The sequence below is a fragment of the Dicentrarchus labrax genome, unplaced genomic scaffold (assembly GCF_905237075.1).
Source record: "Dicentrarchus labrax unplaced genomic scaffold, dlabrax2021, whole genome shotgun sequence".
NCBI lineage: Eukaryota > Metazoa > Chordata > Actinopteri > Moronidae > Dicentrarchus > Dicentrarchus labrax.
In genome coordinates this window covers 16,035,976-16,108,064 of record NW_026136723.1, presented here as the reverse complement: position 1 = coordinate 16,108,064, position 72,089 = coordinate 16,035,976, and the positions used below count along the sequence as shown (strand labels likewise).

Sequence of the window (72,089 nt, the reverse complement as noted above, 5' to 3'; positions counted from 1 at the left end):
CGCCGGCGGCTGATCGTCTGAGTCCAGCCGCTTGTGCGCGACTCTCCCGGTGCGGATGCAGGAGGGTGCCGGGCTGCTCCACTGCAAGTTCATCCTCCTGATAGACGGATTCAACGTGGAAGCAAAAAAAAAAAAAAAAAAAAAAAAACGAGACCCCTTGACTTGTTTAGGATGTGTCCCTTGATGGTTAGAATAAACTACAAACTGCGCGCTCCATTTCTCCGTGTGAGGCTCATTGTAGTTGAGATATAAATGAAACTTCAGCAGATTCAGTGACGCCGCGTTTTTTTCCCTCTCCTCTCTCTGGTAATAATCCAACCCACGTCCTTTCGTTTGCCCGTGGCTCTGAGGTCTGTGTACTTTTTGGTGAGAAAATCCGGATCCCTCAGAGCCCAGTCTGTGAGAGAGAGAGAGAGAGAGAGAGAGAGAGAGAGAGAGAGAGAGAAATAAAGACAGGGAGAGAAAGAGAGAAAGAGGGACCGCCTCACACTCAGAGAGAGAGGCAGAGAGTGAGTGAGTTCCAGTGATGTTGAGATCAGAGCTCAAACACTCCGCCCGACCAGTCCAGCCTCCTGGTGACACAACCATTGAGCAATCCTGTAACGGCACCGACTCTAGCTCCAGCTCGGCTCTGATGAAACTGCCTGCTGTATTACCTTTCACAGAGGACCGCGTGAGCATATGGTGCAAACATTAACGTTATGTTCCCCGTATTTGCCACGGTGTCATTAATGTCGAAATTCCTGCGCTGGTATTGAAAAAAACAAAACAAAAACAACCTTGACCGTGTGAAAGGAATGAAGAAATCATCTGCCACTTATCATGGCTGCCTCATCAAGCACATGTTTTTAGACAATAATTAACAATCTTTAAAACTCTTTCTCTGACTCAGTTGTTCCTTAATGCTCTTATTGCAGTTTATTACCGGTTGCAACAGACCTCCTGTATGGCACCTGAAAGTGTTTGCTCTCCAAATGTTATGCCTCAAGTGTGAACTAGCCAGTACAAAGCTTCAGTGTATGAGCCTTAACTCTAGCTTTAACATCACCATGATATTTTCCCATGCAGAGCTTGTTTGTTATGTGGATATGACTCACCCCCATAAAGCCTCAGTGGTGCTGGGCTATAAGCATTCACATAAAATATGCCAGCGCGGCTCCGTAAACAACATCACAGCAGCTGGGCTCTCAGAGACAGACACTGATCCCAGGCTAAAATGACTTGTATAGCAAATTATCACAAACAAGCGAGCCAATACTGTGCAATCTGTGTGAAAATTATGCAATATTCTTGAAAAAAAAAGTATAATCAGTGAACTATGGACTGTTGTAAGAACCAGAAATTGAAGGGTGAAGTACAGTATACAGTCAGTTGGAAAATCATTCCTGTGATGATGAGTGTTGAGATGGGCTGACGATGTGAGGTAATTACAAATGTGCATGTTTGTCATCTTGCGCACACACACGACCATGTGTGAGTTGCGCAAGAGTCCTCTTTTTCCACTGCTTTATGTTGAACGAGCATAGTGGCTGCAGTCGAGGCTCACTGAGCGTTCACTGAAACACAGAGCACCAGCTGGCCCGTGTGTGTACGCACTATCGCCACTCTCTTGCACAACCCCTCCTGCCAAACAGAAGCATGCCGTTCCAAACCATTTCTTTTTTACATTTGCAACATGGTTCTTTCTGCAAGAGGTCACACACTTAACCAGGTCACAGCAGCTCAGCTCAGCTTGACTCAAAAAGGTCATGTGAACCTGTCTCTGCAGGCCGTCCAAACATGGATGAGCTGCAGATTCCATAGGAATGATGGCCTGTTATTTTTAGGCCTGCATTCTTTCTTTGTGCAGTGGTCGTCCTATGAATAAGGTGACTCACCGACTGACTGATGTGTGTGTGTCTCTGTGAGCAAGTGTGTTTGTCATGCCGTCGAGCAGGCACAGAAACAGGTTTCCTCTCTCTCTCTCTCTCCCTGTCTCTCTCTCTAAGAAGTTCAAAAAGCAGGATGAACAGTCACTGTGTGAATGTGCAACAGAGCAACAGAAGGCCAAAAGGTGTATTGTTATCTGACAATAGTCCGGACCCAGTGTGTCAGTGTGTTTATGTGTGACACAGTGTTTAGATGTTCTCTGGAAAATGTGACTTATTTGTGCTGGCGGTGATAAACAAAAAGGACTTGCAGGTGTGTGTGATATTACAATTTGTTCCAATGTAATCACATTGGAATCAAGGTCACACCAGACCACAGTATATGTGTAGGCTGTATGTTATACAAGATAGTTTATGTTGTCGGGCTGCAGGTTGTAGCATTATATAGCTGGACATTCAGTGTGTACCTCATGGTGTATGTGGGTGTGTGTTATGTGTGTGTATACAGTGCCTGCGTAGGAGTGTGGCTGCCTCCCCATGCCAGTGAGCTAGAAGAGAAAACAGTATTCAGGGCATGCTCTCCCTTGTTATAATTAGCTGAGTCACTCACCACCAGCAGCGGTAAAGAGAGGCTGGGAATTGATCTGCTCTGAGAATAGTTCAATCTGATCTGGCTGCCAGCCAGCCATCGCTGTTAATTATTCTTCATTTGAGCTGCTCTGAACAGAGCTCTAGACTTGAGACAAGGACTCGAGTCAGACGTACAGACTTGCAACTTGACTTGAAAGTAAAATCTTAAGTTTTGAAATAGTAAAACCCCAGTGAAATAACCTTTAAATGAGCCATACCACAGGCTTAGATTAACCTGGTGCTTTGCTTATAAATCTGTCTTTCTAGTGTAGATATTGAATAATGGCCATAGATAGATGCCTTATGATTAGATGAACCAAACAAATAATAAATAATTTCATTTGAAACAACAATACACTGCCAGCTGTTCCAGTTGCAGGAGGAGAAAGAAGTGAACAGTTGTTTTTCATGTGTTCTTTCCTGCTTTTCGTGTTGCAATTTGTTAACAATCAAAACCAGATATTGTACAAACAAATAGAGAATAGCTTCTTTTTAATTAGCTGACTTGATTGTATTTGAGCTAATATTGATTTTATTTAGCTGTAACTGTCATTAGCCGTGTATTTGTATATATATATCTGTATATAACATATTTCGGAGAATTTTGAAGGATCGCGTTAGAAAAAAGGTTGAAGAAGCTGCACAATTGCTGCAATACGTTTGTATGGATACACGGCTGCTGATGAAAGCGCAGCAGCCATTTCAGTTAGCTGAAACTGTAGTTGTCAAGAGATTCCCACTATAGGAGATTTTTTTCATCTTGGCTGCTTATAACATGAACACAGGGTCACCCATGATAGGGTGAAAGTGAGCCAGCATGCAAAATACCAGAACCCTGAAACTGAAGCAGTTAAATGGAATTCAGCCATCATTCATTTTATTTTTTTTACACCAGTGCTTTTCCTACACTGACATTTCGTAAAAAAAAAAGCACATGTGCTCACAGGGACCCAAACCTGCAGCACTAGCTGTTAAATATAGATTTAGGTATGTTTTAGCTGAATGTTAGTCCATAGCTGTTTGTAATGTTTGTTTGTAGCTGTATGTAATGTACATTTGTTTAGTCATTATTATTTAATCATATTGATTAATGATTGTCCTGAGGATATGAACTAGAAGATCTATGTTAGCCAATAGGCACATTGAACCTCAAACATTTTCATCCCTGCACAGACATCAGCATTTCCGTAACTGGTGTGCAAAACTATGGCAAATATGGTAAGTACAGCTGAACTTGGACCCCATTTCTAAAAAAAAAAAAAAAAGTCACTTGAGGATAGATGGAAGTAAGAGTGCTGTATGCAACTCTAGTCTTTTTACAAGTCTGTCATCTTCCTCTATTGGTATTATACTGACTGCTACCACTTTTCCTTCTATGAATTTTGTAAAGTAGAACTTGTTTTCTGCAAATGCTTGGTTGTCTGCCATTACCATTGTGTTTTTGGACAGCTGACAATTTGCTATGAATGTAGAAGTAGAGTGTGGGAGATAGAAGTGGGCCACTGGATATATAAGTTAGCAATAAAAATGATTGAATTTCTATTCTGTCGGTGTAAATTCTGCCTTTGGAACAAAAGAAAAAAAAAATCTTATAAGACTGCAGTACTCCTCTGGTATACTGTATATCATGACATAAGCTCCTAGACACTGTGAACTGGATGAACTCAAGTTTTGAGGTCTCTTCCAAAATTAGTCATCAGCCCGCTATAACCAAACCTACTGAATATGCTCTATATTTTCACAACCCTGGCTGACCTCAAGGACAATCAATCAAACTAGGAGCTGAGATGGAGGATTGTTTCATGTGGATGGACTCCAGACTGTAGTCTGGCCAAAAATATCTGCCTTCCTTTGCTAGTTATCCCAATCTGTCCATCCTTATTTCTTTGATCTGTTAGGTTGAGTCAGGCTTGGTTAGATTAGAGAGACTGGAATTTTGGCTCAAAACACAGTTTAATACATACTTTTAATTTTTACAATATGCTCTGCTCAGATTTTACAGCACATGACCGCTAATTGTTTTTACATAGGAACACACACCTACATATGGTTCCCCATTGATTGAAAACATTTGTTCTCACACAGGGGAGTTGTCATGTTTGCACATACTCAGCACAAAGACTTCCCTAAAGGTCTTCTGAGAAATTGTAAAGCTTTAGCTGAAAGTAAAATTCTTCATGTACCATCGACATTGTATTCACGTGAATTGACCGTCCTAGAGCTCGTGTTTCATAGAAACAGCTGTAACCTTCATTTTAACCCAAGACAGAAAAAACTGTTTAAAGCTGAAACCCACAATCTTTGGTAATGAATAATGGTGGAATATGGTGAAACACTGATAACAATACATTTACGGTGGGTGGAGATGCTCTCTCTTTTATTCTAAGAATAATCCATTTCTGAACAGAAGAATAACTACGGTAATATTCCTCTTTTGACAAATGTTAAACCTAAATGTTGGTTCCTATTCACGGTGCCAATGCTCCCAACTAGTAGAGATGGGCGACCAAGGGGAAAACCACCATTGCAGTACATTCATTTTGTAGACCCTTCTCTTCAAAGGAAATTACAATAAGCCCATTCAAATCCACAAACACAAGCTGTCATCAAAAACCCCCAAACTCCCAAATAACATATTATAATAATAATATAATAATTAGAGAAGGGGTGTAGTCTGAAGAGGTGGATTTTCAGCCTGCAGCAGAAGATGGACCTCTGCTCACTTTAGTGGGGAGTTCATTCCACCACTGTAGGGCCAGAACAGAAAAGATTAATAAATTAATATCAATATTGGTGATTCTGGCTATGACATTGCTTAGTATAGAAATGCGGTACTGCCAACCCCTAACATGTAGTTTCTCAGTAAGGTGTTGCATCACAAGGGTCCAGAACAGCTTCAGTGCTCTTTGGCATATTTTCTTCAAGTCTCTGAACCAGTCTTCCAAAGGATATTTCCTCATTTAGTGCTTTGGTTATAGTGGGGAAGAGTGCTGTCTAATACACTGGTCTGCAATATAATCTCCCATAGGTCTTCAACATAGGTTGAGATCTGGTGACTGTGGAGGTCATCGCATTTTCTCATACTCAGCTCTAATAGAAACCAGGCTAAAAATGAATGAGAAACCATCTTTTCAAAGCCACTCTGAAGACGTTAATTAATTTTAGACTATTTTAGTGTGCTGCAGCAAAACAAGGAAATGCAATCTTACCCATTAAACTCAAAGTGAAAAAGTAAGTAATAACACCGTTTTACTGGAAACAGCATTCATGTACCAGATATCCTCTTCAAACCTCCATGAGCTGAATTTCACTTGAAACAAGTTAACTTCCCTTCATGTCCTAAGAACATCATTTCATAACTCCATCTTTATCCGTCACATATCAACACATGATTTCACTGAAATAGTTTGCTTTCCACTCCAGGGTGACTCAAGGGGTTTCCTGTTGCTAATGGGAAGTGGATGGCTATTGTGGTATGCATGTGTGTGTGTTTGCTGGGGCCACAACACACACGTCACTACCACACTGTCACTAGCTCATCAGCGAGGTTACTCAAGCTGTCTCCACTCAGCCAGGCCGAGCTCATGATGTCACCCACAGTGGAATGAGAAAACACCGATTGAGAAAAGGAAACAAGAAGTGATTGTCGTTTACAGCTCAACTGAGAAAAAAAGCGATTATTTTTAGTGATGTAGAGGAGAAAGATTTTAGATAAGAATGTGAATGAAAAGTCCAGTTGGTTTGATAGACAAAATTGTGAAAGACTAAGAATAATCCACAAAGAAATAAAACAAGATTGAGTCTGCAGATGCCCTCTGTGAGGCTGTACTATTGATACAGTGGTGCCTTGCTCACATGCTCACAGTGACAATGCTAACATGCTGATAGCAGGTAAAGTGTTTACCATGTCCACTATTATATTTTAGCATGTTAGCATGCTAACATTTACAAATTAGCACGAAACACAAAGTAGACTACAGCTACGGCTGATAGAAATGTCACTAGTTATGCAGGTATTTGGTCCTTTGCTCAAGTATTTTAAAATGTTTTAATTTCACAGATGATGACACTTTGAAAAGTTGGAGTGGAACACAAAGATCTGCATTTAATTTAATGACAATAGTTCTCAAGATGTTTCACTTGAAACCAAAAACTTCAATAGTTTATTCATGTTGGTACTAGGCTGCTCTTTAGGGTTAGGGTGACCATATTTTAAAACCCCTAAATTGTGACGCAAATGTGCTGTATGGTCATGCACGTGCACTGTGCATGTATGCGCTCATGCACGCACCATAGTCATTTTCATCAGGATGGTAAGCACACTGATTAAGTGCATCTTTCAACATGAAACCAGGACAATCCCGGACAAACCGGGATGTCTGGTCACCGTACTTTAGGGCCATCATCATGTACATTTATCAGTGAATCTGAAAAGTCAGGTTAGGGTCATCAGGTTGCACCAGGCAACAATGAATATCTGTAGCCCATCTATAGAGCCACGTGGCTAGCATGGCTAAAATATATATATTTTTTCTCTTCTTAATGGTCTCTCTGACACAATTTCCTCCAGTGTCAGTTACTTTGATTTATTTGAACTGCACCGTTAAAAGTATTCTTTTGCAAACAGTGCCTTAGAGGATGGCACATGAAAGTGTCATCCAACATTAATCTCCTCTGTGCTGCTAGATGAAAGATAAGGTACAGCTGCTGTTCTAAAGGGGTGTCTGCTTTCGACATACCTACACTAAATTAAATTCTGAAGTGAGCAGATCCTCAGTTTCTGTTCATTTCAATAAGCGAGGACACAAAGTACATCCTCCAGCCAAAACATAAGAGGTTGGATCATCATTAATGACACTTCTAGTGAGAGAGCGAGACAGATCTACAGAGTAAAAAAACTCTTATTTGTTACCAATCCCATCTACAAGTCCCATAACCCCCAACCTCTTTCCAGAGTGAGTCAACCAGTAGTAAATTTATCAAAGTGTATGAACACGAGAGGGAGAGAAGGGCTTAGCGTTTGGAAAAAGCAATTAATTGCAGGATAATACCCCATGTAACAGGATTTCAATGACTGTTAGCGCTGCTCCGCTCCAAAAGGAGATTTATTCTCATAATCCCATGATGAAAGGGATGACCAATTATTTCCCATGTATTGGAACACACTGCCTGAGCCTGGGCTAGGCCAGCGGGAGAAAGAGGAAGCGAGGAGCAGGAGGAAAAGACAAGAAAGTGTTTGTGTGTACACATACACACTTACTATTCAGCCAGCAACAACAACCTGTCACTCTTCACAAATTACCTAACGCAGAGCTTTTAATGATATGATTGCACTACAACTCACGGGAGAAAGATGAAAGCCGAATGTTGCTCCATTAACTGCAGACTCTGTGGCTGCTGAAAATTAGGCCCCGTGTTTCTTGGCGTTTCATCAGTTTTGAAGGATGTTGAAAATGTGGGTTAACATTCATGAAGTTTGTGTTTGAGTTTCAACGGCAGAATGTCATCATAAAGGAGTACACATGATGTTATTTAAACAGGCACTAAAATCTTTCAAAGGAATTCATTCATAGATGTTTGTCCCTGGTGAATCGTGATGAAGCAACTTCCTAATTAAGGGGAGATAGTAGACCACAATGTGCCAAACTATCTCTTAAAAGTGTCTGCAACTGTTGAAAAGCTTGAAACTGTTGATCCAGATCTTAATCAAATATTTGACGATGTTTTGCAAGACATCTTTTCCTGTGGTCTGTTTGAACACTGCGTCATCTGTCTGTGTACTTCTCCCCAGCTCTGTAAGGAGAAGTTCACTCAAATTAGAAAAAATAATCTACTTACTCTTAGTGGTATCTAATCATGTTCAAAGTTTTAGTTTAGTACGGTTTTAAGATCTGTCACTACCCCTATACAATGGATAAAAAGGCACTTTTGTTTGTGGTGGTCAGAGCAGTGAAAACTAACGTGTAAAGACGTGTCAATAAAGAAAATTTGTCCAGGTTACCAAAGATAATCTCCTGACTTTACTGTGAATAGTTTCCAGTGTTTTCCTTCTTTCAGAGGTTTAGAGTCTCCAACAAAAACGTAGCCTGGCGAACAACAAATAAAATCAGGTTCACTTCCTTTTTTATTGGGGTGCATGAAATGTGTCAGTATGCTACAAATTAAAGATTAAATGGTGCCATGACATTGTAGACGGGCCATTATTCCAAAACTAATAGTCTGAAAAATGTCCTATTGGACCAAAAACACAATTGTCCGACATAAGGTTCCAAAGGCTCGTTGTTATGAAATGGAAAATACACACTCTGCTATCACCAGTTTAGGTAAATAACATACTTTTTTGAACCCAAACCCTAAAAAAATAGTTATGATGCCTAAACCTAACCAAACTGGAACCGTTTCACATAGTTAACCACATGTTTATTATTGTTACCATGACAACGCAGGTCACCTGACCCCATCTTTTAAGATATTAAGGACAAAAAAGTCCAAGGAGAATGTGTACTTCCGGAAAAACCCTGGGAGCAGTGTGCTTTTGTCGGACAAATGGGGTTTCGGTCCAATGGGCCTTTCTTCGGAATGCTGGAGTTTCGTACTAATGGGCCATAGGCAGTCCCCGATTAAACAGCATCCAACCCCTCGGCCTGCAGGTTAAAAGTCCCCATTGAGATTACAGTCATGTACACTTTTGTTGAATGGTGATTCATTGCACCAAATTTAACCTAGTCAGTCAGACCTGCAGGAAACAGGTTTTGTCTTCAGTGCCGCACATTTCAATGAGCGCTGAGTCAGTGTGACAGGATCACTATGGGTGCGTGACAGCCGAGTGAACAGCACGTCCGGCAGTGTGTGTTCAGGGACAGACAGCTGCAGTTATTTCACGTACCTCATCCAGGGTTATGGGTGCTGTTGATGTGTTCCCTCCACAGGGAGAGAGTGTGTGTGTTGATGTGAAAGAGCTGGTGCTGACTGAAGGTTTGTATGTGTGTGTAGGGTGTGGGCGGAGGTAATTAAGGTGTCAGGAAACATGCATTATTAATCGCAACACAACGTAATAATGGAGAGGCAGCGTGATCTGTCATGCCCGGTCGCTTTAACAGCCCTGGGGTGTGAGTGGCTGTATGAGTGTGTGTGTTTCTCATGTGTTTTTTGTGCAAGTTGGTTTCTCACAATAGAAATACATTATGTGTTGTGTTTATTTTTATACGTCTGTTTATGTATCTTATTATATGAAAACAGGCAAATGCATGTATGACTTGTATGTATTATTTTATTATGAGAGCTGTGACAAGTATGCGTCCCATTTCTGATATTGTCTTGCTTTTGTTTCGTGAGGTCATTTCTTCCATTCAAACCACAACAAAAGGATGCTGTACGGGACACTCAGTGAATGTAGTCGTGACGGTGCCATCACACAAATGAGGACAGAAATGTTCTATTCGTGGCTCAGTGGGCTGAAGAGGAGCCATGCTTGTTTGTGCTACAGTGTTGAGACAGGGCTTAGGTGTTAGGCAAGTTACCAGGCTGTGACTCAATGTTTAGTTTTGATTTACCCTCACTGTTTAGTGTTATGTCATTTTCCCTCAGGGTGAATTCTGAAGGGGTTAGGTTCATCCGGTCCTTTTAAATCCAGGTTGAGCGATGGTATAACAAATGGAACAAGAGACTTGTGAGGACTTAGGGAAAGTTGTTTTCACATATAGAACCAACCAAAGTTCACAGGAGAAAAAGGGTGCAAGAATCAGTTTTTAAATTAGCTTCAAATGAAAGAAAAAGTGCTTTTCAGGAACACCATACATATTTTACCTACTGCACTAACTTATAGCTCACACTGGGCACATCTACATTTTTGTTTGCAGATAATAAAGGTTTTGCTCATTCCTGTGATGCGTGTGCAAACAGACACATTACTGCAAGATTAAACTCTGAATGCTGTATTGCAGTGACATTGTCAATAACACATCATAGAAATTCATAATGGTAAAGTAGTATTATTACATTTGCTGGGCCATAACTGTCACATTTTGATTTGACAATAAATATGAGCCATTACCTGCAGCAAATACTTCCTCTATAATTTTCCTTGTCACAGCAATTTACCAGACTTGTCTTTCTACAGTTGATCTGCGAGAAGGAAAACAGATTCCTAAAATAGAAAACTATGGATACAATTCAGCTCTTACTTTATATGGTCTGAGACAACAATGGAAGATGTCTTATTCAAAACTCTTTCTGGTGCAGTTAACTAACTAGCACAGCAAGGTCATCATGAAAGTCTCTTTTTCCACTGGCTGTCCCCTGATCCTGAGCGGTAGGCAGGGGTCTTGGCACTTAATACATTCAAGAGCACTGTGAGAAATCTTGAAGTGTTTTTCCACCCTCAAGCATGTTCCATTTTCTGTGGTCTGTGCTGTTGTGAGCTTCTTTGACGTGTTATTATTCTTTACCGCGCCTGGCTGTGTATCTGAGAGAACAGCTAAAACCTGCGTGGAGGCTTGCCTGGAAAAGACGAGTGAAGTATTCACAGTGTGAAGAGAAGGGGGAGGAGGGAACACCTCTCTTTAAGGATTTTGGCACCTAGATGCTGAGGTTCTGAAGGCTACCAAGCTAATCATTTCTGTATGTCAGAAAAGTCCAATCAATATTTAAGAAATATGTTTAGAAACATAAGCAGCTCTATCTCCACACCAGAAACCAAATAAATTGATTTCCGGCAGTGATGCCTCCAGCATATGAAAGAGGAAACTATGTATTAGTAGTGGGTTACAGTTTGCAAAGACCAGAGTGAAGACAGTAACTGTTAAGTTTTAAAATCTTGGGTTTTCATTAAATTATCATAATTGTACTGGATTGAAAAAATTGGATGCTTCAATGATTCAGTGATCACTTGCCAGGAAACAACAAACAAACCAAACAAATCAAAGAAAGTGAAATAATTCTACAGTAGAAAGAACTCAACTAAATGCTCATCTTGTTCTTTGGTAGCTTGTTAACATTTACTTGTACTGGATGCTGAGATACAGAATACTGAAAAATAGTTGTAATCACTTCACTCTGTGAGTTTAATGAGAAGATTAAAACCACTCTCATATTTTTATGGTAAATATGAAGCTACAGCCAGAAGCAGGTTAGCTTAGCTTAGCACAAGGACTGGAAATGGGGTATATCTATCCTGGCTGTGTCCAAAAGAAAAAAACAAAACTGGTGGCTTGCCTAGAAACTATCGGCAAAGTATTCATGGTGACGAGAGGAGGAAGGAACAGTTCACTGGGATATAAAACTTGATGTGTAAAAGAGACAAGTTATGGCTTTATGGAGAGTACATGCCGGACTATTTCTTGGTCTTCATGGAGTCTTGTTATTGTGAGGTTACCAGGCAACCAGCAATAGATTAGATAGTTAGACATTTTGGGAGATACATTTATTCAATTTCTTGCTGAGAATTACAGCCAAAATACATGAAGCGCAGATGTGGCGTGACAGGGCAGCTGCAGCATGCCCACAGCAGAGCGTCCCATTATAATAAACTGAAGTGGAACACCTGCAATGTGCGCACCTGCATGGGCATCGTCCGGCTCATCTCTATTGTTACGCAGCTGTCTTTCTCTACACGTGGGTGTTTTTACATGTTACATAAATCAATGTGTATCCATGATCCTGTAGGTAAAACGATGCAGTTAATTAATTCAGTACCGCTATAGCCTACGCTTTTCAAACCCTGCATAACCAACTGCATTATCACTTGGCAAAACACAATATGCCCACAGTGAAGCTGGCACACAACCACACACTACAAAGACGGGCCCTGTGTAGGTAAAAAACCCTGCTCCGCACCGCCTACGTGATGCGTTGCGTCCGTGTCGCATGTATTTGGGCCGTTAGATGTGAAGTTCTATGCCATGCTCATGTCTGTAGGGTAAATATGAAGCTACTGGCTATAGCCAGTTAGTTTAGCTTAACATATAAGGCAGCTAAGAAGCTTACACGTGACTGGAAAATTGCTGGTTTCCTGGCAGCTCTCATATTGTTTTTTTTTACACGTTTTTTACACGGAGCTTCTACAAATTAAACAATAAGATTTATGTTGTGGTATTTAGTAGATGGTGGGCGATACTGTAAAACTAGGTTTCGATAATAAAAGGCCAGAATCACAAATATCAATATTTTTTATTATCAAAAGTGGCTCATGTATTTTCATGTAAATGAGTTCAAGTAGCACTTTCAAAGTGCTTCATAAATGAATGGGGCCATTGTTTCGCTTTTCACTGTTACTTACAATACAAATAACAACAAAAAACATTTTTTTTTTATTATTGTAAATTGAATGTGCAAACTATTTTTTATAAATAAGCAAATAACAAAAAAAAAAAAAAACTACCCTCAACTCTTCTTCTTTCCTTCAGTTGGAGCAATAGTTCTCAACCTTAACAGGCTTCCTACACACATCGCAGTTTGCAACGTTTTCATTCAAAGCTGTGAAGTAGCTCCAAACGATACTTCTGTTTCGTTCAGTCATGTGTGTCTGGGTCAGTGTGTGGCACCTTTCACAACAACAGCAAAGGAGACAGAAGAGACGGAGAGCCTTGTTAGTGTAGATAGTTCTATACTCTTTGATTACAGAAATGGATACAACACAGAAGAGAGAAACTCATCCCTTTTTGGTACTGATCCTATTAGTACAAGAATCGATCTTGAAAGCGAGACGTAGTGTCTGCAGTATCAATATTTTGGGATTGATCCGCTCACCACTATTAATCAATGAGCTTTAAAAGGTGTTGTTGGTGGCTTTTGTTACCTTTGGACAGAGGCAGGCTAACTACTTCCCTGTGTTCACAGTCTTCATGCTAGACAAGTGTCTCCTGGCTTCAGCTTTATATTCAACCGACATGTAAGTCTCAGCAAGAGAGCAAATAAGTGTATTTTCCAAAGTAACTATTCTTTGAAGTAATTTTAAGGATTTGTGGGGCAGTGAGAAGTGCCAGCAAATTCATGTCATCGCCTCACAGAAACAAAATACTTTATAGACTCTGATATACGTACATATTGTGTCAAACTGCCAACAGCCTCATGGCTATGAGGCATGATGGTCTCTATAAAACCTTTAAATAGCCTTTAAATATAACCTTGCTGTGGTCTCTAAGGAGCAACGCCATAGCTAAACCATTTTTTCCCAGAATTTTACAATGTACTGTTTACAGTAATGATTATGAAAATCTTAGTAATACTTACTAATCTAAATATATTATTTTTTATAATTACACAAACGAATCGCATCCGTGTCACAATAGACAATTCTAAACATATGATGTGACTCCTTGAAGAAGATGATCAGATCATTAACAATACTGGACTTTCTGTTTATTTGAAAGCTGACAACACTGTGTTACTCAACCATGTTTATACTGTGAGCTGGTTCATGGTCCGAAGGTTGGGTTTAGTATGCAGGAGGCTCACTGAGGAGACAAGAGAAGGATCAGAGCCAATTCCCTAGCGCAAGTAAGAGGAAGACTGTATACACGTCATGTTTAATCTCTGAGGCTAGTGGTATATGTATGAATGGGAAGTTTTCCACCGGTAGTATCCTCCCTGCATGTGAGTGTGTATGTGTATTCACTAGAGAGGAGGAAGTATAACAAGAACCTCCTCCTACACAAATAGTACACACTACAGTGGGGGAGGTCCATTGTGTGTGAGAGCATGTGTGTTTCATTGCTATTTGTGGGGATATTTTGTGGCTTGTGTGCATGTGGAATTCACTGCAGCTGACTTCCCCTGTGGGAGAGCAGACAGTGAAACAATACACTTCTCTTATGATTATCATTCTCATCTCTCTCTCTCTCTCTCTCTCTCTCTCTCTCTCTCTCTCACACACACACACACACACCAGACACACCGAAGCTCCTCTAACACAAGCCAGATGTCTCCTGGAACAGTGTCGGAGATGGAAAGTTATCCTCTTCATTTTCAGGAGTAAATATTTTGCACAGGTTGAAAGGTAACTGGAAACAGCCGCATTAAAAGAGAAGGAGAGAAACACCGATAGAGAAATGACATTCTCCTGGTGATTTTCAGATGTTCATAAGGACACAAGAAAGAAAAGTAATCATTTCTCACCTGCTCAATACTCATGATAAAAGAATGATGAAGCCTGATAGTAAAACGAGACCACCGTGATCGCTCATCTTACCTCCACAGGCTTCGCTCTCGGAACGTTCCCCTTATTTTAACAAGCATTTTGACTCGTCCAGTCCTGTCCAAGTGCTCAACCTTAAACTAGATTTACGTCATAAGTCCTTCCAACAATATTATGGTTTGCTAGTGTTTAGTACACACGGTAAATTCTTTTTACATTCACAGTGCAGTGCATGGGAGGTTTAAAGGCTAACTCCAGATTTTTAAAAGTTGTATCTCATTTTTATTTAATTTCTATTGGCTATACTGTATATGATGCCCTTCCACAGTAACTACTGAGATCTTAACGCATTGCAACAATGACAACAAATGGGGCAAAAACCAAGAAGTCAAGAAGCTGCTCGTGACACATGAAGCCAAAAAAGACACTTAGAAATAGCTAATCTTCTCACTTATGAGCTCGTTTATTTATGTATTTTCTATACACCCGTTTTCCACCATAGCAGTTTGAGAGCTGGTTTGGAGCCGGTGCCTAATCCTATCTCGTTCTTTGCATTTCGACTGCCAAAGAACCAGCTCTCGGCCAGGAAAACTGGTTCCAGCGGGGCACCAACACTTTGATGGTCTAGCACCAAGAACCACTTACAACAGGGGCTGTGGGCGCTTTGTGGCCAGCCAACTATGTATTTATTAGCTGTTTAGCACAAACGTGTTACAAACTTAGCATTGAGCTAGCTGGATAGCTAGCTGTTGGTCAGCTAGTATTATGCTTTGTAACTTTGTTCATAACCACGATTTGAGAAATTATTAGCTTTGCTTTCTTGGGTAAAGTTAGTCAACCAACAGCTAATAAGTGAGCCAGCTGGCGTAACCATGGTAACAATAGCTGATGATGATTTTCGGTTCGCAGTTGTAAGTTTGCCGTCATTTCATTTTAAACGTTGATTATAGTTTCAATTCCACCATTGATAATCACATGTACACTAACTCGTGGTGAAGTTCAAGTTATGAAGGTAGGTTAAGAGTCCCTGCACAGGAAGAGAGATATTGTGTACCGATTTGAGATTAATCTGTCCAGATCTACCCCCTGTATCCTGTCCAGCCCAAACAACGTCTCCCTCACTGGGAGAACAGGATACTCGGCAAATCTCCATATACTTCTCAGTCAGGATATTTCATTCTGACTCAGTGTCTCTCTCGTCCTCACTCCATCTGTCTCTCTCTCTGGTTATCATCTGTCTTCTCCCTTCCTCGTGCATTAATTCTCTCTTTCCTCCTGTCTGTCTTCCTTCCGTTAGCTTGCTCTGCAAAGGGCATTTGGCAAAATGTTATGCTCAGGGGATGTTTACATCACTGAATGATTGATGGGGTGTAATGAAAGAATCTAACCTTGAGTAGACAGAACATGTTCCAAGCAGCCATAGATCAAATGCACGGATCTCTCTTCCGAGTTAGGGGTATAGTATAGTGTTATGTTGTTAGTAATGGCTGAACCCATCCAAGATAAAGTACTAATAATAAGAGTGTAAAGACATCACCTGCAAAAACATCTTTAATCTAAGCTGTTTAACTGGATATAGAGTCAAGGCTATGCTGTTGGTCTGAAAGTTTTACAAGATTCACAGCTGCAGGGGAACTGAAGATAATGTGAAGCTGGCTACTCAACATCTACAGAACATATCTTTCATTTAAAAATGTGGTGAAATATACAGAGTTGTACAATATTAATACATTTTATAAGGGCATGATTGATGGTATAGTACAATTTCAGCACGACAACCACAATCCTTTCACTGCGTCATAGAAAAGACCTTCAATAATCACGACTTTAATCCAGCTTTGAACAACAAAGAGGGCTTGTTATATAATACTTTTTTAAATACTGTATCTGTTCTTACAGCATGAATTGGGACGGTTAGGAGAATGAAACCAATGAATGCAGTGTCTAATAATATTTCTTGGGAATTTTTATATCGAAAGTAAATGTTTTTATGGTTTAATTTAGAGATAGAGAGATTTCTTGACAGTAACATTGAATAGATAATGACTCAGTATTTGATGTATTAACCTTCTAATGTGTGCACATGGAAATAGAGATGACACCTGCACTAGACTTTTTATCAGTTTTATTTTTAGAAGTGGAAATTGTAGGCCATGAAAATAGAAGAGCCGATAACTGAAATAGAAAATGTTCAAAGGTAGTGGTTTTGGCTCAGCAGGTCATCTGTCAATCACAAGGTTGTTGTTTGATCCCTAGATCCCTTCATCTGAAGTGTCCAGGAGCAAGGCATTGGCGTACAAACTGTTAATGAACAAAGGGTATAAACACATCCTTCAACTTCCTCAATAAACACAATGTCATCGACCATCCAGAGTTCTGCAACAACGTTTTTCAGTGATAGAATATCAACACAAGTGGAAGAGCTAAATAGACTCTGTATTTAGTCCTACTTGTCCTTCTCAAGTACAAATAACACAGAGGAAAATGTTTTGACAAGAGCAAACTGTTATTAATATAATGACAAATACATTGCGTACAAATACAGCAGGGATTACGGTAAGGAAGCACAAAAGTGTCACTGTAGGGGAAACTTTTCCGATGCCACTGTGGACCCCGTAGAAGTCCCGAGTTTCTGTTGTAGTGAGTCAGAGATTGGTGAGCTGAATTATTGTTTAAAGCTCCTAAAAATCTGTGTCTCTGTCCATCTCCTCCTGCTGTATACAGGACAGCATTCCTTGCCTAATATAGGCTCAAGTCGTCAGAAAAAATGTTTGTAATGACACATTTGTCCAGATAAGATATCTGAAAGTGAAGGTGGAATGTGTAATTCAAGTAAGGAGCATACTTTCCAGTCTTAATATTTCTTTCCACAGACTGTCCATTTATTGTCCAAGAATCATGCCAGAAGCAGGAGACAAAAAAATAAAAAGGTCTTATCTGTCTGCTGCATAGCTGATGCTTTTATTGTTGAAAAGGGTTGTATTTATGACTAAAAACCTTGTTTTATTCATGAGAATGTGCTCATTGAGCTATGTGGAAAATTATGAGTCTGTTTTTGTGTTACTCTGAAAGTTTTGAGCTACAGATTTGTTTGAACTGTAACTACAAGCCAAAGGAATAATTTCACACAGCAGTGCAATGAAGCCTCGGAAAACCAAATGCTCTTTACAGTCAGATAATGAATATAATTTTCAGTGATTTTGATGTTGGGAGGTAAATGACATTCACTTTGAAGTAACTATCCATACACACAGTTGCCTTGTGATGTGCTATGATGATTCAGACATGCCTGTTTTCACAGACACTGCAACATGAATATGAATGAAAGGAAAACAGCCTGTTTTGACCTGAAACATGCTTATTAAGGAGAAAAATTCCACCGCTCCCCCACACAGTGTGTGGTCTGGGGCATTAATCAAACAAAGAAAAAGGAACATTTTTACATTTCAAATTTGCTGCATTTCAAAAGCTCCACTGTCTGTGGGTTATGCCTTGTATAGTGCTGGCAGACAAAGGATTGCACAGGGCGAGATGACTCAAGTGACAAACGGGTGGTTAGGAATTTGCTCAACTTGGAAACCCATCATTACTGGGAATATGAGAGTATCAGAGCTATGGTGCAGCCAATTAAATTGTGACCTTGGGTTTCTGTGCTGGAACAGGTTACTTACTGTATGAAACACATTTTGCATCATATGTTGAATTATTGAAAATGTGACATGTGACCCTGAGTTGAGATGAGATACGAGCAAAACAATTAGCATACCATGAAAGCAAAGGGAGCTTATGAAAGGGAAAGAAAAAAGCACAGTGTAAACAGTTATTAACACACACGTACACGCTAACATCCAAAACAATGATGGTTTTGCACTGCTGAACAGGTTTTGTATCTCTTCACACGATACTGGAAATGATTAGAGCCACTGATGTGTATAAATGAGAAGGAATTCATTCCTCAGTTTACGGGTTATACAACTGTGTAGATAAAAGATTTTACAGGGAGTTGAATTCTTTTGTCGTGCAAAAACAGGCACAACAAACAGCAGTGGAAGTTTAGAGCTGGTTTCAAAGCCAGATTCTATAATTACATTGCCAAAACCACCATCGTTCATTTCTGTGCTTATTCCTCTTGAAGCCATCCTTATTTGTCGCCACAGGACAGTAATTACGGACACGTGAAGATTAAACAGTATGACTATCCAACAGCATTAGACTGGGCAGAGGAGAACCACTGAACAGATGACCGACTTACATCCTGATTATAGGAGAAGCAGACATCCGTATGTCACCGCATAGGGAAGTGCACTGACTAACAGGCTGACATATGTATGCTTAGTGACTGTAAGCAATCTTGGTACCAGGCACTGGCTGGTGTTTGTGTGGTCAGTAAACACAGGATTCCCACTGGCAAAGGTAATAACAGTTACAGTGACTCAAGGGGGAAATGTCATTGCTTGACACAGATCTGAAATCAGCTTGCTCTCACTAAGTTTCCACGACAGGAGCAGAAATTAAAAAAGTCCCCTGAAACCAGAATCTGGTTGGTCTTCCCCAACACTTCCACACATACACCTCTACTCATTGTCTTCTGGTAAAATCTCTCTTTAGGTGCACATAGATTTACCAGGAAGGCTTAGAGGATATAACCTTCATGAGTGCACACAAACACATAAATACACGTAGGGCTTGTGCGTCGCTTATTGTTGACTTCTGTGCTGACAGGACTACCTTGTTACTGAAACATCTGTTTCATCACCCTTTATATTTGTCTTTCGACACAGGTGTTCCGCTTTCCTGTTTGCTGTGGTTGAGTCAGGTTTTTACTGCAGGTTAAAATAAATCCAATTCAGAGATATATCATGCAGGTTTTGTAGCTTTAAAACTATTTTTATTGTGATTAGTTGGGTCATTTTAATGCATTTATATCTGTGTTAACTCTTGCTTTGTACAGGTCAACATTTTGTGCTCAGCGTAATTTTGTGTCAGATGTCATTTTGTTCCATAGTTTACATTTTTACCTTTCAGAAGTGTAAGCTGACTAAAGCTTGATGCTTTCACCTGGAAACCTGTGGCTTTTAGAGGTTATGGTTATGCAGGAATGCAAGCAGACTTACAGGCTCTTACAAGTTGAGCCAACACCTATTTAGCAAGGCATCTGTGCAAAACAGATGACCTTTTCACATATTGCAAGAACCACTGGTAACATGTCATTATAGACCATGATTAAACCCTATTGAAAAGGTTCTGCACAGGACTCATATCCATGCCCCAGAGTATTTCGGTGGGGTGTTTTTGAAAGGAGTGCCACAACTGTTTGTGACCTTTATCAACGTGTTGCTCAACATCAAATGTAACAGAAAATTGTGCAAGGCCTGGAGATTAAAGGCGAATGACATTGGTGGAAAATATAAAGAAGAAAACATGCGAAAAACCTTCGCTAGCACAACCCCCCTTTCCTCTTTCTTAGAATGTTGCTATTTGCTTTGGGCAAATGGGCTGCAGTTGCACAACTGTGCAGCCACCAGCACTTCAAAACTTCACACACACAAACACACTTGGGGACGCGCACACACAATCTGCAGTAAACACTGTTGTGAAAAACTAGCCGAGGCAATTTGCTACATTACAGGATTGTTTTTCCATTTAGTTCAATTTAACAGACCCTCAAATTAGAAACACCTTGTTTTACTGCAGTGAGCCATCTCACACACCTATTACCATGTTTTTATTGAACTGTAACACGAGGAGTTTCAGTTTCATAAGAAGTCCTGCTTACTGACCCCCCAAAGCTTGTGAAAATGTATTACAGCTTATGTATCTTAACTTTGTTTGTATCTTACATCACAGGAATCTACTCTGAAGTCTAAATTGCTTTTAGCTCTTGTTATCCATACTGAAATATGCATTTGTGAAAATCTGGTCCAGATTAGCTGCATTGGGTGGACCTCCTCATAACCAGTAGCTTAATGATGGGTGGTCCCCTGTTCCATATATAATGCCCAGTCTTCAGATTTGTGGAGCTGATCTTAGTCGTTGCTTCAGGGGATATACCCCTCCCGATCCACCTTGGATTACAAAGAAAGAAATGAAAAAAAGTGAAGTAGCTTTCACAGCGGCTCTGGGAAAGTCCAGACTCCAGTCATGGGGCCTACTGTGTCTGCGTAGTCTAGATTCCATATAATGGCTTTCATAACGGTTATGATATAAATTTAGCTGTAGGGTTATTGCACCATTCCACATGCAGGTTCAAAGAACAAGCCCAGAAGTAGTAGACATTCATTTGACTGGAAATCCCCTCACTTTCAATTGGAAAACCTTTACAACACTGTCTGAACGTAACTTTTATTTTCCTCCCACCTTTAATTGCACTTACTGTATATTAAAAAAAAAAAAAAAGAAACATTACAAGCTCACCCTTAAATCCATCCCTCCACCCTTAATGCACAGTCCTGCCTTTGGCCAGAGTAGGCAGTTTCCCACCCCAGGGTCTGGCCATATGCGAGGGTTGGCTCAGTCCCTCACGTGAAGGTCAGGCCTGATGGGACATGTGAGCCCCAGATTGTCACCCCTGGGGTTGGGAAGCAGGGCTAATTGACTTTAAACCAGGCTGCATGACACGCACCAGGACACAGTGACTGGGCTATTGAGGGACAAAGGATAAGTTTACAGAGGGATGTGGTCACCTACAGAACTTCCTCAGTATGAAACTATATATACACTGATTGGATTTAAGAGGAATTGAAGTCACGATTATACGATAATACACTGTGGCTACAAGGAGATAAAAATATAATGTTTAATTACCAGGAATTCCCGTCAATATGCAAGTGATGGAATAATTTAACATTTTGGGAAATAACTTCGTGAGAGTTTGTGTGGTCAACATATTTGTTAAATAAGAAACTACATGGTTGCCCCAGTAGCTCGCCTGTTTGAGTGTGTGTCCCATGTAGATGCGTATCTAGAAAAATATTAAATATATCAATATTTGTTTGGAAAAGCCTCCAAATAAAGATATTTGAATTAGAAAATGTTATATTATTGTGGTACATCAGTTGTGCATTGGATAGAAATATCTAAAGGTGGTATGAGAAATTAATTGTTTTACTTTCAAATAGATCATATCATAACAGATAATTTAATTAATTTAGGTTGTTTTAAAAATGAATCTAAATGAATGTGTTAAATTTGACAGCATTTGACATCAAATTAGACAGGCAGGGTGGCCAGGTATTTATATATTATTATAGTATTATTATAGTTACCTTAGCATAGCAAAGTGAGAGGAAACAGCTAACCTGGCCCTGTCCGAAGGTAATAAAATCCACCTAGCATTGCTAAAGCTCACTAATTAACACATTATGTCTCACTTGTTCAATCTGCACAAACAAAGACGTGTAAAAACAACAATTTGTAGTTTTATGGGCAATTGCTGGACTATTACATTTAAAGCTGCTTGCAGGCTGATTTCTTTTACCCCTAAACAGAGCCACACTAGCCATTTCTCCCTGCTTCAAGTGTTTATGCTAAGCTAAGCTAATTAACTGCTGGCTGTATTTAACATACATAAGAGTAGTATTGATCTTTTCATTGAACCCTAATCAGGAAAGTGAACAAACATAATTCCCAAAACTGCTTTCAACGTCAAGTATGCAACATTCAGGAGGATCTAATGGAAAAAGGGAATCATTGCGTTCTCGTTACCTTAGAATGAGCCGTTTTTATCTACATTGTTTCTACAGTAGCCCAGAATGGACAAACTCAGTGTTGGCTTTAGATGGGGCCTTTCATTTTTGCCAACTTCACCGCTAGATGCCACTAAATCCTACACACTGTTGATTTAAGCTTTAATAATTTGTGTTTGCCCACACAAATAAGAGTTGAGTTTAGTTACACACACACACACACACACACACACACACACACACACACACAGTAATCAGTTAACACTTATCAGTTATCTTGGGCTCAAAATCCAAATCCATTTCAAACAGTAAACATAAGCTTTGTTAAATCCTCAAATGATCCTTATTGCCCTGTAGTCCGTCCACGTCCGGTACCGCTTTCATCCTTGTTAGGCCATGTAAGGACAAATCATTGCGGGGAGGTGACTGCATAAACGGCGGTTTACGTGGTGTTTGATGAGACGTCCAGTCGGGGCTGCCCGCTGATGGAGACGAGCCAGGGGGAAGCATTGTGCAATCAATGGGCTCGGTTAATTACAATAGATCAAACACAAGCTCCATGGCAACCCCTGCCACATTTTCCAAAACAAAGGCCTGTGAGGCATTCAGCATGCGCGGCGGCTGTGACATGGTGTTATGCATGGCTGACACAGGGAAGATTAGCAGCGGCCCAGTGTTTATTTCTAGGGGTGGGTGAACAGTGGTTGCATACTGTCATTTTTACGGTAGCCATCAGCACAGACCATGCTAGAGGCCTATAGTATAGTATATACCCTAGAGAGACATGGCTCTAAGGATAGCAAAGGTTGGTCTGTTGTTCCACCACTCTAGAAATATATCAACAGGTATTTCAAAGACATGTCATAAACTTCCGTAGACATTGTGTCTCTTCACTTATCCAATTAAATATCTTTACAATAATTTATTGATAGATTGCAGTAAAGTTTTGTGCAGATGTTTATGGTTCCTAGATGTTAAATTCTATTCTTATAATTCTATAATTCTATGATTTTGGCTTCTGACTTTTCCTCTGAGGTTAAAATTTGGGGTTTTAAATGTCTCAAAATCTACTGCATGGATTGTTGTGAAATTTTGCACAGATGATAATCTGTGGAGATCCCTTAAAGGTCCAGTTTACCTGCTAAATATCAGCATGTTAAAATTACCACTGTCAGCATGTAAGTATTTTGACATAAGCATTTAGCCCCAAGCTATGTCTAACTACACACTCACAGAGATACTAGCATGACTGTAGGCTCTTAGTCTTGTTCTACCAGTGGTTCACATATCCTTTTATGAAATAGTCCAAACATCCCACAAGACAATAATAGAAGCATTTGGAATTTAATTTTCGAACTACAAAACCAAAAAAGTCCATTGTGGTCTCAAATGAAATATGTTTTTAAATCTCTTAATCTAAGCACTAAAATTGAGTGTTGTTTATATTCAAAACTGAACACAGCAGAGTTTGTGTACTTTCAAATGATGTATTCACACTCCAAATGGGTTGGAAGCACCGGTCTTTCAAAAACCTTTAGAAAACACACTTAAAAAGTAATCCATCTCAAACTTATACTTTCACTTGACAGTGGCAAACTCATTTGTATGTTCTCTAAGAGTCGTGACAGAGACGGACACCCATGCTGTCCGTCTATCAGCTAGCAGCAGGCATCGTCAACAGGCCACCAGCGATGGGGTCTGTCTGCTTCAGACACCAGATCTGTTCTAGTAAACTCACTAGAGTTGGCTCTCACATCCAAACCACGAGCCAATCCCCTAGAACAAATGTTAAGTGCAAATAAAACTCGGAGATTCAGCTCCTCATAACTAAGCGTCCCCCTCTCTGCATTGCTTTCTCTCTCTGACCCCGGTGTGCCCTTGTTTATTTATTCCTCCTTCTCATTCTGTTTTCTCAGCCCGTTCCCCCTTCTTCCTGCCTCTACTCGCTCCTCGTCTCAAATTAGTGTCAAATTCCCCAGTGTGCTTGTTATGTTTGTTTCTAATGCAGTACCTACCAAATTACAAGTGTCCTATTCTTGGATGCCCTCTATCAATTCTCATTCATGTGTAAGAGGGCAGCTCTCGGACAGTAAAGCAGCCCATCTGTGTGTGTTTGTGTGTGTCTCTCTGTGTGTGTGTGTGTGTGTGTGTGTGTGTGTGTGTGTGTGTATTAGGGCAGGTCAGTCATGAGAGCGGAGAGCCTGCATTCCTCTGTGCAGTACTAAATCCTCATGGGATAGACCTCATTAGTGGACTAGCTGTTCCCAGGCTGTCTCATAGCCACTGCTACAGTGTGTGTGTGTGTGTGTGTGTGTGTGTGTGTGTGTGTGTGTGTGTGTGTGTGTGTATGTGTGTAGGTGAAAGTATTTGTTTACACATTCACACATTTTTGTCCCTGTCCTCTTGTGGCTGTTTATGAGAATCTCAGTGTGTCCTATTCTCTGTTTGTCATTTTGAGATGCTCCTATTCTATCTTGTGTTTGTGTGTAGTTTCAAAAGACAGGTTATACTGCTGTAGCCGGCTTCCTGCCCGTGTTTTGACATGTTGTGTGATACTTTGTAAGGGAGCATGGGGAGGTCAGTAAAGTCTACAAGGGGATGAAATGTACTCAAGGGACTAGCTTGCCTGATCGACTCCTCTCAACCTTGGAGAAATCGTGAAAGTACACACACACACACACACACACACACACACACACACACACACACACACACACACACACGTTCTGTCTTTTTACCATGCTGTCATGTGCTAAAGTGTCCCTGAGAGACACTTAACACATCACTCAGTGACTCCATGGTTCCAGACATAGATTTGACCCCCCGCGGTTGACCCGAGCTGGGCCTGACAGCTTCTCATGTCACATTCTGTCTTTGGTTTCACTTTATTTTTCAGCCCGGGGAGAGTGAGAAGAGGGGAGAGAAGAGGGAGGGAGGGTTTGTTCAAGGGAAACGCTCTGTTCTGATTTTTCAAAATGTGGAAGGAGAGAGCTGTCTTTGTTGTGCAAGAGGGCAGACAAATATTTTTTTCCATTCCTCATGACATGGTGTGCACATTTAGCCATGCCACACTTTCTTGTGAATTATAACTTACCTGAGACATGAAGAGTGCAGCAACTTCTGCCTTCTTTTTGCAGAGAAAAGACATTACCCCCCCCCCCATATTATATTTGCTTGAGGCTTCTGTCTGAATAATTTGCTTTAAATTTTGAACAATATATGTCTCTAGTGTATACACTGTATTTCTTCCTTGTGTCAGTCTTGACTCCACTATGAGCGTAAGATGAACAACAAAGAAGGGTCACCATGTGTTCAGCCTGTCTGTTTGTCTTTCTGCTTCACATCCTCTGCTCCTGACTCACATGAGGATCTGTTACTGAATGGGCAACAAGCACCAGGTGGCTGCAATCTAAACCACTTTAAATAAACTGCACATTTTGAGTTAAACGCAAAGGACAGAGCAGGTGGCAAAGCAGCGCTTAAGTAACTTTTACAGCAATACTGAGTGAATCCTAATCTTGTTCTTAATTGTTGTTGTTGTTTCTTGATCAGCAGCAAAATAGCCCACACAACATTCAATCAACAGTTATATAGTTAAGTAAAACTGTGGCCAAGGTTCAGAAAATGTTTATGGAGTTAAAGTTCATAAAAATAGCTGGATATGGTAATGGCTGTGGCAGAGATACAGTAATCGGTCGAAAGTTATAACTGATAGTGTTATACTAGGAAGTGGTTGACCAACTGTAAAAACACTTGCTGCTCACCTGGCAGGATTGGCCAACAACAACAGAAACAGGCTCACAATGACCCACTGATATCGGCTACTGGCTGATCAGAGGCAGAAAAACAAGGCAGACGCACACATATGTACACACAGAGCTACACGCCAAGGCTGAAGTGACAGCGAGCTCCTGAACAGGCCCGAGCCAAGGTCTTCCTCAGTGATCACAACACAGCTCTGTCTGATAAGCCCTTTGCGCAACACAGAGATTCAAGTGTGCACTCTTTCTCTCTCTCCTTCCCATTCCTTTGAAAGCCGATGATTTCGAAATCATTCACAACAGCCATGGGGCGGCGGGTTGGAGACGGTAGATTGGCAGGCAGAGCATGAGGTCAAAGCTGGATATCAGGCCCAACACATAATAGACACTCACACACACACACACACACACACACACACAAATATGAAACACATACATGGCTTAACATACGAAAACATTTGAGAGACGCACGTGATCTCAGACATACTGTGTGCTTGTGTCATCGTATGCGACAGAACATTTAGCGTTAGACTTGTATTTATAACTCCCCATACACCAACTATGAATGTGACCTTATACTAGACAGGCTCTAACAGGATAAATAACCCTCTTTACAAGCACGGTTTGCCTTTTATGTCTGCGAGGATATACGACTTGATTTATAACAATACATCAAAATCAGTTGGTAGAGAACACACACCCACACACATACACACCAGGTTTTTCACTTCCCTCTTATTCTTTGCAAACAGTGATTTATGCTGAGCGGGGATATCCAAGTGACGCCAATATCAGACATTGGAAAGTAAATAAGAAGTCACTTTCTGCTTTATCATCATCAGAGCACATCGGTACAACGTTGACACATTCCAGTGCACAAAAGCTACAGATTTACAATACTGTACACTTGTTTGAAGCACAGGCATCGCTTGATTTACGTTTGTACCTGTGATCCTGGAATGTGGGACATATACTGTACAATAACTGTTATGACTTACTGCTCTTGACAACAGGTACACTGCCTTTTGTGTTGGTGCATAAATCACGGAATTGGGAGGATGAGCCATGGCTGTGTACATGTTGGGAAGAAATTCCCAAGCAGCTTGAGGTCTCCCATCTTGGTAAGAGCAAACATGTGACTGGAAACACACATACAGCACTTCTGTAGTCACACATGGAGACATGCACTCTTGCTTAAACACACCACAGGGAAAGTAGACATCAACAACTTCCTTCTGGGGAGAGAGGAATTCTACATCTTTACTCTGAACACACCCAAAGGTTTGAACTTAGATTTGGATCTTTTTAGTAAATGTTTATTGTTGGAACAAACTCTTTATCTATGCATGATTAACAGATTTTAATGAAAATGTATCCCCCCACAGTTTGGCCCATTTCTACTTTGTACTTGATTTGGTCAATTACACACTTTTGAGAAAGTAATATACATTCACCTTTTTTCTACTTTTCTATTTAGTAGTTTCTATGATTATTAGATAATTTATTCATGTATTACATTTTACTGAATCTTGTAATAATATGTGTTCTACTTTTGCCCCATTCATAGATGTTTTGTGCCTTGTATGGGAGGCAGTGTTTTGACCGTTGCACATGCAAAACACATATGCTGTTATGGAAGGGAACGCACGCACACACACATGCAACCTTGTTTGCTGGTGTGAAATCCAGGGATTGTGGCAAGGTTCAGAGTTCTCAGAACACCAGCAATGCACAGCGGGTCTGCCAGAGGAACCACAGAGAGTGAGACACACACACATGCACAGAAACATACACACGCCACGGCAGCACTGTCAGTGAGTCAGTGTGTGAGTCACACTCCGGCTATGCTGCCTCTCGATTTTATAACAGCCGCCAGCACGGCACTGTATTTAATATTCCAAACAACTGTACTGTAGGACTCCGTGGCACATATATTAACATATGCATATACTGTACATATACTTTCACACACACATTTCCTTTGGCCAAATATGCCTGCACAAATAAGACTGAGGTGTTATATTCACCCATATACAAAGAACACGTTCACTTTAATGCCTTTTTTCCTTGATTCAAACACTCTCTCTCTCTCTCTCTCACACACACACACACACACACAAACAGATGCCCACATCATTGGGGATCACTGCAGATGCGTCAGAAGGGGAGAGGAGGGATTCCTCCTTGAGTGTCAGATCTATAGGAGAGCCAGTCATAGGGCTCTGCACCACAGATACCGACTCCATTAGATTTGACCTATGACTCATTCCCCTACACATTCACACAGGACTGTGTTTGCAGCTTTCGGAGGAGTAAAATATAGAAAGGTGTGTATTTAAAATATCAGATCAAGACATGTCTTTATATCTGTGTCAGACTCTGAGGTGGAATATTGAATCCCTGCCTTTCACACTGGCACAGCAGACACAAAACACTGGCTGATCTGGTGGATGCCAGGTATGCATCAAAAGGACTGACCCATTTGCATGCACTGGTAGAATCAACCCAGGCTCAGTCAGTTTTGTTATTGTTTAAAAAAAAACTGCACTCTCATGAGGGCGGAGGCCAAAATGATTAAGTCATGTTTTAAATTCTAAAAATACAAAAATTACATATCTGTAAATCTGTTTTTGTCTCACAGTTCAATGCTCAGTTTTGGCTTTCAAAATACAATCAGTCTGCTTCCCTAAAGCAGTAAATGATAACAGGCGACACACGCACACACACATCAGATACCTACAGGTCGAAAAGAACACAATGTCTCCATATCACAGCTTCCCAAATTAAACAGTCCAGATAAGAAAACTCTATAACATCACCCTCTGGTGGTGGCTTAGGGGAAGTGAAAAATCTCAGTAAGTGTGCCAAAGCATTTCAAAGCGAAGGTTTTCTCAATCCCAGGAAAAAGCATGACTCATTTGCTTTTAACCTTTCTTACCTGGCAATTCCAGGTGCATGCAACTTTTATTGGTGGTATTGGAAGACACCTGAAGAACCGTACTGAAAGAAATGAGCAGTTTGTTTTGATGTTCAAGGAAGAAAACCCTATGGCACATGAGAAGTAAGATCAGTGGCATTAAGGCTGAAGGGAAAGGTACTGAATATGGAAGCAGCTGCATGAGGCTGTGCAGAGGTTGTGACGTACGCCGTGGGTGATGGATTTGATAGGAGTGGCATGACGCTGAAGGGCAATGACTCAGAGTCAACGATAAGGACCTGGGGTTAGGACTGACCTCTCTCATCTATCCTTCTTCCACCTCTTCCTTTCAGTTCACATCTGGTTCTTTGCATGGGTATCTTTGTTGTTTTTCAGCCATTGTTTTTTACAGTCAATGACTCATAACTTAACCTTGCTTCCTTTGTACCTTTGACTCTTGGCTAACATGAAGATTGGTCTCTCTTTTACAACTTACCTCAGATAATTCTTTCTTTTTGTTTCTTTCAAGACCTCTTTTCTCTCACCGGTCACCATCCATTCTTCTACTCCGTGATCAGGGAGTGGAGCCTTTGGGTTTATCTGTGATTGGGAAAAACTCTCTGACTCACTCGCACAAACACACACTTTATAGGTGATGACTCATTGCAACACAGGCCATTCAGATCCACAGTACACCAAAGTCAAACTGCTATGAGAGTGTGTGTTAGTGTGACTGTGTTTGCATACACATTAACCTTTATATGCATTAAGGTGTTGTTGTGCAGAGGGCTGATGACACAACACCTACACAGCTTTTATCTCACAGTCACTGAAATAATCAGTGTTGCTGTAAGGCAGGTTTTGGTTTCGGCCCTCATATCTGTTATATCAAAAATATTTAAATATTGCTGCTGCTTGCACGTCTCCACAAATTCCATTTGTGCATGTGTGTAAATGTTGCCTTTAGTGTTTTACTTTCAAACAGGTTATAATATTAACCTGTAATATGTTTGTGTGTACAAGTCCAGGGGTGGAAAAGTATTCATCATGACATGGGCAGCGGTGGAATGATAAATGTGTTGAATGACTCATGCGAAAGAAACATAGGAGCCATCAGCAGACACAGTGGCAGCAGCAGCAGCAGCAGCAGCAGCCTCCACTGTGACAGACAACACATAATGTAACACACACATACATATAAACCCCGATAAACACAGACAGCGTGGTGCAAAATGTCCCTGGCTTCGTTTGTACCACTTCAGCATGTCTGTGGAAAAGATGAGTCACTTTCCACTGCAGTCGTCACGTAACTACTGTCACTTAGACTGATTCACACTCTGAACAATTTCTAAAATAACAATCAACCTCTCTGCTGCCATTTTCATGCAAAGTGACTGAGGGTACACCATGTACTTATTATAGAATAGCAATTCACTGGAACAACGCAAAATGTGAAAACTGCTTTTTTTATTTATAAAGATGACTAACACGGTGCAATAAAATTCACTGATAATATAATACAGTTGAATATGTAATGTGTTTTTTGGCATTGTGTGTTATATATAAATATAGCTAAGACAATAATTGGCTGGCATTTCAAAGACTAATGTTAGTAAAGAACAAACACACAACTACATCACACTTGCACTACAATACTGCTCAGACCACCTGTGTGAGGTGATTTTGGCAATGATTATAAAACAGTAATACACCTTTCCATATCCTTTCTGTTCCATACAGACAAACACAACATAGGACAAAAAAATTAATGCTCATGATCCGTGTCCTCCTCTACGTCCTCATCATCCTCCTCCTCCTCTTCTTCAGATTCATCTTCATCCTCTTCGTCGTCCTCTTCCTCCTCCTCTCTTCTCGTCTGCCGACTGCAAGCCCTTTGTTGCTGTGACAACAAATAAACAGTCACTATGCAACTAAACAGGTAGTCATTAAGCACAATTGGGGCTTCCGTTGAGTCGGTTTTCTCCTGAATGTTTCTCTTTCACTTGGGTTAGGTTAGGTTAGGAGCAGAGACGATGCAGGTACAGACGCGAACACATCCCAATACGCATGAAGAGCCAATTTCTCACGTCCCATTTGTTTATATTTGTAATACAATGCTATAGTAATATAAATATGTCCAATGGTGTTGAAGGACGGTCAAGTTCATATCCTGGCATGTGTGTAACAACTAAGAATGAGATTTTCTATACGAGCATTGTCATGTTTTACTTATTACTTATTTTTATCTGGTATGCAAACAGTGTCTGGAATCCACTTTTCTAGCTGCACTATACCTGACTGCAAGTGTGCTTCCTGTTTAGCAATGATTGCGGTTTCCTGCTGATAAAATCAAACCTAATCATTTAAGTATGATCTCAAGTTGTGACACAAGATGCATTTGAGCCAATCTGACTCTGTGAGCTACTATCTGGACGTCTGCAGTTGTAAGATATGACGTATGAACACACCCTAAGGGACCTAAAGGTGACAGTTCTCCAAAGATATCAAATGATACTCCTCATTTAGTGATAAAGAGAACATTTCATAATGCAATCCTAGAAATTCACATGTCAGTGCAGTACAACTGTTTGGATGGCAAACAAATGTAGGAAGAAATGCATGATGTTGCTGACATGCAATGATGTGGAGATTCAAACTGAATGATGGCTGGGGTGATGCTGCACATAAACACTGGCATGACTGATAAGATTATCGAGCACTCTACTGGTATGAGAAGACTACTGGGTTTGAAAAGAAGGAATCATTACAATGAAAGTTAGACGACTGTCAAAGTTAAAGATAAAAAAGCAAGTCTTCGAGGGAAATTCTAGTTTTTGTAGTAGAGGATCTATGCACTGCCTGTATCTTACCTGTAAAGTCCCTGTTGTACTCAGGAAGGACCCGGTCCGATCGAGGGAGGTTTTGGAATTAGCTCGCACTATGTCTAAGCGTGACTGGTAGTCAGGGGGGTGCAGCGAACTCCTGAACACCTGCCAAAGACAGTAGGCGCTATATTTTTCCAAAGAGAAACAGGAGAATGGAAGCAAAGCCTACACACACCCATTGGCAATCTCAATGTGTGCACTGAATAACCATGAATTTAAAAAAATGACTGGTAAGCTCCCACAGTGTGCACAGTGTTAACGCAGCTCAACACATGCAGTTCAGAGATGTTACGCAATAACAAACAACTTAAATACTTGAATACAACCTGGAATATCCAGCAAATCAACAACTGGGCCGCCAATCTTTCACATGTAAACGAAGCGGCTCAGCAGGTATTCTGATTACAGAGCAAACTGCCATTTAAGCCACAATGATGGTTTTCACTGTGTGGAAGATAAATTCCGCAAGAGCTCTCGATCAGGATTATCTTCATGCCTGTCATTGTGCCCATTTTTGATGATTCAATCTCCAATGCTTTGTTCTATGAGTCATTGAAAAAACAGCCTTGTCTGGATGAGGAGTTTCACTTCAATATGAATGGAAGGGAGATGATTCAGTGCAAAAACACACAGATGTGATGGCATGGGGTGGAGGAAAATAGCATAAGGGCAACTGAAGAAGGAACCTCGCTCTCTTGAACATCACTGATCCTTTGTTTTCTCACTACAGGCTTTGTCTCTTGTAATGGTCCGACAGACCTATCAAAAGCCGTTGTAAACAGAAGAAACTAGGTAGCATGACTCTGAATTGTGCATAATTCACCCCAGGTCACTTCAAAGTTACCACATCAATTAAAGGGTGCGGGCAATAGAGTATGCATGAGCAATGAGTCTATGAGTAATGGGTGCATAAGACCATGATAACTTGGACTTCAATAACCATCAGGTTAATCAATTGCACGGCAGAGGTTGTACATAGAAACTGATCTTTTAGCCCTATTACACTATCACATTTACATATACATCCTTTTTCTCAGAGTGACACTTCAACCTATATTTATACATTATTATTTTTCAATCTATATTTATAAACACAAACACAATGCTGGCATTAGCCTACCTCCAAGTCCTCCTCCTCATCCACACTTTGAATGCTCTGGTAGGCCAGGGTGTACACCTCCAAGGCCTTGGCATGGAATGACATCTCCACTGTCACAAACTCACCAAAGATTTTCTACAAGGGGAAAGACAGGGATGATATATATGTACAGATTTTGGCACTGTTGAAATGAATCACAATACAAGACAAAACAATAATAGTTTCAAACAACAAGGGTGAATTAAGTGGTGTGGGCAGATATGTGAAAAAAGACCCTCTAGGTTTGCGACCTGGGGGTTTTAGTTAAGATATGAACTTTGAAGACCTGAACACAAACTATATTCACCTTCATTCTCGGCTAAACAGCCTCGTCCTGCATTAGAAAAGTATGCAGTTAAAACAACCAAAGAGCTAACAGAGCAATGAGAAGAAAGCTCTGAGCTTGTCAGAAAAGAAGCCTATTAGGTATGATTGATTGTTAAAAATAAAAAAAACAAAATACAGAAAGAGAATTATATAAAAAGATATATCAGGAAAACTCATCTCTGATGTACTATTCAGAGGAATTACAATGTGGGTTAATTGAACAGTTCATCAGTTGTTCTGTACTGTTATTGTTATGCATTAAATATATTATGAAATATCCACAAAATGCATCACTTTACTCAGTAACAGAAAAGGGATCCCTTAAGGAAAAACGTAGGGAACCATTGCACTAAATCACCAATGTCTGGTTTCACTTCACTGTCAGCCACTGCTTCAACGCACATATATTTCCCACCACACAAATTTTAGTTCCTAATTTGAAGTAGACAGAAAACTCTTGAAGACCTTGATGTCCCGGATCTTCTGCCTCTCAAACTCATCTATGGTCTCCTCCAGCTGCCTGGTGGTCCGCGTGGCATCCATTGTGGCTCTCTGGAGCTCACTTTCAGCCTGAAGGCAGAACAAATGAATATATACAAATATAATTCAAAACCAAACACAAAATCAGACCAACACAGGAGGTTGAGTTAGGCATCAGTGTTTCACAATACAGTATAAACACAGATATTCAGCATTATTCCTTTTTGTGCTTGTTGATTTAATCAATTAGAAAATGGATGCTTGATACCCAACTCAGCAGTACCAAAAGTTTCACTTGTGCCTCTTGCATGCATGCGATTTAACACCTTAAACACACACACACCAAACAGGTGCTATATAAAGCAATCAGCTGTTTTTACTTTAATTGGCTATAGGTGATGCATGTTGTGTAGAACTGGTCTGACACGACTAAACACATTCTTTTTGTGGAGAAACTGCGAGTTGTGGTTTCATCTTTGTGGTTATACATCACCAGATTCACAGATTACATGGGACACACCTGAGACTGAGGGCGCGGTCAAGGAAACACCAAAAAATATTAGCCTGTTGTGTGTGTTTACTTTTGCATGTGGTTCGTATTGCAACTGGGTACAAATTGTTCTTAAGTGGGGAGGAAGTGGAGGATGAAAGATAAACATTCAAAATGTGTTCTAGTGTATTTTTATGTTGCAACATTCATTCATATCAATAACTAACAGGGGATTAAACTGGAACCAAGATGTCACCTGCACTAAAAAAAAAGTATATAGGTGTTTTTTGTAACATTAAAAGTAATTTGTCTGTGTCTGACATTAGAGAATTGGAGAAACAAGACAAGGATACAATGATCTGCCTGTCTGAGGGGTTTCTCTGTCTGGTCCTCTCAAGCTGAGCCATCTGTTTGGCCTCTCTGTCTCTGGCACTCTGAGTTGTCTTCAGATCCTCCTGCATGATACACAAGCACACAAGGACAGAGTAATCATTATGAGAAAAAACAGTGATTGTCAGTTATTCATAAAATAGTGTCAGTTTTTCAAATACTACCGGACACAATTAACATTTTGTGTGGCTCAGTGTTTTCAGTACACCCTGTTGTGCAGGTTTTTGTGTCATCTTTATTCTGTAACAGTTGGTGATAATAATATGTTGAAGAATTATAATAATATATATTATAGTGTATAATATTATGACTAAACTTGAAATGTATCAAGATTTAATTCAGCTTTGGCACACTATGCTGGTAAAACAATAATTCTTGAAGCGGAGTGTGGAGGGTTTTGACACCTAATTTAAAATCTGGCAAATCTGCCGTTTGAAAGCATTTTAGTTTTTTGAAAAAAGATGTAGAGGTACTCTTTTGACAGGTCTTTGCAACTGTGAGCGACAGGGCAACACCAATCTGATCATTTATCGTAATAATGTACGACAAAGACTCTATAAGAAACAATGCACATGATATATATTTTTTAAACCAGAAAATTTGTTTTAATCCTGGTTAAAACAAGATGCTGAGAGGGGCAGATACTGACAACAGCCCAAAGAAAGGCTGGCAGGGCCATTGGGATATTATGATTAAATCACTACTGCCCCCATGTGGCCATTCAGTGGTAGTAAACTGCCTCCCACACCACAATTCTCATTTTGGTGACACAATTGCTGCTTTCTTAAAGGCCAGAGAAATGTGACCTTCAAAAAAGCTGCAGTAATTTAGATGAGCCTGAAACAAAATTATATGGAGCGGGGCCAAGGCAAGAAGGTAAACAGTTTCACCGGCTTTGAGCTTACTCGTCCATTGCCTGTTGACATTTTCTGTCAGTGGCAGCAGGTGTGTTTAAAATGTGTTATCTTATCAAGCAAGAAAACTAATATCAGTGCGCTGACAAATTACACAAAAGTTAATATATTTAACATTTCACAATTACTTACAGTCAAACAGTTCTGTAACAAGTTTCTCTTTCAGGGGTTATTGTATTAATCTACAATCATTGAAATTGGACCATGGCTGCGGACACTCACCCTTTTACGCTTCACTACAGCTCCATAGCTTTTTAATGGCTCTATGACTTTGGCCTCAAGTCTCTCCACCTGTAAGGCAAATAATGTAATATTAGGTTCTGTCTTACCAAAAAGATTAAGACTGTCGAAGTGTCAATGTGAAATTATGACTCCAGTTAAAGCAGGACATAAAGAAAAATTTTGTTTTACCTCAGCTTGGCGGTAGTCTTCAATTTTGGCCAGGTGGTCAGCAAACTGCTTCATACCCCTCTTCAGGTTTGGCGTTTCTGTGTCTGCGTACATGCCAATTTCCCGTACCAGGATATCTGCCTTGTCTCGTAGCCTGGCTGTTTTACGGACATAGGCAGCAAACATTTGGCACATCTCTCCAAAATGTTTCTCCACGTTAGTGATGTTTTCCTGTATCTTTCTCGTCTGGTTGTCTCTGGAGAAGGTGAAGGACAACATTAGCAACAGTAATCAAACAGTGTTTGGGGACACAAAAGTATTTGTTCCACATATTTGTGTGAGGATGAGATTGTACAATAAGTCATATGAGTTTAATTTTCCTAACTAGTTCAATGTGTAGCAGGACATTAGTAACCAAAACACCTTGTGGATTTTGATATATAGTTTCTTTTCCAGATTCAGAATCAGCTTCATTGGCTGTATGTAATATAAATAATAGGAATTTGACTCCGGTTTTAAGTTTCTCGTAATATACTAAACATAAATAAAAAGCAACAATGACCAACAACATACAGTGACTATTACACAAGCCAAGAGTTCTGTGTAAAGTATAAACAAATACAAACAGGATCAAAACTATAAAGCTTATTATTCCACCATCGTTTAGGCCACATCTGTTTAGTACCAGCTGGTATTAATAGTTAAGTTAGTTACCATTTGGTAGCTTTATTTAGAGGATAATAAATCCGTTTTAGCAGCTTGTGTTTGACAGAGAGATCAGTGGATGCTCATAATGCTCTGTGGGTCCACTGAAGGCGTCCTGTGTTTGCACATAACTTACTAATGAACACTCGGGTTAGTTAGCAACTGAGTGTAAGTAAGTAATTTACCAGCTGAGTTAACTAACCTATGATCTCCTCGCTGCTCTTGTGTGGTTGTTTTTTTTTTTTGTAACGTTAGTTAAACGCTAACGTTAACTTGTAGAGCACTAACATTAACGTTAGTTCCCCTCAACCGACCTTAACGGAGGATTTAGTTTGATACGTCGGCTGTCTCTCACCTCGTTCTTGCATCCGGAGTTCGGCTCATCTTTGCAGAAAGGCGGTAAATCCAATGTATTCAGCGAAGTTTACTGAGAGACAGATGTAACGCTAGCTAACTATGCTTTTCTCTCCCGGGCTAGCACGCCGATCTGCCGTTTCCATGGAGTCGTTTCCGCTTTCGGAGTGCATTCTGGGAGATTGAGTCGTTGGTTGAATTATTTTTTTCTCTTCGCCACCTTCTCCTTCTTGAAGTTGCTGGAGTTGCATGTTCTTTACAATTACAGCTGCATTTGCAGTGGACTGTGGAGGCCACAGAAAGAGCAAGGTGAGGAGAACATAGTTTGTTTTGATAGTTGTGCTGCAATTAAATAATGTGTTCGCTTAATGTTACCTCAGTGCTATACAGTATGCTAACTTATAGAGCCCACTGGTTCCCAACCTGGAACCACTTGATTTTAAGGAAACCTAAGAAAACTTTACAAATATACTCACACAGGCCTATATCCCAATATTATATATATATATATATATATGTATATATATAGGTGCAGTGAAGAACTGTACAGCTATATTCACAGAGCCTTCACTCTGAACTTTTCTAATGCAGGAGGAGGCTGTTTATCAAACAACCCCCAAAAAATGTACCACACATTGAGGCTATTAAAGATATTTAGTTGTTTAGCAGATTAAGATTATAGAGACAAAACATATGATCAACGATATGATGCATTCTAATGGATTTAACTACTCAACAGGAAAAAGCAGCTGTCTTCATGTTGAGGCATTAGCAATAATAATCAAATAATATTAAAGGGGTCAGTCTGTATAATTAGCTCTTTTTATCCCCTCCAGACATGTATACAAATAGTCTGCGTGGAACAGTAATGTGTGTCTGAAATGTTGTTTATTTAATTTTTTTGCAAACATTTTTACATTAAAATTAGTAAGACTGTTATCACTATTGTGATGTCACAAATCGTCCTGCCCCTCGAAAATCAGCTTTTCAATGAGCACAGAGAAACTTTCCACTTTCAGTAGATGAATGTGAAAACATCCTTTTAGTGTCAAAGGTAATAGGAGCTGGAGATTGAACCACCAACTGTGCCACTGCCAGGCAGAATACAACACCTTTACTTAAGTGAGATTTCAAATGTAGGAATTAGACTTTTTTTTGCATGTGCCTTATAAAGTATAGTCTACTCAACATACATGTTCTGTCTCTGGTTAGAAGTGAGTTTCAAGGTTGTTGAGTTTAAATCTATTAGTAAAGTGTCTAAGGCCATGACTTCTCATTATATCAGCAATAATGTTTTTATTGTTATGAATCCCCCATCAATTCAACACCAACATGTTTTGTGCACCTGTTTCACTGTGGTGTTTCTGACAGGATTTTTGTGACCTCTAAATATTATTCCTACTTCTGTAAGGGAAATCTGTAATTTATGTTTCGTTGCCAAGCAACATGGGCAGGTACCCAAAATGAAACAGATACATAATGCCATTATAATTAAAGAAAAAAAAGAAAATGTCAAGCTAAATATGGACTGTTGGTGGCTTTGGTGATTGATTTGATCATGTAAATTTGTTGGACCACTGAGCCCACATTAAAAGTCCAACTCTTGTCAAACTAACACAAGACAAGCTATAAGAGCAGTTATGAAATCTCTAATATTGTGCCATGCCTGATGCCTGAGATATCAACAAAAATATCAAACTAATTAGTAACAAGTAATTTGATTATCTCCATGGTTTCTTTCCTGGGCAACAGCAAGTGAATATCTCTGCTGGAAAAAAACAAATATTTGGCTCCTTTCTATGGTTTCCTTCTATAATTCCCCAAATAGATCAAGGTACATTGCCTACATTGCAACAAAGAGGGCCACAAATAGTCCTTTTCAACAACAGCTTGACTGTTTTTGAACTGGTGCCAGGAGCAGACTTTGTGATCACTCGAATGAATGGAGGCCTCATTGTAATTCCCTCCTCTGTGTTTGGGAATGCATGAATGTCACCAGCTGCCACGTCTGCTCCTCTGTGGAAATTGTCCAAAAACCTTAATTATCACGCTTAATCATCCATGGGATTGAAGCAGGGGAGATCCCACTGTAACAGATTGGCGATGTAAAACACGGTCATTGCATTGAGCTGTGTGCCTGGAATCCCAAGAGGATCTCTCTGGTACAGCTGATGCTGGTATAGATTCGTTTTTCATTAAATGCTTCTGATATATATTTTTTTCACAATTTAATAAAAAATACCAACAAATTTTAAATCTAATAGTGTGATGATAACCTTCATTCAAGTAACCACCCTTAGTTTTGTGCTGATAATAGAGTACTGTAATGAATCTTTTAGTTTTGATTAAACAGCATCAAGCAACATTTACAAGATACAAGATAAACTTAATTGTCACTTAAGACTGACCATACATGTAGACAGCAGAATGAAACAGTTTACTCAGCTGAATGTGCAAAATAACAACACAGATAAAAACATACAAAACAACATACATGTCCAAAGCAAATTTACATACATGTGTGAGTGAGTGTGTGTGTGTGTGTGTGTGTGTGTGTGTGTGTGTGTGTGTGTGTGTGTGTGTGTGTGTGTGTGTGTGTGTGTGGAGGAGGTTAGAAGGAGTTAAAGAGTTTAATGGCTCAGCAGAAAAAGCTCTGGATCACTTGCAGCTGCAGTTACAGATGTTTTTGGTTCTAAAATGATGAATCATGTTGACAGTGCCACATTTCCTCTCTGAATTCTGAATCTCTTCTTCTATATTTTTTTTTACAATTATACAATGTATTACAATTACACTAAGAAGATCTTACAGACAAAGCAGAGTTTTTCAGTTTCTTCAGTGTGATTGCATTACTCAGCCACATGATGGCAATCCACTTCCATTCGTCTTTTTGCTGGAGCTCCTGATATTGGTAACAGGTGAAATCTTTGCTGTTTTTGAATTATTCCTCCATGCAACAAAATAACCCACTGACTCACTTCTCTGTAGCTTCATCATCATCATATGTTTACATTATTCAGGACTCCCTGGCAGTAACCCAGGTCTGGATTCAAAATCCCTAAACATTATAACAAATATAACAGATGCCTGTCTAGCCGGTGTCCTGCAGGATCTTTGTGTTGAAAGAAGCCTGCAGCGTGTTGAGTTATTTGCCTTGGCTGCGGGTAAATGTATTCAGGAGTGGTGGCATCTTTTTAGACTGTGCATCTGACTTTCTTAAAGAACAGATGGTGTTGTTTCCAAACTACCAATTAGCAAGGAGAGGGTAACAACCAGGCACTAGCGGGAGCTCTCCCTGCCTCGTTCATGCCCTCTTTTCTTCCTTCTCTTTCGGTCTTTGTCCCTCTGTGCCCTCTTGTTCAGCTCTCTCCGTTTCAATCTCTGCCTAACTTTCCCCCTCTGCAGCCCTCCATGGCCACAGTGGCAGTATGACACTGGAGAGATGTGTGGCCTGCTGAACAGATTGGGAGTGACATATGTCAGACATGGGGGGACTTAGTGGGGCAACCAAGTGTGTGTCCCCCAGCGTGCTTGTGTGTGTGTGTGTGTGGTGTGTGTGTATGTGTTGACTCAACCCCTTCAGGTGTGAGTCCTGGTGTGAAGACCCCAGACTTGAGGCTCTCCTCACACACAGAGGCACACATGCAGCTTTAACATCTCTGTTAATAACAAGAAGGAGTCTGTGGGAGGTGTGTGTGTGTGTGTGTGTGTGTGTGTGTGTGTGTGTGTGTGTGTGTGTGTGTGTGTGTGTTCAGGGATGCTGAGGATTATGAACAGTGTGATATCTTGTTTGCCACTTGGTGCATAAAATGAAATTACAAGGCAAGAGTCAATATCTCATCATGCTGATTTTGGCTAACCTTGCTCTCCTTCCTCTGACTGCTACATTCCTGTGATTTGGCAGAGGGACACTCTTGCTCTCTTGCAGGAATTAACCCTGAATTATCCAGTGGGAAATATATCCATCCTCTCTCAAACTCAGTTTTCAGTGTTATAACTTTTAACCAGTCCTTAAATTAAGAATTGATTTGTTCTCAGATGCAATTAAATGCTCCTCTGGAGACTGTCTGGATGAAGAAAAAGCAAAACTCACAAGCGTACAGACAGTAAAGATGTCAATCTTGTAAAGTTCAGCTTGAACATATAACTAAACTTGCCACAGCAACATTTTCCATCTCTCCTGATGAATTATTTATGTCGATGTACATTAGTTTAACATCACAAGATGTCACAGATTTTTTCTCCCTGTGCACAGCCAGCCATGATAAATGTTTTCGAATCACATATTTCAGACATGAAATTAAGTGATATTCCCCTTTAACTCCAGCAACCTTGAACAGAAGTCCTCCCTCTGCAGTTAGGCGGGTGCTTGAAGGGCAAGCCAACGCAGACACGGTCCAGTGCTTTTATTGACCCAATGAGAAACCTCTCAGTGTCTCTAGGGGCTTGGAGCTCAGGTTAGGGTCTTTGTTGTCCGCGTTCATTAGTGTCTCCTCCGCTAGCTCTCTCTCTCTCTCTCTCTCTCTCTCTCTCTCTCTCTCTCTCGTTCTTTCTCCATCTCTATCTCTCTTACTCTCTCTCCAACACCTCCTTTTTCTTACTCCCTCACTCCCTCTCTGCTGCTCTTTTCCCCCGAGGAGCTGGAGAAGAAAATGTCACCAGATCAAATTAGTGGGAGCCTCCAACACTGCCTGTCTGCCTCTGTCTGTCTATTCCACAGAGTGATAGCGTCACTCATGGAAGTTTCTAGAAGTTTATTTGTACCCAAACTTTATATTCCAGGTATGATACTGTGTAATAAAGTATTTTTGTTTTCACCATATTTATTTCTTTATTCAGGATCCTTTAAAAGGCACATGCATATTTTTTGCCTGATGGGTCTTAACGCAGGTTTACATAAACTGGCTGAAGGACATCATGCACACTGGTTTGTGGGTTGATTAACCAATTTGAACTATTTGGGTCGATGCTTTTTCGCTTTCTTGCCAATGGTTAAACAAAAAGATTCATACCACTCTCACATCTGTTTGTTAAATATGACGCTGGAGCCAGGAGACACTTAGCTTAGCATAAATAAACACAAATTAACATGGTATGAGATAGATAGATAGATAGATAGATAGATAGATAGATAGATAGATAGACTTTATTAATCCCCGGAGGGAAATTGGGTCGTCATAGCAGCCAGGTACATTAAAATACAATAGAATAAAATACAACAATAGAATAGAATACTTAGATTGAAAATATAAAAAAAGATAAATAGGTAAGTAAGGTGCAAAGAGTTGTAGTTTCAAGATGGTGGTAATAGTACTGATGACATGATGGTGTTATTGTTAATAACAGTATATAATGATAATATTTATAATAATATAATAACAATTTGTATATATAATATGATGACTGAACAGATATACATGTATACACATAGATATTATACATTAATTTGATATAATGTAAACATGTGTCATATATTCAGCCTGTGCAAGGTGTGCATACATACATACTGTAATATATATATATACAATATATATATATAATATGTACACATATATATACACAAGATATGATATGATATATATATAATATGTATAATAGATACTTGACTATACAAGAAGATATACATACAATAGATAATATCTTATTGTTATATAATAATAATAATAGTTGTAATATATTTAAAAAAATAATGATAATAATAATAATAACATAATATTATTAATATAATAATAATATATTGTATAAATATGATATATAATATCAACATGGTTTATATTAACACATATCACATATGATAGTATATGATGAAGTATATGTTCCACGGGTATATTTAGTCCAGTTCTGTAATTGTGGATCTGACAGAGGCAGATGAGTTATACAGTCTTATAACAGTGGGGAGGAACAATTTTCTATATCGTTCCTTAGAGCAGCGTGTTTTTTTTTAATATTATATATTTCCTGGCTGTTTATCTCGTTGTTGGCCTGTGGTTGACAGGCAGTGGAGACTTTTATATGGATTTTTGAAAAGCAAGATATAACATGTTAATTGATGAGGCTGAGGTGCTGCTATGCAGATTTTTTTAAACTTTTGGATTGAGCTAGGCTATGTGTTGCCCCCACTTCAAGTCTTAATGCTAAGTAAAGCTAACCTTCTCCTGACTCTAACTTCTTATTTAATGGACAGACGTGAGAATGGCGTCAATCTTCTCATTTGACTCTTGGGAAGCTAGTGAATGGGCTAGTTCCTTAAACATGTCAAATAATTCATATATCACTTTCGTGATCTCACTGAATGAGGAAGGCAACCCCCTTGGCATTCTGAAAAAGCCTTGATCTCACGTCTCACAGCCTTTTTTGCAGCGTCACCACCACCACATAACTTATTCATAGCACATTTCATATTCATAGCCTTCTTTACTTCACTGAGACGCATCGGACATAGTGATTTCTCTCTCGGTCTGGCGTTATTTACCTTAATGCATTTTAGTGGAGTGAGAGTGAGGGTTGTCAGAGGTCCATCTTTGCAAACAGATGACTTTAATGCATGTTAACCTTGGTGGCAGTAAAAAGCCTCACCATTATTACTCTTAAACCAAACAGTGTCTATCAGAGTCCATTGGGGAGAAACTGGAGCACTTCCAGGACTGCTCACCCACCGACCGCAGAAGAGCCCTAATTGAAAATGACTTCAGACTATTGAAAAAGAGGAAGAGGCTTGGTTGAGGGTGCAATAATGTGCATATGTAATAGTGTGAAGAGGTGGGGAAAAGTTAGTGTGGGCCATTTTTTCTACTGTACGTTAACTAAATGAAAATGATGTGTAAAAAAAGAAGAAGAGAAAAAAGAAGAAGAAACAAAGGGATCTACAGTAAGAGTGAAAGGAACACACAGAAGTCCATTTCCATGGTGCTCAATCACAGGCGGATGAAAGTGGCCACTGTCCTTCTGCCATCAATATGCAAATGGTAAAAAATGGCCCTTGAGTGCGGGGAGCAGTTCCCTCAAGTGCATTCATTAGCCACCGTTAGCATAATTGATTCCCAGTCCTGCCATAAAACTGGTCACTCCCTGTTCCTCTCGCTCTGGGGGATCCTCCGGGGACCTCGCAGGCTAACTTCAATCATAAATCATTAAAGGACACCACTAGCCAATGGACTGTGCCAAGGCCCCAGAGACGTGCGAGCAACAGTAATACTGTCACTGACGTCTAAATCATCGATGTGACATATAGGTGCCTACAGGCTGACATATCCTACACTCCACCTCTCTATCCTCATTTCTTAACTTGGTGTCATAAAAATGTATGTGTCGTGTAATTAGGCAGCATGTACCTCAACAGAGCATATGCTAGGGATGCAGTTTTTTGGATTTGTGCCAGAAATGATTTAATTGTGTTATATTTTATTAGATTGAAATGAAAACTCATTGTTATTTTTGACTGAAATCTAAGAAGCTCACAGATGAAACTGCAGTATGTTTCGTATAAGAGGAATTTGCTCGTGTGCATGAGGACGATCAGTAAAAGTGGTAAAACCAATGAGTATTCTGTGAGGTGTACCTCAGTCATAATTTACTTTGGTAATTAAATGAACATCAGGACTATAGACTAGTTACTGCAGAAGTCATGATAGCTATTAGCTTCAGTCGTATTTCTCTCTCCAGCATCACCATTCAGAGCAGGTGTGTGGCTTATTAAGGCTGCTATTAGAGAGAGAGAGAGATAGAGAGAGAGTCTGTGTGGTAAAAGGTATTTTTTTTTATTCCTTCTATCCAACCTTGCCTCCATCTGTCCATCCATCCATCCATCCATCCCTCCTCTATACAGTCTAATTAAACTCATCAAGTTGTGCAGTGAAGGTTCCCAGCGACTCAGAGAGGCAGTGAGTGAGTGAGAGGGACTGAGAGAGAGTAGAGAATGATAGCGGCGTGCTCATGATGTATCGCCACCTCGCAAAATAAAACATATTCATAAAGAATATTCATTACCTCTACCAGCCATCCCCCAGATGGCCAGAAAATTGGCTTTGTGTTGAGATGTGGATTCAGGCATGCATATTAATGGAAGACAGATGTAAACGCATATTCATATTCTTTGGCTCCTCTTTTTTGTGACAGACAAAATGATAATGCATCCACTTAGGAGAAGGGGAAAGGGGCTGCATCCGGGAAGCAATTCACCTCTAATGTGCTGGTGGGTTATTGGCTTTTTGTCAGACTGGCAGTGTGTGTCCCTATTTGTCTAGTGTGTATTTGTGTGGAATTTATCCTATCAACATTTTGAGTGCTGTTTCTTTCTCTCTCACACACATAACACGCACACACCCACACACTGCCACTATTTGTCACTATGTGTACTTTTACACAGCACTTAGATCAGAATCAGAATCACTTTTATTAGCCAGGTATGTGCACACATAAAGGAATTTGACTGTAAAAACACAGAATAAGCATAAATAAACAGGACAACAAGCTCAACAAAATAGACGTAATATGAACAGCTATACACATACACACACAGAAGACAGTAGACAATAGTGCAATGGTGCACGGATGCTGAAATAAATATTTTTGTGCAGGTATTTCTATATACAGATGGATGAGGTATGATATGACATGAACAGCATGTGTAGATGGGTTTGAATGATTGTATTTATGTTATATATATATATATATATATATATATATATAAATTAATTGCAACACTAAAATTAAATAGTTTACAGGTATAGTAGATATTAGAGTCCCAGGGTTATTGTACAGGGATTGTTCCTGACACTGTATGTCTGGAGTTAACTGTTGATCAGAGTGATCGCCTGTGGGTAAAAACTGTTCCTGTGTCTGTTTGTTTTGGCATGCAGTGCTCTGTAGCGCCTACCAGAGGGAAGAAGTTGGAACAGGTTGTCTCCAGGGTGAGATGGATCTGCAGTGATGTTTCCTGCCTGTTTCCTGACTCTGTACAAGTATAGGTCCTGAATGGAGAGCAGATTGGCACCAATGATTTTCTCTGCAGTCCTGACTGGCCGCTCTAGTCTGTTCCTGTCCTGGTTGGTGGCAGATCCAAACCAGACAGTGATGGATGAACAGAGAACAGACTGAATAATGGCTGTGTCGGTAGGCTGAGCTCTCTGCTGCACAACCTCTGCTGTGCCTTCTTGATGATGGTGTTGTTGTTGTTGGATTCCAACTTAAGGTCCTGGGAGATTTTGGATCCCAAAAACCTAAAGGTTTCCACAATAGACACAGGGCTGTTGAGTATGGTGATGGGTGCCAGATTTGGCCACTGTCATCTCCACAGTTTTGAGCATCTTATGCTCCAGGTTGTTCTGACCACACCACAGGGCCAGTTGTTCAACCTCCCGTCTATATGCAGACCCATCACCGTCCTGGATGAGGCAGATAACTATTGTGTCATCTGTGAACTTAAGGAGTTTGACAGACGGGCAGAGAGAGTGGGGGTGACACGCACAAGGGGCCGCAGGTCAGATTCGAACCCTGGGCCGCTGCAGCAACTTCGCACATGTGTCGCCAGCTCCACCAACTGAGCCAACCGGGCGCCCCAGACAGACGGGTTTCTTGAAGTGCAGTCATTGGTGTGGAGGGAGAAGAGCAGTCTGGAGAGCACACACCCCTGGGGGGCGCCAGTGCTAATTGTCCGGGTCCTGGATGTGATGTTCCCTAGCCTTATCTGCTGCCTTGGTTGGTCAAGAAGTTTGTGATCCACTGACAGGTGGAGGCTGGCACAGTGAGCTGGGTGACTTTGTTGTGAAGGATGTCTGGGATGATGGTCTTGAACGCGGAACAGAATTCCACAAACAGGATCCTTGCATATGTCCCTGGAGAGTCAAGGTGTTGCCAGGTAGGCAAACTACAGGGAGTTCAGCAAGGGGCCTGAAATGTCCTTCAGGTGGGCCAACACCAGTCTTTCAAAGGACTTCATGACTACAGATGTCAGGGCAACAGGCCTGTAGTCATTTAATCGGGCTGGAACTTCACACAGCTCCAGTTATCTGTTGAAGATCTGTGTGAAGATGGGGGCCAGCTGGTCAGCACAGATCTTCAGGCAGGATGGTGACACTCTGTCTGGTCCTGGTGCCTTCCTGATCTTCTGTCTCTGAAAGAGCTGACATACATCCTCTTCACAGATCCTGAGTACAGGTGGGGGGGTCCGTGGGGAAGGGTGGCAGGGTGGCAGGGGGTGTAGGTAGCTGTTTGATGTTGGAGCGGAAAAGTCTTGTTGGCCAGAGAGCAGACATTCGCCAGATGTATTGATGGGAGCGTAATGCGAAATCCCCGCTGTCTCAGTTTAACGAGTGCTTCGGCTCACTTCCCTCGGCATCTCTGGCAAATCCCATAGAGAGCTGCCGCTTCTCCAACTAATTAATCCGTTAAAGTTTCAGGTTCAATGAAAATCGGTGCTATAGTTTGAGCATTGGAAAGTCCAATGTTTAAAAGCTCTTCTCTTGTATATGTGACAAGAGCAGGAGAGCAGAAAACAGAACAAATAAACATAAACACAAAAACTACTAGACAGCGCAGTACAGAGACAACCGTCCATGGCGCCATCTTGGACCATAAAACAGGCTCCTGTGGACAAAATTAAAACTGCTTGGGAGCAGTATTTAAACCTCTCACTGTCAAACAATGTATGGGATTCCATTTTCAGGCTGGTAAATTCAACATCTCTCTGTGCACGTCACTGCCTGTTACAGTTTAAGGTGGTGCACAGGGCTCATGTATCTAAAGTCAAATAATTTCATATGTACTCAGATGTTGATCCCTTGTGTGACAAATGTAAGAGAGGTGAGGCTTCACTTATTCACATGTTCTGGACTTGTCCCTGCCTGGAAAGATACTGGAGAGATGTTTTCCAAACCTTGTCCCTCATTCTTAATCTTGAGCTAGAGCCCAACCCACTGATTGCCCTTTTTGGCACCACTGGTGTGGATGACACGCGCCTAACTCCAACCAAAAGTTGCACACTGTCTTTCGCTTCTCTTTTGGCTAGGCGAGCAATACTACTAAGATGGAGGGATGCTGCTCCGCCCACATACGCTCAGTGGCTTAGGGACATTATGTCCTGTCTAGACCTTGAAAAGTGTAATTCAGGTGGAAAGTTTCAGAGGTTGTGGGGACCCTTTCTGAAATACTTTGAGAGTCTTCAGTCAAACTGAAGGATTTTTCTTTCCTCTGTTTTGCTTCTTTGCTTGTCAGTTAGTCTGTATCTGTCAATGTCTAAATTTGCCTTCTTCTACTCATCTATCTTTATTTCTTTATCTATTCATTCTGTTTTTTTTAAATTAATCTATTTTTAATTTTTATTATTTACAATTGCGGTTTGGTACTTGACTTCCAGCGGTTTCCTGCAGTGCTCCAGGAACAGTGCTCTGTGGGAGGTGTTGTTTGTGGATGTGGCTAGTGGGGGGGTTGTGCTTTGACACTTTGGAAGAAAAAAGGAAAATGTGCATTGTATGAGCATTTCTGTGTTTGTGATTGAACTTCAATAAAAATATCTGAGAGAAAAAGCATTCTCGTATGACTAATTGCTAGTGCAGGAGAAGGCTGGGTAGATGTGGGGAGATACAGTTCAGGAGACAGTGTAGCAGTGACGATAAAGAGCTCAGTGTTATTGTATGCAGCCTGAATGAGCATCTATTGTGAACATTCCTGATTGAAGGATGTATGAATCCTGTGACTATGACATGACTGCCTACAGTGAGGCTCCATTCATGTCCAACAGCTGGGAGTACAGTATTGTTGGTCACACTATATTTTGAGCCCTCTTTCCTGTTGAAATCAAGTCTACTGCCTCCAAATGCTAGCTCCATTGCTTCCACAAGAGGACAGTAGCGCTCTCTCAGGCTCCAACTTAAAGGCCTGACCACAAAACTCTTCCATTTCACCTTGGATGGCTGCATAACTCAAACACTGTTGGTATGTAAATCCTTATATTGAAATACATACATATACAAAACATACAGATTCCTGAGATATTTGGAGTGACAGCCATAATGATAAACATGGCTTTATCTAAACATACTATTAAAATAATTAAAGATATCCAAGAACAATGGAAAACAATTTTACACAGCAGTTGAACTATTTACACTAATTTACACTAATTTACATAACACAACTATAGTAGCAGTCAGTGTCATGGCTTCTACCAAATCTGCTCAGTTTTACTGAACCTCTTTTGATCAGGTTGCCTGGCACCCATTTGTTAAACAATGTTATAGTAGAGGATTTATGCATATTATGTATATATGTGTGTTTTAAGTATTTAATGCTGTACCAGTTTGTTTTTCTGTTCTGTTTCCATTCTAAGTTATAAAACTGATATATTTTATTATAGTATTATCTTAATTATTTTATCATGAGAAATATTCTTGCCAGTGTTTTCATACAACACTTTGTCATGATACATAATAATTAGTACTATAGCTCCAATACCCTTCCCCAGGGCTCCCCTATACATATTAGATCTCTTCTCCATGTTACAGCCGATATATGTCACAGTAAGAATAGGGGAGGTTTTTAATAGAAATGGCCTCATAAACCCTCTATCCTGTAACAGTGCGCTGCTCAATTGGAATAAAACCTTCTTTGTGTAAGTGTGTGCCAATATGGAAAATTAAAGCCAGTTAATAAAAAGCAGTGCTAAATCAATTGGAGCCATAAAAGTTACAGGGTGATATTAAAATGTGGGGGGAAAGGGGGGGAAATAGTGGCATTAACACGCTGGGCCTGAATTATCATGTTAATTTAATATCCAGTCTTCAAATGAAGCAGAAAGCCCAATAAAGGTCAATTAAGCAACTAGCCTCCCATCTCCATTTAGAATTTTATGGCCTCATCTAAATCACAGAGCTGGTGGCGGGGTCCAAGGGGCCCCGCTGGCTGCTGGAGACCTTTGGGACCCAATGAGGGCATCAGCTTTTAAAATCTAAGTTCATGATGGCGGTTAGTTTGGATTGGGACAGCTCTGTGATTGTAGCTCCACCTTGCCCCTAATAACTATTTTAAATTATAGATGTTATTCTTGCTGCTGCACACAAGAACAAGGTTTATACATCCAGGTCCCATTTTATGCGGCTTCAAATGGGCCAAGTTGTATCCAACATTAACTTTCCACCCCTGTGGATTTTAAATTTGGAGGGGTGAGCACACTTTTGGTTCACTGTGTGGTAGAGAGCAAGATAACTTCTTATATCTGTGAAAACTGTCTGAATTCTCCAAAAAAAGAGAGGAATTTGGTTCTCATTCAACTAAATAATTGACTACTCTGTCAGCCCATCTGCTTATTTATCCACCCAACCTTTTATTTATTATTTATTTTATTATGTTACTTCTTGTAATTTACTATTTATACAACTTGACTTTTAAGTACATCTTCGTGTCCATCTCTGATTTTGATGAGCTTTAGGATTTAATGGCATCCAGCAGTGAACTTGCAGATTGCAACTAACTGAACCACTCAACTCAGTATTTAACAACCTGAGAATAAGAACGGGTTGTGAAGTGTGTAAGAGAAACTGCGATTACTGCATAACTTGCGAAAAATGCAAGAGGACCTACCTAGAGCCAGTGTTTGGCTTGTCCGTTCCGAGCCACTCTAGAAACATGTCGGTTCAAAATGGCGGACTCCATGGAAGGTGACCTGCAGCAGCGGCTCATTCTGAGGTAACAAAAACTGTCCTATATTTAGGTGATTATACACTAATGAAAACATATTCATGAATATTTTATTCCATTTCTGCCAAGAGATCCTCCTTAATGTTATACACTGGACCTGTAATGAATATTAATGTATTTGTGTATGAATTGATTTCTTCATCAAAAAGGACTCATATTGGAGTCAGTCCAGTCTCTGTAGCTTTACATTTGCTGAAAGGAACAGTGGAATAACCATTGAACAGGCTTCTATTTTATTTAAATAATGAGCTGTAACTTGTTTTCATCCCTAAAGTGTTTTGCATTAAACTCCATCTCTCTTTATATTTGTATTCATGTATGTGTGGGTAGACCTTCTTTTGTCCTACCGACAGAATAATTGATTGAGCCGACCCCACGACCAGAAAAACCTGCTAATGCATCAAATAACTGACCAAAATAATGACAACTCACCTACCCTCCTCGCTGTTATAAGAGTGGTAACCTAAGTTTAGTATTGATGTCCTTTGACATGATGGTGAATTACCAGTCAAAAAGAATGATGAATAATTCCCATGTTAGCACAATATGTATCGACCACTTATTGACCTCCTCGAGCTAGCCTGCTGCATTGACATGGCTTTATGCAGATCCATAGTCTTATGAATAATCATACTGAACTAGTTACAGCTAGTCTTTCAAGGCTCACAGTTAATAAACAGAGGGAGCTCTGCCGTTGTGTGACCTGAAACACAATACTGTTTTAATTGCCTCTGAAGGCTGAGACAACACATGGATAAATACTCCTCTAAACAAATAAACTTCTCACGACCACTTTTGACCTCATTATTATCTCAACATCCACAGTAATATCTCGGCATTATTTATTGCATTGTTTATACACTGTGTTTGAGTTGATGCATAGTGTTCTGTTTGCAGTTATTCTTGCAAAATTATTTGAAAGCTCTGTTAGTCACAATATACCTTACTCGTTACTGGTTTGTGATTTCTGTGATATTAGAGCTGAAACTAAAGTCAATTATTGACAGAATATTAATGACTTAAACAGGATATACAGTAAGTTACATATATGGTGTAAATGTTGCTACTGAATATTTATTCTGACTGTTCTGACGAGGTATCAAGTCCTTACCTATTGAAAATAATAGTAAACAGCGATCATCATAAACACTAAGCAACAGGACAACGGTTTTTCCCATCCTAATAGAAAAGATTTGAATTAAATGTAGTTTCACTGGTGTAGTAGTACAAACACTGCTAATTCCCATATAACACTTCCATTCCTCATTAAAGAGCAGTTGAGATGCACACATGGCTTGTGCATCTTTAAATACACTTTCTGTCTGTGAAGCAGCCCCATACAAAATGCATAATGTGCAACAATTCAGCAAAATGTTATAGTGGAAAGTGAGCATCTTTGCTTCGTTCCACATGCTACGCATCTGGATGGTGTCTGGATACATTACATGAGTGAATGGGTTAGTGACCCAGATTCTCTAATGGGATTTTAGGTGTCTAAAAAAATGGCTCAACTCTGACAGATGTTCCTCTTTGATAATTACATAAACATTAAACCAGTAAGACACTGATATGAAAGACACACAGAAAAAAATAGTTGTACATACAAATTAGGATGGACTTTTTTGGATGATTTGGAGGTTAGATGATGAACTTGCATAAAATATTTATCTTGTGCTCATGGCTCCTGTCTGAATGCTTAAAATCCTAAAGTGGCGTTGCTCTCTCTTAGTAAGTTTCTGTATTAATGAATAGTCAAAATAGACTTTGTTTATCAGAGGAAATAAGATATCAAATATTCCAGTACGCCCAGAGAACACACGCACAGTCTGTGCTGCCTGAACATGCCTGTGAAGCCATGCTGTGCTGAAGGCAATCTGTCTCCCCCACCCATAACGACCATCTGTCATTAGTGTAGATCAATGGAGATGATAGATGGGGAGTGCTTGCTGTGCTGACAGAAGCACTGAGACAGGAGTCCAGGAACGACCACGGTTATGGTGCGTGGTCCTGACCCAGCGTGCTAAAGCCCTGATGTTAATTTTGTCTCCATGCTGAGGTTGGGTTGATATGAGTTTGGACTGTCAAAAAAGCTACAGACAATTTTATTCAGTTTTGTTAGTGTTGCATATGTTTGGGAGCATTCACTCACATGTCTTTACTCCCGTGCCAGAAGTGTTATGAATTATCTCTGAATAATCCATTTTCCTAAGCACTTGGTGGGTTATTCAAAGCATGTCATATGGAGTTGATGTAAAACAAGGCAATAAAACAGGCAGAGAATGGACTGTGCCAAGTCTGCCTCTACACATCTCAAAGCATGACATCCCAATAACCAGACCAAACCAGTTTGGATCCACTGGGTAGAATCAAAAGGACTGGACATGATTTGATGAAGCCCATTTCACACTTGCCGAGAGAGATGGACGGTCCAGGGCCTGTTAAAATCCCTTGGGGTTTGGACAAGAGCATCGGAGGATTTTCAACACAAGTCATTCTTAACACAGAGGAGTAGACAAAATGATGGGCTTTTCTCCAATTTTAGCCACCAAAATTGAATTCTGAGGTAACGGAGGCTCCCCTGTGGGATTTATCCCTCATCTGTATTCGCTCACCACTCTCTCATACAAATTCAGTTTAATCTTTTTACTTGTCCTGTGATCAGAGCTGTGACTTAATTAGTTCTTTGTTTTGATATTTTGAGATGAGATATTAAATCTACAACACAAAGCAAAATAGATGCATGTAATAATGGAATAAATTATACACATATATACTGATTCTGATGACTCTCCCTCTGCTTACTCTAATAAAAAAGAGCTACACAATGACACAAAACCCACACAATCACCTGGACACTGTCTTACTAGTGCGCATGTACTGACATGCTCACACACACACACACACACACACACACACACACACACAAGAACACACACACTCCTCTCTTATACACCCGGGCAGTGGGGATTGCTTCGGAAAAACAGCACCTGCTCCTCCATTTGAAAACTATTTAGGGAGGCATCAAACTCTATCAGGGCAGGTCTGATTGCGGTCGCCTCTTCACAGTCCCCCAATCACTCAGTGAGTCAATTAGCCCCCCGCCCCTTTCGCACACACTCACACACACTCACACACACATACAATATGCACAACAGACTCCCATTCCCCTTCGTCCGCTGTGGGTTCCGCCAGGGAATGAGAGTCCATCGGCGGCCTCCCAGCAACACCTGAGGCCCCCCTCCACCCCCCAGCCCCCGCACCCCCCCTCTTCCTCCATCCACAGTCAGCTAATAGCGGTGCTCCAAGGGCACCCGAACCACAATGGCATTCAATTCACCCCCATTGTACCCCTTTTACCAAGCCTCATACCAGCGACTCAACAGCTATTTAGCAGATGATGGGAAAAGAAAGAGAGTGGAGGAGAGCGAGGGAAAGTAGGAAATGAGCGCTGCAACAACAGGGGTGATGCGTCTGCTCACCTCTGTGATCATTTACTTTGTTCAGTGGAGGCGAATTCGATTGTGCTGCTCACTGTGCATGTGCTAGTGTCGGCGTCCGTGTTTGCAAGTATTAAGAGTGTGTTTGCAGGCGTGTTTGCGTCCACTTTCACCTGTGTGTATGTGTGCAGAGCCTACGTCGACGTCGACTCTTTGGCTTAACGGGCGGCGCTCTCTCACAATCGCTTATTTATTCAGGGCCTTTTGAAATAATCGAGTTGACACATCTGTCAGATGGTGAGAGGAGGAATGCTAAAAGGTCACCGGGCGAGGTACCAGCTGCTCCCGCACCAAACCTTTCCTGCCTCCAAATAGCACAGTCATTACACCACAACAGATGGGACTCCTGCCTTTCATTTCGCTTGCACACTGACACTCTCTCTCTCTCTCTCTCTCACACGCACACACACACATAGGAGCATACACACAAATGTGGCAAGCACCCATCACACTTATCCACACATGCACACATATACACAAAGGTGCAGTCACACCAGACACTTGTCACAGGCAAGACAGGCAAACAGGCAGAGACATGTACTGTACACATCTGCAGACACACACACACACACACACACACACACACACACACACACACACACACACTTATTCCCTCCCTCTGTCACTGTCTCTCTTGCTCTCACCTGCACACTCTGTACTCTTTCTCTCCAGGTCTGATTTCCATGTACAAGGTCAGTATCAGCTGTCTACAGGGAACATCACTCCCTCATACCCAGAGCAAGACAAAAGGACAAACGCAGTCGCACTAAGGACAAAAGACAGGGGAGACGCTCTCTCTGCAGTCTCTTTATTACACGTTCAACTTTCTTTATTTTAGCTCTGAGCTAATTATTTAATGATATCTGTCTCAAAGACAGAATAGAACTTTCTGGACTACCCGGAAACTGATGTATAATTCAAACCTCAACGAGATGTCATACAACACAATCTTAACTGGACTTATATCTTGGACCAGCTTTGTTGGGAGGAAAAAAGTGCTAGGCATTGTGAAACCCAAAGAAAAGCCTTAGGCCTTGCTCCAAGTACTGCCTTTGATGGAGCTCTGTAGATTCAACTTTGCTTGAATTGAAAGGCTTTTTCTGATGACTGCGTAAAAACAATCGATTTCCTCCCCCAAGCACTGAAGGCGAATGGCAACCTTATTCACCTTATAAGAAAACCAAACTAATTCAGACATGTTGCTTCAAGTACACTTCAAAGATCATTGGTTACCCAATCCAGCTGCCATGGATTCATCTGCGTACACAACATCAGATCCTGATGAAGACTTTGATATTGTGTACCCTTTCAGACATGAGTTACAGGAGAGGCTCTTTGTTTTGCTTTTCAAAGGGCATGCTGCTTTAAAATATGTAATTGTTCAGAGAAAATCCTATAGTCATTTGTTGTATTTGCCAGCCTGGCTATTGTTTCCAGTTAATGAGCTTGAAGGAACCTGCAGCCATGCTGGAGAAAGCGGGGCTAGGATGTAATATGCTACAATGCATAGCTTGCTGTATGCAAATGTGTTGAAGCAAAGAATGTACAATTCCTTAGTAATTAATGATTACGCTGTTTAGTGTGCAAACACAGCACCAAAGGCACATTAAGGATAAGTTTGTATTGCTTCGCCAGGTCACACATGAGACTGAAACATATTATGTGTTTGTTGAATTCTGTTTTTATATGAGATTACCACATAATAATGCAATGCATAGTATGCATTTTCCCTTACAAATAAGTAGACAGGGTAATGCAATCCACAATGTGTGGCCAGCTATAAAGTGGCCGGCAGGATGTATTAAAAGACTAATAATGCATAAATCATGTAAATGCACAGTTAGGATATAGCCACTGATTTTTATAGCTTACTGTATGGGGAACATTATTCAGATGTGTCTCCTACAGCAAGTTGAAGCATTACATTTCCATCTCCACTTTGTTTGTGCACACAATAGTGTTGTAAAATATTGAAACCTCTCAGGGTGGACATTACATCTACTATGTTGTTAACAGGATCTATTGCATATTTTATCGGTGACATTTATGAGCTTATGCAGAAAATGGAAGAACCAGGTATACAAGCAATGTCCTGCTCTACTCTGAGGCAAATGGCATCCGGAACATCATTGGAAAAAAGATTTGAGTGCAGTCCATGACACGATTGTCATTACAGAGTTTTTACCATTTTAATACTCTGATAACTCAAACCCAATGTCATTTCTGCTAAATGACATCAAACAAACCAACAATGACAGACAAGCTATCACCCATGATGACACCCAACACTCATGTTATCATCTACGAGTTTGTGTCACCACAAAGTTCATTTGTCACGCCCATATGTGACCCATTAACATAACTATCAGAAACAGTCGTGGTAGGAGACTTCACAGCGCACTCACTGATGCCTTCGAGCTCCTCTCTGTCCGTACACACCAAGCTACAGATGTCAACATCATGACCGTTTGTGTGGGTGAAGGAGTGGCGAATAGCACCCCATCATCTGTCAAACGTGATTTGACAGACGATGGGGTGCTACTTGTGTTGTATGTGCAAGTGTGTGTGTATATGTGTGTACTCTATTTGCTCTACTGTCATAATGGGCAGCTGTCATTAATAATAACCATTAATCTTACAGTCCATGAAAGATTCCCATTTCCCTCCCTCATGGGTGTGTGTGTATGAGCGTGTGCATTTACATATGTGTACACTGATGTGATTGATGCCCCCTGCTTCACTCCCCCTAGGCACCCTCTTAGATTTAGTGCCCCCAAACTCCCTTTGGCCCTGCCCCCCCTAAGCACAGTAAACATAAAGCAGCCGATTTACTTTATGACTCCTGCGCTCCAGACCTTTAGTAGATTTACTGTCATATTTATGTATTAGCTGGTACTGGAATGTGGCGGATGATAATGACTGACAGGCAGCTGGTCATGGAGGGAGAAAAGTGCTTTACTGGCAGCTTTAATGGAATCAGCAGAACATTAAACGGGATTCAATTAAAACTTGTTCTTTGTAGGGTTTTGCCACAATGGATGGAGCTATATGGCTAAATTAAAGACTATTACAAGGATGATGGATTCTTTAAATTAGGGAGTGTAATTGGCTTCACTTGTGTAATTTTGCATCCTTGATGAAACTGAAGGAACGATTCACGTAACCTATCTAATACATGTAAATCGCTTAGCAATGTTAACCCCTTAACATACAGTGTTCAACTTTATGTCACCTTAAATGTTCAGTGTCTAGGATTTAATGGCATCTAGCAGTGTAGTTACAGATTGCAACTCCCTCGCTTCACCCTCACCCGCTAAGGAGAATCTACGGTAGCCACCAAATGTGTAAAAAACACAAATGGCCGTATATGGAGCCACTGTTTCATTTGTTCATTCTGGGCTACTGTAGAAACATGGCAGTTCAACATGGTGGTAGGTAACAAAAACATGATTCTTATTTTCAGGTGATTCTACACTAATAAAAACATTGTTATGCATATTATATTTCATTTCTGCCAGTAGATTTCTTACACACTAGACCTTTAAGTTTAAAAAAAAATCTTACTTCCCAGCCCACATAAGCTATTTAAGCTACACATGATGCTTGTGCTCAGTGAAATATTCAAACCCAAAACTCCATGTTTTTTATGGCTGCGCTGTTCCATCAAATGGAAATTTTATGATTTGTGTGTATAATTTTTGTACATTTCCCAAAAATTCATCCTGACATATTTGGTATCCTTAGAGAATTTCTCCACTGACATTTGAAATTGAGTTATATGGGTTTGGACACAGGCAGTGGTCAGTGATAGGGAACAGTTTGATATTTTGAGAACATGCTTATTCCCTTTCTTGCTGACTGTTGGATGAGAAGATCGATACCACTTTCATGTCTGTTCAGGAAATAACGAGCAGCCACTGAACTTAACTTAGCATAACTGGAAACAGTTAGCCGGGCTCTGTCCAATGGTAAAGAGAATCTGCCTACGTCTAAACCTCTAGAGCTCACTAATTAACACATTATTCCTCATTTGTGTAATTGTTTATAACCAAAGTGTAAAAATGACAAATTGCCAGTTGCGAGGCAGCCAGTGGAGAGCTCTGGCCAAGAAATAGTCTGGCACGTAACCGGTGAATTGCGTTTTTACACTTTGGCTTTTGGATTAATCAAATGTGATATAATGTGTTCATTAGTGAGTTTGTTTTAGAGGTGCTTGTAGGAGGATTTTGTTATCCTTGGACTGAGCCAGGCTGTTCCTCTCCTCTTTCCAGTCTTGCTAAGCTAAGCTAACCGGCTACTGGCACAAGCTACATATTTACCATGCAGACATGAGACTGGTATTGATTTTCTTAACCTACTCTCGTCAAGAAAACCAATAATTGTATTTCCAAAATGTTGAGTATGTATCTTGCATTTGTATATCCACTTTGTCTGGTGGTGAATTTTCCCTCTGAAATGCTTAGACATACTCTGCCACTTCTCAAAGTGTTCTCAAAAGGTTTTCTGGGAAATACAGGAAATTGCCATCTGAGATAAAAGTGTGGATGAGACAGGTTGAGAAAAATACATGAAAAAATTGTAAATACGCAAACACAAAACTCCCAGAGTGCATCAAACATCACAAATTGATAAACAGTGAAATAAGGCTGGAAATTGATTTTGTTCTGGGTGTTAATGGGGCAGAAAAATCCAGCCATTATTAGGGATGACTTTTACATTGATTTTAAGAAATTGAAGGTGAGCAGCTAAAATACCACGGATACATAAATATATCTGCACAAGTTCTTAAACCAAAGCATTTTAAGTCTGTTGAAGATAATTATTTTTTGTCTGCTTTGTTGCATCAGATACAATCTTCTCTATCCTGATTACTGCTCTGCTTTAGGGGACTAAAACTCACTACTGAGTTCTGGTACTAGTTGTAAGGCCATTAGGACTTAAGGATCTTGTTACCAGCAATCATTCAGTCTTGGTCTGATACACTATGACAGTTATTAAGAGCACGATGCCTTCAGCCATGAGCGTTGATCAGTGCAGTTTAAAGTTTATGTGCTGCAGTCTTCAGCCTGTCACTATTCAACATTCAAAATGTCTTTTGCTCTCCACTCTTTGTGAACAAGACCTTTTTTCTTTTGTATGCTCTCTGTCGCTCTCTCTTGTGAGTCTCTCTCACTATTGCCCTGCTCTTCTTTCCTTTCTTGGAGTCAAGACGGTGGCAATAATCCTCTCTAATAGCAGATGACAGCTCCACATAACTTCTGACATTAGCTTTTAGCCATCACATTTTTACAACCCTTGGTCTTGACGGCAGATTTGTCGTTGGTGGCATTGGCTCTTTGTCTCTCTCTCTTTGTCTCTCTTTCCCTCGTAATGTCTTTTGGACTAGAGAGATCTGGGGCCCCCATCACACAATCTTTATTACTGTATGGACCATGATGTTCCATCACTTTCTGCCTCCCATCACACAAAAGTACATGCACACACAGTCATGAGTGCACACGCAACCACAGTCACGCTTGTCCCCACAGGGTCCCAGATTGATGGTAGTTCCAGAGTACAGTGCCATAAAGAGAAAGGGGAGAGAGAGAGAGTGAAAGAGAGAGAGGGAGAGAGGTAAAAGGACAATGTGCATGCTTGATAAAGAGAAAATACACATTTCCATTTCTGCCTTCTATGCACATATTAAAATTCAATTTATTCTTTTAATAAAGATCATATTAAAGTTATGATCTTTATTGTTGTGCTTGAAAATTAACCTTCAAAATAGTTTTCATAGCTAATCATCAATAGCTTACATCAGCGGGTCATCATCCATCATAAACAAATTCCTCTGCTGATGAATGCCATTAGAGGTGGTTGAAATAAAAGCTCTGAAACAAATCTTGTAAATGGACCTTAAGTCGATAATTAGTAACAAGTGAAACATATCCAAGTTATTTACTTGTGTAACGTTCTTGCATTTCAGTGCTAAACATAGGAATCTGCTTACGACAATAGCCAGAAAGAGAGAAAAATTGAGAAAAAGTGTAATAACACTGTACTAGCTAACAAAATCAGTCAAGAGTTGCATTTAATCATCACAGACCAGTTATATTAAAAAAATTCATGTTTTTCATAGGTATCTGAGCTTTCATTAACCACCTGACATATGAACATCTTGGTCCTCTGCACGCCCTCTGTTTAAAGTGTATGTTCTCAGACAGCAGGACCGTTCATCAAGTAAAAGATGTTTGTTTTGCATTCAGTATTTTTTTCCACAGGTGAAGTTTGCCACAACTGTTGGAACAGCTGATAACTGCACAGGTCCTTCCCAGTTTCCTAGACATTGTTGTAAAAAGTAATGTTACATTGAAAGTTAAGGGAAAAATAGAAAATTGTCCATTCTTAGGGCAGCATTGTATTCAAACATATTGTGGAGACGCCGCCTCAGTAATGGCAACTTGTTTACTTCCGGTCCTTCCCCTGATTTGTGTATAGTATGAACTTGTTGGCTAGGTTATTTGTGAGATATTTGAAAATACTTGTAAAATGATATTATTTATTAATTATTAAATTGTTTTATTTTATAACTGTTAAGTTTTACAGTACAAACCAGAGAAGAACTAAACTTTTTTTTGTGCCACGTAATGTGAAAGTTTGCTTATTTTCTGTTGTTTTACAAGAAAAAAAAGTAAAAGACAGGATTTCTTGAAGTAAAAGAAAGTCCTCACTTGGGGCACCATATTAACCCCTTCATCTAGTAGTTTTATTTTTTCTAGCATCATGTTGTTGTGTTGATGATATCTGGTAAAAGACAGAAGCAGTATGTACACAACAATCATAGCAGTATGAAAGAGGAAGTCTGTCATTTCTGAAAATTAATGAATTGAAGGTTTTCAAGAGTAACTGGACATATAGGATGTCCAGTGATCCTGAGGCTGAGTGGTGCATTTAGAGCTGTCAGTGAAGCTCCAACAGGGGGATGAGGAATGGGGAAGGAGTCTGGGGGATGACATAGGGGGATGGGGGGTGGGGGGGGGGGGTAGCCATATGGCTGCTGACAAGGAGAGGGGGCAAAGCTGACAGGGCCGAGGGAACGGAGATGGCAGGCGGGAGGGAAGAGGAAATCACACTGGAAGGACAACATGCTCCCCTTCTGCCAAGGCGGAAAGCTGTGGCGACCTGTGTGTGTACGTTAGTGTGTGTGCCATTGACTGACAACGCTGCTGATTGAATCCAACGTGGAGGCCTGTGTCCTGACAGCACTGATGCCACAAGTCTGGACAGGGCCTGGAGTGTATGAGTGACTGAGAGCCAAAGAGAGAGACCGAAGAAAAGAGTATGTGCATTTCTGTCTGTGCTGTGTGTATTATCTGTGTGTGTTTGTGTGTGTGTGTGTGTGTGTGTGTGTGTGTGTGTGTGTGTGTGTGTGGCCCAGCGTGGGTGTCAGCCAGCCAGCCAGCCAGGGTCCTCTGTGTGCCTGAGGAGCCTCTCTACCAGCTGGGTGAGCCAGGTGCTCGGTTGCCCCCTCACGCCCCCTGGCCCTCCCATTACTGCTGCCCTCCAGGCCCGCTCAGTCAACTGCCACTTGCTACCAGATCAATATTAGCTCACATCGAGGACAACATGTCATTCCACCACTGAGGGGTCAGACAACCCATTGTTAGGCAGCATCAGGTACAGACTGGGTTAGAAGACAATATTGTATCAGAATGTTCAGTATTTTGCTGCACTTGAGACTGCTACTGATACATGTATCAAAGAAAGCACTTTGAATGCTTTTAATACTTAAATGTGATAATACTTTAAGAACATTTCTAAGGAATTAATGTTTTATGTATCAAAGTATTTATTTCCTTGTTTTGTGTGTAAGGGTTCTTTATTAGCTGGCGTAATATGGGCAACCATTCAAAGCTTATGACAGGTGCAGAGACTGTACACTATTAACAGCAGCATTTGCATTAATTGATTAGCAATGCACACGTCCAAAGATGCATTTTCCATAATAATAACTATACCATCTTACTGAGAACATCTTGGCTGCAGGAACACTTTTGCTGACAAAGCTCCAAGGACACAGATGAGCTGAATGCTGAATGTGCACTTGCCTTTTGTGCATGAACGGTAACTCAAGCGCCAAGATTGTTTTCATTCCTGCTTAAGTAGTGGCACAAAAGTGATAAGTAGGTAATGACTTCTAATTAGCAATGTCCCAAAAACATATCAACAATAATCAACTACATTCCATAATGTTTCTGAACATCTGCGTGATGCTGAACGTTTCATCAGCGCACACTGAATGATGGCCTGTTTTAATGCGGCATCAAACTCTTAATAGCTGCTTTGTACCTTTTCACGTGCGGGTTCACTTTAGAGCCATCTAATTCAAAACAGGGATTCTCAATTATGCAACGTTCCATTTACATATGCTAATTAGGATCATATTAATTATGTTGAAATTGGGTAATTAGCCAATCTCAATTAAGGCATTGTTCATTACACTAAATGCACAGGAAAGGTGTTTGAAGTTTTTCTCCACGCCTTTATTCATTTCTATGTGTGTGTGTGTGTGTGTGTGTGTGTGTGTGTGTGTGTGTGTGTGTGTGTGTGTGTGTGTGTGTGTGTGTGTGTGAGAGAGAGAGAGAACTGGGCTGCCTGCCACATCTGAATCAAGCCTCGGCGGTGTATTTAATAATTTAAGCATCCCAGCTCATACAAGGGATGCACCCACAGCTTTCATCGTTACCAAGCATATGGTTCTGTAATGAGCCTGCTTGCTTGTAAAATAGTAATGCCAGTGCAGAGCAGAATAGAAGAGACAACAGCCAGCCTTTTCTCTTTTTAGCCGCTCAAGCTAGCTACGGTGCCAGCGGTGGCCAATGCATTATACAAGCTTGTTTGGGTTCCCATGTTGCTAAGCTGATGCTGGGAAGGCCAATTTTCACTGGCCATGAGAGGAAATGAAAAAACACCACAAAACACTCAAAGAGGTAATGGCAGCAACGGAAGATGTCAAATACATCTTTCTCCAATCAAAACAAACAAGTTACCTGGGGGGGGGGGATTTAAATACCGCTCTAAACTGACTCACAGCTGTGAGATGCATGCACAGCCAAGGTAAAGATATTGTCACAGTGTTTTGTATGCTTCATAAAAACACTTACTGAAAATGCTCATTGATTCCAGTTAGTTCCATATGTGATAAGACAAATTAGAGATTAGTATGTAATTCGGTTGCCATAGTTCATTTGTTTGTGATTTTAAGAGCATTGTTGTCAGTGCCATGTGCCCAGAAGCACAGCAGGATTCTGGATCCAGCTGGAGGTCTGGAAGTGCTCACTTGCCTGAGGCATTTTGGGACATGAGGTATTTCTCTGGCTGTTCCGGCGCACAGTCTTTTCCTCCTCCTCCTCCTAATCTCCTGAGTAGCTGTGTTGGTGTGTGTTTTTGTATGTGCGTGCTTACATGAGCTAGAGCGTGCTTGCATATGCATGTGTGTATATGTTTTAGTCTGAGACACTGCAGGGAATATCATCCTCGGGGGGGGCGAGGGAAGATGATGAATGATGGTTTGCCCTTCAACTGTTCTTGAATCGTAAATTACCCGCTTGTGATGGAAAGAGAAGTCCTCATTCAGAGAGGCTGAATAACGTGCAATGCAAGGTCAAAGGCTTAAATACAATGACCTTAAATTCCCCTATATATATTTGTCTATAGGTGACAAGAAAGGAGTGTTGATTGACTTTCAAGGCTGCTATTACATCACAATCTGATAATTTTCTCTGATCATGAACATATAAATCAGATTTGGTCTCAGATCTGAACATAAAGTAGCGAGTGGCCTTCAGCTCTTTACTGAAGTTCTTGTGAGATATATATATATATATATATATATATATATTGCTTTCATATGAAGTTTAACTTAGATATGTTTTTGCTCTATTGGGACTTGTCTGTTTTTAATTTTTGCCCCAATGTCACAGTGGAGGGGCACTAGACTGCACCAAGAGTCCCTCTGACACTCGGTCCAAGTGCCCCTCTTGTTGGTCCAAGAGCCCCTCTGATCAGCCCAAGTGCCCTTCTGGTTGATCCCAAATGTCGCTGTGTTAAGCTCAAGTGCCATTGTTGTGTCACCCCGAATGGCAAAAATTGAACCCTGTGCATCGAAAAAGTACGCCTGTTGCATTTTCAGCCCCGCCCCTCAAAAGCCAGTGTGCCGCGTTTTGTGTATGAATGGTGGTGCTGGTAATCTTTGTGGCAGCTTTTGTTATCTCACAGTCACAGCTGATGTCTGTTGATAGAGTCCTTCTGCTACTGCCGTTACTGTCATAAAAAACAATATTGGTAAAAGGATAGCATGGCAACCACATGAAAGGGCTGATTTATTGCTGTATATTTTCAAAGCATTAACGATTACACACATAAAATGTACTATTTCGTAACCATAAACTCTCATCATCCATATTAACTTTCACTGCTGCACTAACAGTTGCTGCCACAACTTTAGCAGACATTTAGTTTTGGAATAAAAACTTTCCACTGACAACTGGGTGCACTGCTGATTCACACTTGTTAAAAATCTATCTCAGTACCTGGATAACCAACTGTCAGCAACATTACAGTAGGTTTTGGATGAACTGAGGCAAAGAGCCAATGTCCTCATGGTTGATTTGATTTCTCCCTTCCACTGGGGGGAGCTGTGGTATACTAAGAGAGGGCTCACATGATATTTTGGCAGTCTAATGAATGCCAAAGAAATGCCAGAGAATCTTGGAACATAACATAACATAACATAACCTGCAGTGTGCAGGTTGACACATGTCTAGCATGTTATATTTACCTCAAACGATCATAAAGATTAAATATTCTACATTTGTCTTATAAGTAAATAAGAACGTTGTTTTTTAGGCTATAATAAAAAATGCATGAGAGGTCTTGGTGCTGGGTTATTGTGTGAAAATGGGCTTTTGTTTTGTTTTCTGTAATTGCAATTTCTGTAGAGCAATCCAGTGGAGATAGACCAGTGTTTACCCCTTGATCCATGGGCTTAACAATAGGAGAGGGAAAAGATAGAGAAAGAGAACTCAGAGGTAACATTTGTCAGTGGCAGTCTGTCGTTCGCCTGATTGAATTCATGGAGAAAAGCGGCGAGACTCCACCGGGGCGATGCTTGAGTGCCTCTGATCTTCATTTTCCACCGTCCCTGTTATTTTTCCTTTTCTCCCTCCCTCTCTCCCTCTCTTTCTCTATGTCTGTCTTGTCCCTCTCGTTTCATTGGACTCAGATCTCTCCATCGCTCTAACCTTTCATTATGACAAGACAAAGCTTTAATCTCTCACGAGCCATTTCCCCTTGTGACAGGCAGAGTGAGCGGTGACGGACATGAGACACACACACACACACCCATAAACGCACACACGTGCAGACACACACACACACACACACACACACACACACACACACACACACACACACACACACACACACACACACACTCAACTAAGGAGGTGTGTACATCTGGTGCAGGTATGCCCACGACTGACTCAAGGCAAAGTGACACATAGTGACAAAGAAAGAAATAGAGAGGAGGAGGAAGTGATAAAGAGAATGTGGCAGCAAAGAGAGATGCTGCACTGCAGACACAATAGATACTTTTTTAAAGACACATTCTCAGACAAATTTACAATGACCCCCTAATGTCCTTACCACACATCTAAATATTATGTTGCAGTAATATGGTCAACAGGAGCCAGTGGTAAAGGCATTGGATGATAAAAAGAACTATTCAAGCTAACACACTTGAGGTAGACTATAATGCCTTTTATCTATTCTGGCCTTATACAGAGGTGGCATCAGTCGATGAAGATTACACGTACATGTACATCTCTGATCTGAAACATCAAACAATGAACGGTCATCCAAACAGTGTGTCGTCCTGTTCCTAGCTTGCCCCCTCCCTTATTTTGCATGGCAGCCTAAGAGCCACACTTCATAGGGACTTCATAATCACACCCCCTGCTGAGGTGACAGCCTGATTGGATATCTAAGGGAGGCACCCGCATGAATTTGCATACTAATTGACAAATATGCCCCCCCACCCCCTTCGAACACACACACATCCTTATCCTTTTGTCTCCTTCCCTACCACTCAATGAATTAACGTCATGCCTGTGTTGTGCACCGTGATTTGGGCCATCAGTGTAACAGCACTGACAAATTTAGCATCCCTCAGTGAGTTTGTTCCCGGTTCAGAGTATTTTTTGATGCTAACAAAACATATATATACGGGGAAGAGAGAATTAGTTAGAGTCTTCAGATGGACCTCTGAGGAGACCATGAGAGAAAATTGATGATTTGGAAACAAGAGAGTTGCTATCAAAGCTTGCTCTGAGGCCTGATGGAATGTGATTGAAGGGGAAGGAGTAGACGTGCAAACAGAGTGTGAGACAGAGAGGGAGAAAAAGAAAGAGTGTATTTCATTGCTCATTTGTGCTGAGCTAAGAGATGGAAGTAGAGAACATGCTGGGAACGTGTCAAGTTGGCAAAACAAGCCACCCCCGAGACTTGACACTAGGTAGAACTGCAGCACCCCGAGCAGATGTCTACATCAATGTTCCTGCACCATGGAGGAATTTGCAGGGATGCACAGTACACCTACACACAGACACAGACACAGACACACACACACACACACACACACACACAAACACACACACTGTAGCTCTGTACCTATCCAGAACCCCCGACACATGCAGAGTCACAAGTTTGACAAGTTGTCTAGATGTCAGCAGATGCTCAACCTCTTGCGCTCACTAATCCCTCCTGCCCCCGCACACACACACACTCACCGTGAAACACCCACATGCACACGCTCATCAAACACATTCAAATACACACACATTATGCACCCGTTTAATTTTTCTACACCCACCTTGTCCAGAGCTCGTCTTTGCAGCCGCTGTTTTAATGACATGTTGTGAGAGTGGCCTGTTCTCTGCTTGAGTTGAGCAAAGACCACGCAGCATCAAACCACATGATTGTTTGTGCGAGTGCCAGCATTACACACAAATCGCCCTTGGTGAGGGACAAGTGGCGTGCAGCAGTAGTTTTGGGCCTGTTGCCAACGTCTTTTTAGTTGTATTATAAAACTAAGCTGCAGAAAGGTGTGGAGAGGAAAGAAGGGAAGAGGGAGAGAGTACGAGAGTGAAACTGAGTGAGATTTAATTATTTTTAACCAGAGGCGACTGGATAAAAAAAGGCCACAGACTTAATGACTTAATTTAGACGTTTAATTAGTTGAGCACGTATCTCTCCGGCTTCTGCCCTGCTTAGTCTGTGATGAAGTTTGGTGTGCGAGGCGTCAGACCTGTCTCTCTCTGTGCCGATGTCTCTCTCTTTATCTTTCTTTTCCTTTATCTCCCTCTCTTCTTGGACCACATAAATAATTCCCATTGCCTCTCTGAGCATGCACAATGAAATATGTATGGATACACGCCATGGTGCTTTTGAAAAGAACTATTTCAAAGGTACTGAGGACTGCTGAAATCTTCATGAGTGCCTCCTCTCCCTCCCTTTTCCCCGCTAGACAGAATGGATTCTTTGCCAGGCTGCATCAGCTCTGCAGACCTGATAAATAACTGCACAGGAATATGAGAGCGTACTCCCAAAGATTGAAATGTGATTCCAGTTATGAACAGAAATAAGTACACTAAAAGCCACGGCTGCATACACAATAAATATCACATAATGTAATGTTTCATACAGTGCAGACATTCAGTACATAAAACAGCATGTATAGAAATATGAAGAACAACTGTTGCAGCAGACGTTCAAAAAAATAGTTGAATTTAAGGAAAACATGGTGAAGAATAGAGAATAATACAGGATGAAGTACAGAAAAGAAAGGAACACAGCAAAGGAGTGTAAGAGAAATTGTGTGATGTTCTTTACACAAGTGCATGTGTGTGTGTCAATAGTACTGTATGTTAATGTAGAACAGCATACCTTCACTCAAACTGTTTTAAGTACATCTGCTCCGGCTATAAAAGTATATTTTACCTCTCACTAGTTCCATTTACTGCGGTGTGTGATATTGATGTAACTCAATAAATTGGTTAACTTATACAAAAGCAAAATTATAAATGCAGGACTTTTGTTTGGGATGGATTCATTTTACTGTGTTGTGTTTGTACTTTTAATTAATACATGTGAAACATCTGAATACTTCTTCTACCCCTGATTTTAAAGGATATGTGTGACAACATAAACGAACCGCCACGTTTTTTCGTGAGTTTCACAGTCAGTTTCTCCTACAGGCTTGGGCTGGGAGAACGACGCGAGGGGGTTGTAATCTGCAACTACACCACTAGAAGCCACTAAATTCTACATACTGGTACTTTAAAGGTGCGACAGGTTTGCCAAACTTATTTGTATTTGTATTGTATTTTTTTTTTACAAACAGTAAAATGATTACCCACTGTTGTGAACAGTAACCGTTTACAGGCTAACATCCTGCCACTTTGACCGACCGTAGCTACTAGCTGTGTGCACACAATTTTCCTGTTATTTCAGCCATTTCTGGCTACCCTTACTGGTCTTTGGTTTTTGCTGTATTTTACAGTATGTTCCTAGATTACTTTTGTGACCCCAGTGTTATCATAATTGATAAAAACGATGAACAAAACCATAAAAATAAGACCCAACAAACCAGAATCATCCTTCAAGGTTTTTCATTTGGAATTCATTAATTCTTTCAGAACAAAACAAACCAATCTACATCATCAACTATCAAGCTTCTGTACTCTCTGTAGCCCATCTCCCTCCACTAACCCCTCTCCTCAGCTCCCTCACTTCTCCTTTACCTTCAATTCTTCCTCCTTCAGTCTCTGGGGAATGACAAGAACTGCCGTGAACCTACGTGTCACTTCCCCTCAGGCTTTTTCGGCCTTGTTATTTATTTTCTCCACTTCATTGCGGAAGGTAGAGGAATGTTTTATAGAATAGGACACTTAATAATGGGAGAAAAAATGTTGAGGGATGGCACGGCAGTTTCTCTCTGTGCTGTCACAGAGTGCCATGTCCTTGAACCTCAAAAGAAAAGAGGAGCGAGAGAAAGAGGCAGACGTAAACAGACAGATACTTTTTGCACAACATTAGTGCCTTTGGCTAACAGCAAAATATCTCTTTTTATACAAAACAAATGCACATAGGGTAGAATTCACAATCTTTTTCTGCACAGAGAGCAGGCTGGAGGACGGGAATGGATTGTGTGAGCTTGATTTGTTGGTGTTTGGTGTGTGAGCAGAATGCTAAACACTTCCTAGGTCATGGGGGGCGGCAAAAGCATGTTGAAATTTAATGGTGCCCTCTGACTTGGCTGCAGGTAATGCTTCTGGGGGCCAACATCCTATCCAAACTGCTGAGAGGGAACATGAAGTGTGTGTGTGTGTGTGTGTGTGTGTGTGTGTGTGTGTGTGTGTGTGTGTGTGTGTGTGTGTGTGTGTGTGTGTGTGTGTGTGTGTGTGTGTGTGATATTTGTTTATATCATTGCATGGCAAACTTGAACTAGTCTGTGTGTTTCTGTCTTTGGGCGTGTTGTCTGCACACCAGCCCTCCAGTACTGTACCCACAGATACACACACACTCATACACACATTATACATACATACATACATACATACATACATACTGTACTCTTGTTTTTGGTGTGTGAAGGATGGAAACAAAACTACATGCCGCTGTCTCACAAGAAAACAGCAACCAACATCAGCTGCACCCCAACACACGCGGATATGTCTCTGAACACAAAATATTTGTGTTTAATGTATTTATGAGTGAATAACTCTCAATATATGTTTTTATAGTAGATGATAATAAGTTACTGGAGAACATACTTCGAGATACTATGAAACAGTTTGTAATAATCAGTTACTAGATAGCTGTTAATCTATGAATTGACCAATGCCTTCATGATGAAGTATTTTACTGCTGAGTGGTAAAGACTTATTAACTAATTGAGTTAATGGGAATGCTTCAATAATTTGTGATTAACTTACCAATACTTAGATTATTATTATTATACAAGCAACTTGAGATATGAACAATTTATGATCCTTTTATTTGCACTCTTTCCTACTGCCACTGCTGCACAACAATTTCCCTCTGGATAAATTAAGTTCTATCTTATTTGATCTAACTTAAGTTTTTCCAAAGAATCAACAATAAGTTCTTTAACACCACACCAGAAATGTACTTCTGCAAATTAAGCTAGGTGACAAAGAATGATCAAAATCAATGCGCCAGATTTTGAGCTATGAAGTCCCTAATTTAAGTCCTTTAATTATAAATAATTTTCTCTGAAGCAATTTAACAGTTCCACATTAATGGTAAATGGACTGCATCTTTATAGCACTTCATTATTTGCATCTCATTCAAATAGACTCATAGCAGCAAGCTACCATACCAAGGACACGTTGACATGTGGACAAGAGGAGCCAGGGATCAAACCCCCCCAACCCTGCAATCAGTGGAGGACGTGCTCTACCGTACAATTAGACTGCTCTGTTAAAAACCTCGAGCCGATATAACCCTGATTATATCACATTAATTATTCGCTTATTTTGCTGAGGCTCCCTTCCAGGCCCGATTCAGATTCAGATTCATTCTTTATTGTCCTCAGTGGAGGAAATTTGTTTTCACAGTCTGTACAAAGAGCACCTTCCGCATGAGTTCTACACACAAACTATACATAGTACACATATACAGACAAGACTGTGCTGTCGCAGCAGAGCATGCGCCATTCAGGACAACCACTTAAAGACTGATACTGTAATCAGTCTCACAGGATATTATATAACTGTTTTCACAGGTTGAGTGGTACTCCTTGTGTACTGATATGTAGGAGCCCAACAAACTAAAGATAGATAAAAGGTTATAATCATTCATTTCATTGCACATTCACAGGAATATTTACATCCTTGTTTCACGTTATTTTGCACTAATGACGTTGATCTCTAAGGGAGATAACACTTTCTACTACTCACTGGATCTATCAAATGGTCAGCTCTGATTGGCCTTGATCTTTCCGCTCTGATCTCTAACTCACCAATATTGTTGCCTGCTCTCTGTATGTCCCCTTGGTGGTTGTGAACGTCAGAAAACTTTTATCAATCCCTTAGTTTTCAATACCACCCCAGACTACAATTGTTAAAAATAATCCAAACACACTTTTGCAGTTTTATTGCCAGCTTTCCCACATGACAACAATCTCTTTCTTTTTGCTGAGGTATCTTTGAAAAATGAAATCAACAATGGCAGCAAAAAAAGTCTTTTAGTGGTCACACAATTGCAGTGTTTCTTGGAGATAAGGGTCCTGGCCCAAAATGGGACTTTGTTGATGGCTCCCCATGTAGCAGGACTAGTATTTCACAAGACAAATTGTTTTCATTATCATCATTCGTCTGGGGCATGGATCAACATTTTTCAAACGTTAGTCCCAGATCGTTAAAATATAAGCACTCCCAGTTTTTTTTAAGTCCTATCAGGATATTTAGGATGAAATGACGTCTACGGCTGCACAGTTCTACAAGGCACACTACAGTCAAAGATAATAAAAAGTTTTCTCGCTCTGCACTGCTGAATTGAAGTCATGTGCTCAATCGATATGAGTTACCCAACTTTTCAAACTGTATTTCTGACTCTCCCATCATTCTTCCCTATAGACAAAATCTCTCTCCACTTTCTAGCTTTCAATCCACACTTTACCTGCCTCCCTGCACACAAACCTGAATTATCTCCAAAGTCTTCCCCTCATCTCTCTTTGTGTGTGTGTGTGTGTGTGTGTGTGTGTGTGTGT

General features: G+C 40.5%; 2 protein-coding genes across 3 annotated transcripts in view; both read right to left on the bottom strand.

The window, feature by feature from the left end:
• Positions 1 to 1,030, bottom strand: part of trib1 (tribbles pseudokinase 1) — an 8,262-nt gene extending 7,232 nt beyond the window's left edge. Inside the window, exon 1 of one of the 2 annotated variants that reach the window (XM_051391133.1) lies at positions 1 to 1,030. This exon is cut by the window's left edge and continues 213 nt beyond it. In XM_051391133.1, coding sequence (XP_051247093.1) covers positions 1 to 681 — 681 coding nt within the window. In that variant the 5' untranslated portion in view covers positions 682 to 1,030. The other variant, XM_051391131.1, reaches the window with a different exon arrangement.
• Positions 1,031 to 30,444: 29,414 nt separating this feature from the next.
• cibar1 (CBY1 interacting BAR domain containing 1) lies at positions 30,445 to 37,234 on the bottom strand. Its single transcript, XM_051391142.1, has 9 exons — positions 37,069 to 37,234; positions 36,030 to 36,264; positions 35,841 to 35,909; positions 34,668 to 34,769; positions 34,345 to 34,350; positions 33,810 to 33,914; positions 33,000 to 33,113; positions 31,865 to 31,984; positions 30,445 to 30,894 (listed from the first exon to the last, which is right to left on the bottom strand). Exons 1-9 carry the CDS (start codon positions 37,095 to 37,097, stop codon positions 30,760 to 30,762), a joined length of 915 nt encoding a protein of 304 aa, XP_051247102.1. The 5' UTR covers positions 37,098 to 37,234; the 3' UTR covers positions 30,445 to 30,759.
• Between the last annotated feature and the right edge of the window lie 34,855 nt (positions 37,235 to 72,089).

Excerpts from the sequence above, each read along its gene's own strand:
- cibar1 (XM_051391142.1), bottom strand. The coding sequence starts at position 37,097 with ATGAGCCGAACTCCGGATGCAAGAACGAG. Across the intron at positions 33,114-33,809 it reads AGAAGATCCGGGACATCAAG|AAAATCTTTGGTGAGTTTGT; the intron begins GTCTTCAAGAGT and ends TTCCCCTTGTAG. Across the intron at positions 30,895-31,864 it reads GTACAACAGGGACTTTACAG|CAACAAAGGGCTTGCAGTCG; the intron begins GTAAGATACAGG and ends TTGTTGTCACAG.